Genomic DNA, 64,365 nt, shown 5'->3' on the forward strand with positions numbered 1-64,365 from the left:
AAGAGTTTGTCTGAAAGACTGGGAATAGTTACATGTTTTTTTCTTGGTGGTTTTATCAACAATAGTGATCAATTAATGAGAAATATACAGTTTAGATTTTCTCCACTGGGACCTAACTGTATTCTTTCTTTTAGACCATTGCGTCATGCAGGTCTTAACCAAAAGTTGTATTTATTTTACTTTACACGCAAGTTAAATTTGGCATCTTTTTACTGAAAGATTATCCTCATATTTCTTATACCTAATACCTTAAAGTTTAGATCTTCCACCAAGTGAAACTTTTCATATTTTTAAATGTTTTCTATAATCCAGAAGCACTTTTGGAAAAACAAAACCCTTTTCAGTTTTCCAAAAGATTCAAAATGTATTCTGAATTTTATTCTTTTATATTTCCACTTTTAAACAGTAAAAAGAAGTGTATATCTATATCTAGAGAGATAGATATACGCACACACAGGTTTGTATGAAACACTTTCACAGTAATTGTATTTGAATAAAATATAATCTTAAATTTTCTGGAGAACACATTTATGACATAGAGCTATTAGTCCAGTATGTTGCTCTAGAACTAAAATGTCACCAAAACAAGAAAAATTGAAAATAAAATTGCTATTTAATATTTTTAGAACTTACCTTCAAAAGCCTGTAAGAAGTGCCCTGTCGTTTCTGATTCACTTACAACTTTTCCTTTATATCGGATATCAGTCTCTTGATACAGAACATTTTTAATTAAAATTAAATCACTAGAAAAAGTAGGGAGATTCATTTCCATAGTGTTGAAAATGCAGCTGCCAGATGGAAAGTTTTAGTAGAAGAAATACTGTAGAGAGTAGTTTTTTCTGTTTGTCCTTTCTCAGTTCAAGGGCAAGACTTAAAACAGAGACAGTAAATTGGCTGTTGGCATTTGTTGCAGTTTTCAGACTTAACACATAGTGCAAGAAATTTCGTTGCAAGAGAAGTTTATAATTTATCAGGTCAAAAATGTGAGTTCCACCTCCAAACTGAAAGAGGAATTTATAAACAGTTTTAGGATGTTCCACAGTTCATTCCTTGAGATCTTTGGATTCAGCACGGTGCTTCTTCCTAGCCTGAAGAAAAGTAGCAGTCTTCCCCCTTCAGCAGCAGCACTGCTGTGGCTGGTATGATTCTGTAATCTGTACAGGAGAAGGAATCTGTGGCAACTGCATTAGTCTAGCATTCTGGACCAAGATAAGGGGAGAGCCTTGCTGTTGCCACATTCATAGGTTGAAAAGGTTAAAAAAACAACATGAAAACAGAGTGACTTAAGACTCCAAGGTTGACTTGGTTAGGTCTGATGTTTCAAAACCTGTTAGCACTCTCTATCACTAGGTTGCTACCTAGTATTCTAGTAGAACTTCCACAGGTACCTTTTTATTACCTTTGAGAGTCTATGAACATTTCAGAATTACCAAAGTGGATTGTTTTCATTATGTCTCACTCATTACTGGCTTCCTTCTCTAAGGTTCCCCGCCCCACCTAAATATTATCTGGTAAAAGCAGCTTTTAACTTCTGTGTGTGGTATCTTCATAATTGTAAAGATTTTAAAAGTTAACCATGTATCACCATTTCTCTCTTTATATAATGATTGTTTTATGACTCATAAAGGAAAGCAGTAATTACTTGAATTAGCAGAGGTGTGGTCATGTATGTGTATAGGTATTGCACCTTATGTTTGCACAGTGAAGTACATTGTGGAGATAAAAACTGAAACAGAGTAACCACTAGTCCAGACTTTGAATCCACTCTGGAATAGGCAGAATGAACTTCAATATTGAGTTGCTGAGATTTGGTACCTTGGAGGGTCAAAGCAAATCCAAGCTACAGAGTCACTGCTTCCAGGCATGATCAGCTTTTTCTTTTTATTTAAAGGAAGGAAGACATGTGATAAGCATTTGCTACCAAGATTTAAAAATTCAGATATTTTACACACACAGCCACATCTGGGTCGCTGCCATTTCTTGGTGTGACCAAATGCCATGTGTGGCCACACAGCACCTGCTTTCCCGCAAGTACGAGCAGTCAGAGTACTTGGTGGGCCGTGCCAGCACAGCCTCCCTGATCCTGCCACACCCGAGCTCTTCCACCCATGTAGAAATTTGCCTTCACTTACAGCTCATACTTAGGGGAAATGCTGCCTTATGGGGTGGCAGATACTGTGGGGGAATAGTGGCTATAAACCCTTACAGCAGAAGTTAAATCCTATGCGATTCACTGTTTTAGCTAATGTTGCCATCATTTAAGAAAATCCGTAGTGATATTCTTGGGTTTATTTTCTTCATCCCTAAAGAAGTTCAGTGCTTATTTCATGGGTCTGAATCCTACACGTGACCTTTTCTCTACCATGTTAGTATTCAGTGGTTTTTAGGATGTGTGTTCTTTAGACCAAAAAGGATCAACTGCTAAAGTAACTGAATTGCACTACCAGTCCATATGACTCATGCCATTTCCTCTCCTGCCTGTTTGCCACCTACCACAATCTCCTGTGACAATCCTGAATCAGTCAGTCCTTGGCTTCACACCCTTTCTCCCCCACTTCAGAGTCTTTCTCTTCTTTGCTCATTTCTAACCCTTGCTCTGATGTGGAGACACCAGGCTTATTCTTGTCTGAAAGAAGATGATCTGTCAGGGCCACAGTGTGTGCTTTTTTCTTGCCAGGGCAGGCTAATGTTTATGTAATCGGTTCCACTCTTATTTTATAATCAGAAGTGTCTTCCTTAAGTCTAGAATAGATGTTTTTGACTAAGTTCAACATTCAACTTTTCTTGTTTTTGTTTCCTAGTTTAGGAGCTCTTTGTGTCCTCTTTAGAAATTTTATGACTCTTAACACCATTGCCAAAAAGCTTTTGTCAAACCTTTCTTTGCTTGGCACCTTGCTGGGAAAAGCTCTAGCTTCCTCAGATTCTTTGAGAAAGTAGGTCAGATGTAAATACTAAATTAATAAAGATAACATATGCATGGAATGTGACTTTTTGTGACATTTAACAGGATCTTTGGAAGTCTTAAGCAATAATTCTACAGACTCCAAATTAATTCGAATTTTCTTGGTCTTGAGTGTACCCTCTACCATTCCAGAAGAGAGATAGTGAAGTATATCGTATAGGGAGAAGGAAAACTAAAATAATATTGTACTGTCAAATCCCAAAGTTCTCTGGGGTATTGTTAATAAGAAAAATTATTTCAGGATGTTTCAGCAAGTGAATTATTGGCAGGATGTGTTGGACCTTATTGTTACAGGAAGAATACTTAACTTTGGTTTGGAGAACAGGTCCTGCAAGGTTTTAACCGTCTAGTGAACTTTGTCTGTCTTTCTTCACCGGTGACAGTGACAGGCTCAGTGGCAGCTCCCTGGGTCTTCTTGCCAGTTGTATGCACTGAGCATTTGATATGTTGGCAGACAGACTGATTCTTGGATGCGTGTTTGAACTTCTACAGGTCTGCTTTTGGCAGAATCGAGTGTGACTCTTATCCTTTACCCATTAAGCTATCATTATGGCTTCCTTATCTTTATTTCTCCTGCAAACATGCCTGTGAAAGTGTTTGGCAGTTTACTTGATAATATACAGAGTGAAAGATATGTCTTATTTCTAAACTATAATGTATTCAAAGGATAGGGGGACTTAAGTGAAGATTTGTCATAAATTGACAGTTCTGGTAGACTTATTTTGATTATTAGTAGTGGATTATTTTCTATGAGTTCCCTGTTGGAAAAAAATTCTCAAATTCCTCTATTTTACCCAAATGTTGTATGTTTTCCTTATCTGTTGGAGGAGGCCTGTATCAAGAAAGGAAGTTGTGTGCAATTGCCATATATGGAGTTTTTATTTCTAAACCACAATCTGTGTTAGAGTAATCCTTAGTTGCTAAAAACATAATGAAGACCCTGCAGCAGATAACAATATTTCTTCTGTGACAAGATTGCTTCTATGCTCCTTTCAGTGGAATATCAAAGTTAACTTTAATCTGTTAGTTTACCTCATGTAAAATATTGCAGAATTATTTGCTATTCATTACACGTTGATTCTATTTAAACATCAGTACTGTTTTTGAAGTTTTGTGAAGAGAACAGAAGAGGGGCTATGAATGTGGGTTCTATACATGAATGGGAAGCTTCACAGCAGATTGAAGAAAAGCTTGCCTCATAGCAGTATCTGCAGTGACCTGGAGGACACATGACCAGACATGGGTGTGATCATTTAGGTCAGTTTTAATGCAGTTGGAAAATTTCCCTGCCAGCGATATCCACTATCAAACATAATAGGAAAAAATTGCTATTAATGATCTTCATCAAAATGAAACCATTCAACACTCTGTGTATCAATAATGATTTAAATCACTTTATAAAATGATGTAGAAAAATCAATTAAACTTATTTCTATTGAAAAGGGAAAGCTATGATTAACCATAATCTTTTGTAAATTATGTTGGTTCTAGTTAAACACAAAATTGAGCATTAAAATCGTTTTCATTAATAGTGGCTTTCTAAATTAATGTATGTATACAGTTCAAGTAATCATCACAAGAAAGGGATTCTTACCCTTGGATTCTGAGTGCAGAACTGAGGTTATGGTAAGGACTCAGGGAGTGGGAATGTGGAGGCAAAGAAGTGAGCAGGTCTAGTGGACTGTGATAGAAGATTTTTAGTCTAATTTTTTATTCACTCAGCTATTTCATGTGTTGCTTTAATCTTCGAGTGTAACTGAAGCTCATTAGCTTTTTGTTTCTATAAGAAATGTTAAAATGTTATTGTAACTAATCAGGTAGTAGGTATATAGTGACAAAGACAGCTGGCCTGAGAATGAGAAGGCTGAGATATAGTTGTGGTTCTGAGACTGTTTTCTCTGATTTATTACTAAATCATTTATTCTTCACATGTGCCTCAGTTTTCCAAGCTGGAAAGTATATGATGAGGTTTCTGCTCCAAACAAAATGGCATAGACTTGTAACTCCTTGCCAATAGAGATGTCAGCTCTGCTCAAATTGATCTGTATACTTAGAGCACTTTCTGTCAAAATCCCAGCAAGGTTTTTTCTAGGTATAAATTAACATATTCCAAAATGTATGCAGAAAGACACAGACCCTGGAAGCTTAAACAACTTTGAAAATGAAGCATAAAGTAGAAACAATTATTCTATCTTCTGTTAAAGACTAATAGATAGCTGTAGTAATTAAGGCAGTGTGACATTGGTGAAGGGATAAACACATAAGTAAGCGAGACAAAATAAAAAAATCCAGGTCTAGACCTACACAGATACATACAACTGAAAGTTGACAAAGGTACAAAGGTTTATTCAATAAAGAGGAAAGCATTTTCAACAAATAATGTGGGAACAGTTGGGCCAATAAGATTAACCTAAACCTTTTATACAAAAATAAATTCATGGGCCACTAACATAAATGTAAAATTATAAACCTTATAGGGAAAAATTTTCAGAATAGCAATTTGCAAGCAGTTCTTAGATGTGATGGACAGAGCGGGATCCATGAAAATATTTTCAGACCACGTATTCAACAAGCATTAGTTTTGAATATATGAAGAACACTCAACCATCAGTTTAAAAAAAAAAAAAAGGCGTGTCCTCCTTGGTGGCGCAGCGGGTTAAAGCACAGCACTAAGAAGCTAAAGCCACTTCAGCATAAATTGGATCCCCACCCAGGAGGTGACCCACATGGCGCAGCAGACCTCTCCCAACCCACCCGCTGCTCCCTTCAGTAGTGTACTTTGTCAGTCTACCTGTTCTGCTCACCACTCTGTCTCTGGTGAATCCTCTCACTGCCCCTGCACCTCTGGCCTGTTACCCCAGTTCTGTGTGCATAAATAAATCTTAAAAAAAAAAAAATTCAGTTAGAGGGAACAAAGAACCTGAAAGAAAGCACTTGAAAAGATGTCAGGTATCATTAGCTACTGGGGAAATGTAAATTAAAACCAATAATGAGATACCACTATACACCGATCAGATGGATATGGGCAGAAATGGATATGGGCAATAGGGTACAGAGAGACTAGTTTTTTCATACATTGCTTGACTGGAATATAAAATGGCACTCAGAAAACAATTTGACAGTTTCTTTTTAAACTAAACGCGCAACTAATATAACTCAGTAACTGATTTTGGATGTTTAATCCAGAGAAATGAAAACATTCATTCAAAACCTGTAAATAAACATTTCTAGCAGCTTTATTCACTCTGTATGTCCTTCAGTGGACGAATGGCTGAACAAACTAGTACATGAAGTACTTACTACTCAGCAAAAATACAGATATTTAGACAGATAAAGCAACTTGGATGAATATCCAGAGAGAAATGTCAGCTCAAAGAGTTGTGTTATAAGATTCCATTTGTATAACATTGTTGAAATGGCAACACAGAGAGATGGAGAGCAGATTAGTGTGTTTGCCAGGTATTAGAAACAGGAGGGGGGTTAAGCAGGGTAGGTATTCTAATATTAAAGGGTGATGAAAGGGAAGAGGATCCTTGTTGCCTTGGAAAAGTTCTTGACTATATCTGTCATAGTAGCATGGTTGTGATATTATACTATGGTTTTACAAAATGTAACCATTGGAGAAAACAAAGAGCTTGCTGGATCTGTGTTTTTATAACTCCAGTCATTTCAAAATTAAAAATTTAACTTAATGGGGAAAAAATGTGCAAAATGATGTAAAAATAAACTTTTGTAATCATTAAAAAAGTAAAAAATAATAAAAAAAATTTTTAAAAAATTTAACTTAAAAAGAGCCGTAGTAATGCTTGCCTATTTCACGGCGAGTGTGCTAAGTGTGGAGGAGTACAGCTTAGTGTGCTGGCACATGTAGCCCTGGGCCGTGGCCCTCCATGTATTTCTTCTGTCTTATTTATTCAATGTTTCTAGAAAATGTTGTAAGTTAGGTGTTGTTTATTTATCCAGTAAATATTTTCTAGGGCTTCCTTACTGCTGATCACCATACCAGGAATTTAAAAAATGGCAGAGGGGAGAGATATGATAGACTCAGTCCCATCGCTTCCTTTTCACTTGTGAACAGCTGTGACCATAGAGCAGTTCTGGGGCTGGTGTTTATTTTAAAGCTTTTTTTTTTTTTTTTTTTTTCTATTTTTCTCTCCGGTATTTTAGGTTTCAAAAGACTTAAAGGTTCTGGTGTTTTGTTAGCTGATACAATTGGTTTTTATTAATTGAGACACCTTTCATATATCTTAATATCAATTTGGAATACATCTTGCAGTCAATATTGATATTAACATTTCTTTCTTGGTAATACATAAAATACATTAAGTTCCTTTTATACTTAATGATATCTTATTTGGTGAGATCTGGTAATATGTCTTAAAACCAACTATTTTTGCAATTTTCATTGCATATTAAACCTGTCCTAATTTTATGAATTTTTATATTAATCAGTTTTGGTGGGAACTTTTATTTTCTTCACAGGAATCATTAATAATTTGAGGACCTGATGTTAAATTATGTGACATGTTGTTAATATATTACTTGCAAATAAACAAATACTAAAATCTCTTCATTTTTTTTCTCCTTTTGTTTTTCAAGTGTCAATATACAGTATCTGGTTTTATGATAAGAATGACTGCCACCGCATAGCCAAACTCATGGCCAAGTAAGTACATTACTTCATAAATTTAATTAATGATATATAAGAGATGAAAAAAAATATTTTCCCCTTTATCATTGTTACTAATGTCTATTAACTCATGTATTATTTCCTGATTTCCTATTTATTGTCAAATATTTGGAAAAGACAGAAAGCTTAAAAGAAACTTAAAAATGCCTCCCAGTATTAGCATTTTAGTTTTGTTCTTTCCAATCTTTTCATTAGGTTAATTTGTTTCATTTGATTCTTACAAAATGTTTCTTGCAAAAAATATGATCAAACTATAACTCCAGCTTTTCATGTCAGTAGTATTTGGGGGCATTGAACTGTTCTTTGTAGTATTTATGATGACTGTCCAATCCTACTGATTGATGATAATTTAACCAGAACCTTACTAGTATTTCTCTGCTTGGCTCATTCGTTTCACTTTAGAGTCACATTTTTCCTCTCCCATATGTGCCAGTGTGCCATTCTCCCTCCGCCAAATCACCTGTGCCACTACTCCCTCTGCCTCCCTTCCCACCCCTACCCGCTCCTGTCCTGTTGCCCCCAGTAGCCATTAAATTTTTTCACTGAGTTCAGGATTCATTCCTGCTGTACTTTGCCTCTGTGCAGTCAAACTGTCCAGCTCCAGATACCATCTTATCCAGTTCCCAGCCTAACCACTATACAGGGAATCTGTGTTAGCTTCTACCCAGATTTCCCCTGTAACAAGTGGCACTGTGTTCAATAACTATGTGATAGAGAACTCACATATATCTATGATTAATTCCTCTAAACTAATTAATTTGTAACACAGATTCTAGATTTAGTAGGCCCCAGTTCACTAATAGGCTGTGTTCCAGGAGATTTCTTATACATAAGAATCTTGGAATTTGAAAAGAAATTTTCATTGAATTACTAATTCCAAAGATGACTCATCTCTTTTTCAAGCTAGCCCACAGCAGCCACCCCCGATCTGGCTGTATCTCTATTGCTGGTACTGCTAACCTGGATTTTGGGAGCCCAGGACACCCGCAGCAATAGAAAGGCCCAAGGAGCTACATAGCTCTGAGCAAAATTCTACAGTGGAGTGTGTTCTGGTACACTTGGTTTCCTTTTCAGTTTTTGCTCTAATCACTTCAGAAATTTGAGACACGTTTTTCCCTCTGTCAAATCAAAATTTCCATTGCTGTCCTGAAATATTTTTATCTGCATGTTTGTAAGAAAAATAGTCTTGACTTTAATTTTAAACTTTGTTATAATTAAATAACCCAATTCCTGGGGGGTTTTTGTTTTTTGGGTTTGTTGTTGTTTTGGTTGTTGTATATTCATTTGCATTTAAAAAGAAGCACATATGACAATTGGCCAACTTTTGATCCAGGACTGCTAAACATAGCCTGATAGGATATTTATCAACATCTTGTTTTTTTGCTGTGGCTGTGATCTTGTGGGACAGACTTTAATGGTTAATGGGTGTGTCCCTGAAGACATTGTTTCATATGAGCTTGTGTAATTCATATTTCAAACTGTGTTGACTGTCTAGAACCTCACTTTTTTGCCAAATACCTTTTCTCCAAACAAAAAAATAAGGCTTCTTTTTAGCAAAGCCACTTATTTGCTGTTTTTTTATAGTTTTGAAAGTGACAGCAAAAGACAACTTTTGGTTACGTAGAAGATGCAGATTTTTCAATTCTTGATTACCCTGAAATCCAGAATAGTTTCCATAAATATCTAAGCTTTGAAATATATGAATATACAGACACAATTTCTCCTGCAAGTTGAGATACAAGAAATACAATTCAGCCCTGAGTGTCTTTTTGTAGAGGCTTTTTTTAGTTTAAGCTTTTTCTTTTTCTTTTTTGCTATCAAGGCAATAGTAACACTGGTATAAGACGTCAAATGGTAAATGAAGTGACAGATTAAAGGCCTAATCTGAATGTTGTACTGAACCCAAAAATAGGATGAAGAAGGAGAAGCAGAGAGAGAAAAGAAAAGCATTCAAGCTTATTTTACTAGCAGCAGGGGAGGTATTGGGAGCAATTAGGAATGTCCTCATGCAACTATTGATAGTGTGTTTTCAAGTGCCTGGCCTATTTATGGCTGATGAGAATACCTTATATCTTAACATTAACTGTGATAACGGTGCTCTAGTCACCACAAATTAAAAAAGGCTCTGTATATAGCCTCTGTTTGCTACATATTTCAGAATATTGCTTCAACTAACCAAAAATTCAGGTAAAAAAAAATTGCTTTTACATAGTACACATCTAAATAAATGTGCCTGTAGTACTTATTCTGTTAAATTTTATTCTTATCACTTTTTAACAGCTATAATATAAAAAAATTCTCCAAGTAAAAAGTTTATTCATTCTAAAAGATATTTTTATAAAAACTGAGAAGCTATGTAAAATGAGTGAGCACATTTCTGAACCTGTACTCTATCTAAATTTTTAAAACATCTTTGGTTGGTGGCAAAGTTGTAAAAATTCACTGATGTGGGAAATGTTGACTTTCTTAAAAAGAGGAAACTTATCTGCCAGAATGTTTTTTTGACAATAAAAATTTGTTTGACTATTTGCTTATATTAGCTATAACATCTAGAGAACTTGTGAAGGAGGCTTCACTCCTGATCTTACTTACTGATAGTCGAGGCATATTTGGGGATTTAAGAAGTGAGAGAGGTAATGATACTATTAAGAATTTGAATTGGAAGAAGCCTCAGAATCCAAGTCTCAATCATGTGAGGGTCCCTTCCATGCCACCTGGACAGCTTCTGCTGTCAACAGTGGTGAGCTTTTGTAAGGTGGCCTGGCCTGAATCTGAATCCCATCCAAATTATAGGATAGGTGAAGACCAACATGAACAGGCCAGGTTGTATGGCAGGAGGGAAGTAGAAATAGGCTGCATAACAGGAATCCTTGATTCAGATAGATTCAGACTGAAGATGCCTGTAATAATGTTAACTAGTGAGCTATTTTAAACAGTGCTCTTTTCTGATTATTGAGGGAACCCTTACCAATTATGAAAAAACAAAAAATTGCAATAAAGTAAAATTGTTTGTCATTTACCACTGCCAGATCCAAAGTTAAACTGCTTTGAAAACAAGTGAATCAACTCTATTAAAAATTATATTTGTATATCAATCCTGGAGAAATATCATAAGAATAATAAAATATCCTTATGCTTCACCACCATCTTTTATTCCTAACTTTTTGCTATGATTTCTTCCAGCCTTTGTATGCAGGAAGGGAGGTTTTAAGATTTGATTTTGTTTATGCATACAAGAACTGGGGGGTAGGTCAAAGGTTCGTAGGGAAAAGGGATTCACCAGAGACAGAGTGGGGGAGCAAAACAGGTGGATTGACTGAAATACACTGCTGAGGGGAGCAGCGGGCAAGACAGGAGAGGTCTACTGCACCATGTAGGTCACTCCCTCGCCAGGGATCGAACCTGTTTTGCAGTGCCTGCAATAGCTTCATAATGCTGAGCTTTACCTTGTGCCACCAGGGAAGATGGTTTTAAGAAATGAAACCTCACTGGTAGATTTGAAGACCCCAAACCTTATCAGTAGCGTTCTTAACCCAAAGTTCTCTTGAAGCAGCACCAGTCAAAATAAAGAACATGTAGGGCCTCCCTGGGTGGCACAAGGGGTTTAGGCTCAGGACTATCAAGCTATTTCCTGACTGATTTTTGAGGTACTTAAAAAATGAGAGAGAACTTAATAGAGTTTTCAGTATACCTACCTTTACCACCTCTAGAAAGGAGTCTGAGTTACTTGTCTAACAGTGGAAGATAGTAGTTAACACCATTGTGAATGAGATAGTGAAATGGTTTAGTCATATTTTCCTGTAATGAAATAACCAAAACTGTTTGTATTTTAAGAACATTATTATCATGAGATATTCTTCCTGTATCCTTGACAGATGGCACAATAGTTCTTGGGTCAGGTTGTATTTCTTTCTAAACCTGGTTCTCTTCCTCTAGTGTGGTAGAAGAGGAGACACGGCGGTCTCAGCTAGCTGCTCGGGATAAGCAGAGTCCTAGTCAGGCCAATGGCTGCAGCGACCACAGGCCTATTGACATCCTGGAGATGCTAAGCAGAGCCAAGGATGAGTATGAGAGGGTAAGAATCTGTGGTAACCAGGAAGCACCAAAAGAAAAGATCTGCCAGGGGTATTTGTGAACTGGGAACGTTACCTCAATGGCCAGCAGAAATAATTAGTTCAAAAGAAAACATGTCTTAAAAGTTTTATGGCCAATAAATAAAGAAATTGTTTAAATTAGGATCCAAAGCAAACTTCAGGAGGGGAAGGGATTTTGTTGCTTTGTTTTATGTGTTTTTGTTTATTTGTTTAGTATCTGTTTTCTGGTTTTTGTTTTTTTGTGTGTAGAACTGGGGTATAGGCCAGCATCATGGGGCGGAGGTGAGAGATTCACCAGAGACAGAGTAGAGAGCAGAACAGGTTTTATTGAAACGCACTGCTAAGGGGAGCAGCAGACAAGATAGGAGGGATGTGCTGAGACTTAGTGGTTAGGCCACCAGGGAGGTCCCCCTTTTGTTTGTTTGTTTTTTATAAGTACATTTTTTACATTATTCTTCATTTTGAACATTTTTTCATCTCAGTTGTAATCCCTGTGTACTTCCCACCACCACGTAACCCATGTGCCATCACTGTAGTCCCATGTGCTCTTCCTATCCCAGTTTTGACATCGATCCTCTCTCCTCTCCAGTAGAATGTGTCTGGTTTATATTTGTTGGTCGCTGTTCTCTTTTATTTTATCACTATATTAATCATAGATTATGCTATGAATGAAACCGTTAGCATTTTCCTTTTTCTTTTTCTTTCTGGCTTATTTCACTAAGCATGACCTTTTCCAGTTCCATCCATGTTGCTACAAATGGTATGAATTTGTTTTTTGTTTGTTGAGTAATGTTCCATTGTATATGTATACCACATCTTCTTGATCCAGTCATCTGTTTTTAGGCATTTGAGTTGATGCCATATTTTCCCTACTGTAAATAGGGCAGCAATAAACATAGGGGTGTAAGTGTCCTTTTGAATTACTGTTTTTGGTTTCCTTTGGGTAGATACTTAGGAGTGGAATTGCTGGATCATATGGAAGCTCCATGTTTAGTAGTTTGAGAAACTTCCATACAGTTTTCCAGTGGTTGCACCAGTTTACATTCCCACCAGCAGTGTAGGAGAGTTCTTTTTCTCCACATCTTCACCAACATTTATTGTTGCTTGTTTTTTAATATGTGCCATTCTCACTGGGGTGAGGTAGAATCTTACTGTGGTTTTGATTTGCATTTCCCTTATTATAAGTGATGCTGAACATTTATTCATATGCCTGTTGGCCATCTGCATTTCATCTTTGGAGAAGTGTCTTTGTAGCTCTTTTGCACATTTTTTGATGGGGTTGTTCACTTCGTATTTGTTGAGCTTTGTCAGCTCTTTGTATCATTTGTATTATGTGTGAAAATTTTCTCCCAATCAGTGGGGTATCTGTTTATGTAGTGTCTCTTTTGCTGTATAGAAGCTCTTCAATTTGATATAATCCCAGCTGTTTATCCTTTCTTTCACTATCCTTGCTTTAGATGATGTCTCTTTAAAGATGATACTGAGTTGTATGTCGTGTAGTGTTTCACCAATATTCTGATATATATATATATGGTGGTTTCAGGTCTTATGTTTAGGTCTTAGTCCATTTTGAGTTGGTTTTGTGTATTAGTGCAAGGTACTAATCTAGCTTCATTTTTTCCCACATAACAGCCCAGCTTTTCCAGCACTATTTGTTGATCAAACTTTGTTCCATTACATATTCTTTGTTCCTTTATCAAAGATTAGCTGTCCATAAAGCTGTGACTTTATGTCTGGGTTTTCTATTTGCTTTTTTAAAACAGCATTTCTTTACATCCTGAATACTGTTTTGTGATCCAAATAGTGGCAAATTTTTCACATAATACACTTTTCCTTTTAAGAATCAGATGGGTGATTCAAACATTTCCAGCCCTGGGTTGCAGCCAAGTACTCAACTCTCCAATCTGGGAAGCACTGAGACTCTAGAAGAGACACTGGCTGGGTCGCAGGATAAGGTATGTACAGCTACCACGTGATTGACTAAAATGAACATAAATCCATAATCAGCCCCTAGGCACAGATACTACATTTATTTAATAACACTGCCACCTACTGTTGAGGAACAAATAATGTTGTCAGGTATTAATAGTATTGAATTGCATCTCAGTATCATAATTCACTTACTAAAATTCTCATGGGATTATTTTTCAAGTTTGTTTGTTGTTTTTTGTTTGTTTTTTGTTTTTTTGTTTTGATTCATACCTTCTAGTGTGTGCCTGATGCACTGACCAGGTGGAAAATCTTGACATGGGCATGCTAGATCCTGACAATAATAAGGGATTCTTTAAATAGGATCTGTGGGATGAGGAAAGAACAATATAAAAATCTCATACGGTGTACTAGAATTTTAGTGTCTACATGCATGAATTCCATTCCCAAGGGGTATTATCAGACTACACGTGATCTAAGTGAGGTATTAACAAAATTCAGAACTCAGTCTTTAAGCTTAACCTATAAGAATAAAATTTCACCTTTTTTATAGCTGATAGAGAATGACTCCATGAAGAAATAAGTTCAAATACTAGGAAACTATACCCAATTTTTCTTGTTACATACAGGAAAGTCTAACATGCAGACTGTAGAGTTTTTGGGAGCTTGTGTGGAGAGAAGTAAGCCTCATTCATTTAGCATCTTGCAACTAATTCAGCTAGTTATGTATTTCCTAAAGTTGGTACATTTGGACCTGTAGTCAGTCCTTAGTGGCTCCCTGTTTTCCAGGGGTCACCATCATACCCAGTAGATAGGTAACCTATAATCTGCTTGATTGGCATTTAATGCATATATATTTTATGGTATTCAGAAATTGGGGGCAGGTCATCATCTCCATAGATATTTATGGTGCCACAGCCCCACGAGTGAGTCGGTGTTCAAGGTGGGAAGTGGACGCTTTGCACTCTGTGACCATTGTGTTGCCTGGCAGGGAAGGAAACTTGTGTGTCCCAAGTGAGAATTCAGTGTCTGTTGGGATGAATTACATTTTTAAGGGGTGGCTATGTCTTTAATGACTCCTTAAATCAGGGCAGGACAGGATGCTTTATGCTGTGATATTCCATCAGGTGATTTTGTTTTATTTTTTGTGTTACATTTGTGGGATATGATATTCCAGAAAGATTTGATGAAATTATAATAGCCCAACATATTATTTGATGTTCCTTAAACATATCTGAACATAAACTTAATTATAATTTCTATTCAGAAAGCGCTCTATGTCTCTATCTTTTCTTAAATGATGATATCAGCCAGCTTCCATTTATTGAATAGTTAATGGGCACCAAACATTGTATTAAATTGAATTTCCACAGCAGTTCTATAAGATTATTATCGCAATTGTCCCCATTTTACATATGAGGAAACTAACTAGAAAGATTATATAATTTTCCCAGCTAATACCTGGGAATTGTACCTGGATAGTTTTGCTTTTCAAACTCTAAGATCTACAGTATTTTTTAGAAGTAAAAATGTGAGGAAATAAGACCGTATAAAATCACTAGCATACACAGCATATAATTAGATGTTAGTACTGCTTTATATTCTAGGTGAGATTCTGAATCTGGATTATGCCTCAAAGTGCTACTAGATAGTGTTGTGACAAGGTAGTCTTACAGCCTGACTACAGCATAGGTAGTAGGGGTCCTGCATTTGCCCCTTGAGAATCCCTTCACTAAACAAAACCCTCTTGTCACATTAACTTGCTAGTATATATTTTACTAGCTTTTTAATATTAATAGGATTTTCTTTATTGAATATTTTTTTCTTCCACAAATTATTTCCACCTGCTTACATTCTCCTCAGACCTGCTCCACCACCTCTCCCCGTCCCCTTCAGCTCCTGGTCAGGCCGCCTTTCCCTGGTGTCCCTCCTCAACAAGGGGTTCCCATTAACTACCACCCAACCCTCCAGGGGCCCACTGACTGTAGTTTCTCCTCAAGCTAAAAACCTCTTCTTTTCCTTATTCCTGCCCATCACAGCACCCTTGCCAGTGGTAAACTCAGACAAATGAGTACAACAAAGATTTGCCTTGGAAAAACTGAGCTTTCTTCTAGAAATGTGATCGTTATAGTGCTGTCATATTTCAGAGACAGTATACTTAAGGACCTTTATAGCCTTCTTGAGGATCTGAAAGTCATGTGTGTTGGTGTTTACATGTGAACATATCTAAAGAACCAATTACGCCACATACTTAAGGAATAAAACCATAAGTTGAGGCTGCTTGTATTATCAGAGTACTTAGATTCATCTACCATTAAAGTATAAGTTCTCTCAGGATAGAATTTTTAGGTTACTCTGTGGGACCCAAGTCATAGCAGGAAACCAACACCTTGTTGGTAATAAGTTAATATAGGTAAAATGAATACACCCATAATGCACAGGAGTATGGGAAAACTCACAAGTGGGAAACATAGATGTTTTCTCCTTTAAATCATTAGAGTGGTATCAGTAAGCCAGCTCAGTTAAAATATGTATCAATTTAACTGTTTCAGACTTAAGTACTTTGCTTTAAAAAAAATCCATAATGTGTTTATTGGGCTGGCTTCCCATTCATCTTGATTCAGGGTGTTCTTGTTGCTGCTTCTGTTTTAAGGAGCATCCTTCATTAGCCTTGCTCTTCTTCCCATATGCTGGCAGAGGACAGTGGAGTAACCACAGGAAACTACCTTTGTGCGTGGCAAGATAGTGGTGATTTTATAGCATCCGGGCATTTCACGTCTGTGAAGTAGGAACTGGGGCTCTGCACCAGCCATTTATTTTTGTTTCCGCTTCTCCTTTTTTGGAGAGGAGCGAATGAGGGAGATCCTGTGTGAGAGGCAGGTTCTCATGTAGAGGAAGTCATCACCCCTGGAAAGCACTTTGCTTTCCCTTAAGGACTCTGTGATTTAGGTGTAGGGAGGAGGAATAGCTTGCTATAAATGTCTGCTGTTTGCAGGCTGGTGCCTAGATTTCTGTCAAGAACAGTGAAAGTAAAGGTAGAATTACTTGATGAGCATTTCACCCTTCTGTTCTCTTGTGTGTCACTTCCTTGCATTTGTTACTGACATGGAGCGGTGAGGCCCAGTTGACTTTGTAATAAGCTAATTGTCCCACTATCTTATATCCATGTGCCCCAAAAGGGTGAATTCTAATGTCACCTGAAATTCCTAAAAGTTGAATTCTGTTACTAATGCTGAGTCTCTCACTAAGGGAAACTAGATGCAACTTCACCTCAACTCCTCTAATGTATCTCTGGTTTGTTCCATTTCCTTATTTTCTGACTCCCTCCATCCTTGCTATTTTGGTTGAAAAAGAAGTGTGGTTTATCTGACTTGTAAGAGCTCTCTTTCATTAAATGATTTGATTTGTTTCTCAGTCTGCTCCATCTGGACACAAACATCTGACAGTGGAAGAATTATTTGGAACCTCTTTGCCAAAGGAACAGCCAGCAGTTGTGGGTATGGATTCAGAAGAAGTGGAGAGACTGCCAGGAGACGCCTCACAGAAAGAGCCCGGCTCATTCCTGTCATTTTCCCTTGAGCAGTCAGGAGGGGCTGCTCCGTCGGAAAACCTGAGTGTCCATCCTGCTGCCCACCACTCACTGCAACCTGAAGTCACGACCCCGGTGCTAATCACTCCTGCCTCGATCACACAATCCAATGAAAAGCAGGCCCCCAGCTATGCGATCCCTCTACGCCCTGTCCTCAGTCCCACTCTGCCAACAGAAGCTCCTGCTGCCCAGGTTCCCCGCACCACCGTGATGCAGGCAGTGAAGACTACACCCAGACAGAGGTCTCCACTGCTGTGTCAGCCAGTCTCTGAGCTGACTCACACCAGTCTGACTGCCAACCAGAGTCCCTTCAGGGCCCCACTGAGCATGACAAACACAGCTGGTACATCCCTCCCAAGCGTTGATCTTCTCCAGAAACTCAGGTTGACCCCACAGCATGACCAAATACAGACACAGTCACTTGGGAAAGGTGCAGTGGCACCCAGCTTTTCTCCAGCAGCTGGCCAGCTGGCTACACCTGAGAGCTTCATAGAGCCTTCCCCTAAGACGGCAGCAGCAAGAGCCGTAGCTTCAGCCTCCCTGAGCAACATGGTGCTTGCTCCCCTTCAGGTACTAAAAGTAAGGCGTGGGCTCCAACTAGGTGGGATGAAGTGGCAGACACCTTGGTTTTGACCGATCCGAAACAATGGTCTCAAAGACAATCATTGCATACATGAAAGGCTAGAGGAAAGGTGTGGGGGGAATACCCAATGGTTAACCACCAGATTATCGGTAAACCATGCAGAAGCATAATTCCCCAAAATTGTTTCGACTAAGTAAAATAAGGAAACTGTATTCCATATTTTCTTATCAGGGTATGCATGTTAGAGTTTTTATGTTTCTCTCTGACATTTTCAGGAGTCATTGGACTTAGCATGGTACATCCAAATTATCCCACCTCCCTCAGTACCTCATTGAATGCCAGGTACGCTAGAGGTGCTGTTGAGACCATCCATATTGGGAGAAATGAATCAAATAAAACTTCTAGATGTTCAGCTGAGACCTTAGTACTCAAAACCTTTTCATAGAAGTAGGAATAGCATGTGCAGTACCCTGGAGATGAGGCAGTATTTGCTGAGCCTTAAGAACTATAGCATGACTAGATCAGCCATGGAGAAGTAGTGACTGATGAGCAAGACTTTGCAAATCGTATTAAGGAATTAAAAGTTTGTTCTCAGATTCCTAGAACATCTTTCAAAGGCTTTGTGCAAAGCATGGCATATTGGGAAAGGAGAATATTTGACAGCCGTTCAGGAAGAAGACTGATAGTGACATAGGCTTGAGCTGGCTTGGGTCTGAATTGGAGAATGTGGACGAGTAGGTTTGTTAAGATGTCTGGTCAGAAGGACCCAATGATAGGGTATGCGGGGGTGAATAAGAGCCTTATCTCTCAATAATTTATAAGGTTGGTGATGAGACGAGAAAATCAATCAGAGTTGAAGTAACTTGTTCAAGGTCTAGAACTAATAGAGAATAGGGCCTTCTGCTTTAAATCGGTATTGGCTGCCCATCAGGATTTTAGGCTCATATCCTTTTAATAGTAGTAAACCCCAGTCTTGACATTTTACATATTGTATAGAGTTCATATCATAAATATATAATTTTTAGTCAATAGGGTATTTTTTCCCACTCCCTTGAAATCTTGTGCAGAAAAAGAAGCCACTCTGTCTAGGTTACATCATTATATTGTCATTTTTGGCCATTTCTGTTGAGGTTCTCTGCAGTAAGAGAGTAAGTTTTGTTTAACAGGTGGTAACATGCTTCTGGATAGTACCTGTAGCCACTGCTTCTGTTGCTCTGAAAATACACCCAGTAATCTTGAGCGCTGCCCCCTCGGGTTCTCACCTGTGCGATAGCACCCTGCGACTTCATTGAGTTGTAACATATTTGCTCTGCAATAAGGCATTATTTGTTTCCTAGTGAGTGGGGACAAAAATTAGCATGTGTTACCTATTAAATTGTCTTAGGAGGTGTCATACTACCAGGGTCTTGCATCTTTACAGACTCAATAGCAAAAGTATTCTTGGACTTCATAGATACAGGATTCACCTTTTGCATAGGGATACCTTTAAGACTTCACCCCTAGCCCTTTCTCACGGGAGCTGAAGTGGACACTGTCTCAAAGCGCTCATCCTGCTGTTGGTTACTGGTTGCATTATAACAAGTTCTTGTCAGTCTGTCCCTTTACGAATCTAGAAACCAGTTAATGTCTGTACTGCTCCTTATTACTAATCTAGACTTTTCCCCACTGCCTAGGAACATGCCTTTAAAACTCTTGGTTTTGTTTGCATTGCAGTCTATGCAGCAAAATCAGGATCCTGAAATCTTTGCCCAACCTAAGGTGTTGTCCAGTGCCATCCCGGTAAGGATTTATTTTGCTGAACAACATATCGTGTGTTTCATTTGGTATGAATGGAAAGTGTCACTTTATGAAAAGTGTAACTTTGAAGACTAGACACATCTTAGATGCCATCTCCTCACCCGGGTCCCCCCATGCTGTCCCAGACAGAGTTCAGTGCTGTAGCCTCTTAGGCCTTGCTTCAATCTCTCTGTGTAGGTGTCTTTCCTGACTGTGTGAGTGTAGAGTAGGCCATGGGATGGGCATTCATCCAGTGTTTGAATGGGCAGCTGCTGGCCTCTAGCCTAAAAGAGCTGTTATGTCCCAGTTAACAGTCACTCTCATGCTTCAGGACTTGCTCTGGCTTCCATTGCTGTATGTACAGACTCCCAGTCTGCTTGTTCTTTTTTGCTAGTGCTTCCCTGCCTCATTTTTATAAAGTTGTCCCCACCATTCATGATCTATAGCCATGAAGTGTACACTATATTTATTGATAACTACAGTTTTAACACTTCTGCTTGCCTGTGATCCTTTAATCCTCTCCTGAAATCTCAAAACTTAAACTGAAGCCAACTTCTGACTGGTCTTTGTAACCAGTCTTCTCTACACACAGTCCTGCAGCTTATGACCAGCAGGTGCTCTCAGCCTGGTGCTGCTAAACAGCTCAGACAATAGAAACCACATTCTTAAGCCTGTGCAAGCTCTTTTTTATATACAAATGAGGAGGGTGACAGAGAGAAACATGGTTTTCTTGACTGTATCAAATGTGAGAATCGCTAAAAGTACTGATTATTACTGATTCAGTGTATTCTAATGGAGAGCCACTGTTAGTCTAAAAGCATATCTAAACTGTGGTTAGTTTTTTAGAAATTTTATCATATCTTTCATACCTATAATTTTAAAAATATGTTAAAAACTACAAAAGAAACTAATGTTTCATGCCTAACTGGGTTTTCTTTATCCACTTTTTATTGAATTTTTATTGAAATTTACATAAAATACAGATTTTTTTTTCGTGAATTTTTTTTTTTTTTTTAAAGATTTATTTATTTGTACATACAGAACTGGGGTACAGGTCAGAGGCTCAGGGGCGGTGAGAGGCTTCACCAGAGACAGAGTGGGGAGCAGAACAGGCAGATCGAGGAAGCACACTGCTGAGGGGAGCAGCGGGCGGGTCAGGAGAGGTCTGCCACGCCATTTGGTCACCTCCGGGGCAGGCGGGAATTGAACTCATGCGGAAATGGCTTTAGCTTCTCAGTGCAGTGCTTTAACCCGCTGCGCCACCAGGGAGGGCCCTTTTTCGTGAATTTTGACATGCATACAATTCAAGAATAACAACACCACCAAGACATTTCACATTTCCAACACTTCGGAAAATTCACTCCTACCCTTTTCCAATCATTTCCTTGCCCCTCCCCTCCATATAAAAGCTTCACATTTATCATGGGTTGTTCTTACTGTGCTTGTCATACTACATCATATTCTCTTGTGATGATTGGACTTGATTCCCACTACTCCTAGGGGGTTTTTATACTATAAATGGTTTCTTTATCCTTAGTTAGCAAACTTCATAACCAGATGTAAAATGCTCGAGTGTGTCTACTGAATGTTTGCCTGAACCCCAAATAGTCAGTGTTAGACTCGATACTTCATTCTCCTGCTACTAGTGCCAGTTACCCAACGTCCCCTGCTCTGGGCCTGGCTGCCAGCTTTTGCACTTTGGTGCAAGTGACCATTGTTGCCTTGCAGGTTGCAGGCCCCCCACTTGCTACTGGAACGACCACAGCAGTGTCTTCAGTCCTGCTGTCCCCCAGTGTTTTCCAGCAGACCGTTACAAGGTCCACAGACCTTGAGAGGAAAGCAAGCTCCCCTTCTCCTCTAACTGTTGGGACATCAGAAAATCAAAGAAAGCCTTCCATCATTCTCAGCAAGTCTCAGCTCCAGGATACATTAATACATCTAATAAAGGTATGTGGATATCACTTTAGTGTTTAGTTTTCATTCTATAATTTAAGAAAAAAATTTTAAGTTCTTAAAAAAATTGGTTCATAGAGTAAATTCAAAACTAGCTGGGTATGTTTCTCTCTTCATAAGCATGCACTCCTGGTATAGAAATATCCCAATGAATTCCAAAATACTAGTCATGGTTGTCTCTGGGCCTTGGTATTCTTTAGGTCCTTAGTTATATAAGTCATTTGTATACCTTCTTCCCTAAGTTTTTATCAAGGAAATAAGTTCCAGTAAGGAAAATATAACAAATATTACCATCTCTTGCAGAATGATTCCAGCTTCCTCAGTACACTTCACGAAGTCTACTTGCAGGTTCTGACCAAGAACAAAGATAAAACCCTCAACCTATGACTGGAGGAGAATGAATTTGAAGGCAGAATGTCGACCTCAGAAACAAATAGGCCTCATCATGGGAACTTCTAAACAGAACACTGAGTTTTAAGAATCCTGAAATTGAGCCTATGAGAAAGAAACTCATTACTCAAGAATGTTTTCCAAGTGACGTTCTCAGTGATAATGGAGGTTTCACTGTGAAGCATCACCAGCAGACCTTTGTTTTGACAAAACAAACAAAAAAAAAACCTATTGTGTTAATTTGTGTGGGTGTTTTATCAACTGTAAGCAAGTATGTGAAATAAGGAGTCTGATATTCAGCTTGCTTTCACTTTCAAGGTCTTAGGGAGGAGTCACCAGCCTCACAGCAGAATTCAGCCCCTTCCCAACCCCTTCTCCCTAGAAACTTGAACATTAGAATGATAGTCCAGTTCTAAACAAAGCAGAAGTCAGCTCTGTACAAAGGAGCTTTGAGTTTTAAGGATTAGAATTTGAGTTCGCTAATTAGGTCTGATTGGTTTAAGTAAAGTGTGTTTTCTATGAATGCCCCACTTGGGCCTTAGAAGTTCTGAAATTTCTTCTTGTGTTTTGTTTTTAAGTGTCCCCTTGAGGTGCTGCCATGCAGCAGGCTCCCAGTGTCGTGACACTGTTTGAGTTGGGCTGGTCAGGCCTGTGCTAGTGTGGGAGCAAGCATGTCAAGCCTTTGAGGCAAAGGCTGGGGCTGGTAAATCTCCACTGAAGTTAAATTCTCCAGTAGTTTTGAAAATGTTAAGATTGTGTGATAAAGCATAGCCTTATTTTCTTTTTCTGTCTAAACACAGAAGTCATTGTTGATTGTTTTCCTTAACACTTTGACAAAAGAACCAGTGGACCAATCTGACAAAGCCATTCTGGTTCCATTCCTTGAGTCTACTGAGGATAGTTTCAAAGCTATGCAGAAAAGGGAGCTGTATTCACACTGCCCTTACTTTATTGTAGAATATTGAGTTAAGAACAGTGTGTGAAATTCAGAACTTTACCAATGTTTTCTAGGCTGTGAGTACTTTCCCAGCCCAAAGTGTGAAAATATGTAAAGATGCTTTGTTATGCTGCTATTGATCTGCCATGATTTATATTTATTCTTTTATGGCATGTAATGGTGATCAGTAATATTTTAATGTAGATTTTGATTTATTTCAGCAATAGTAATTTTAAGATATTCTTTGAATGAAAGTGTCTTCATTTCTATGATACAGGTCATTTTGTAGTATTTAACCAATTAAGATGCACTGCTTACTTCTCTGAGCACTATTTAATGATGGGGTAAAAACCCAATTGGCTCAACCAGCTAGCATAAGGATTAGCTGTGAATAATGCTGACAGATGTGATGGTTCCTTGGGAACAATCATTTAAGCTTTAATGGTAACTCAATCATAAGTCTAGATTTTTTTTTTTTTCCCCTAGCTGGAATTTTAGAAAATACTTGTGAATTTCATACTTGTTTTAGTTTGGTCTTAGTTTTTTAGCATAAAGAATACTTTGATTAGCTTTTCTTACTCTGAACATGCTTCCTGGACAATTTTTCTGCTTCTTGATATAATGTCTTCTGTTGTCCACCTTGTTCTGTGTAACTTATGCAGAAGTCAGGGAAGCTTACAAGTTCTCATACTGGATTAGGGATAGTTTGTTTTCAAAGATAGTGTGTAAATTCAGCAACCAAAAATGAATTGCTCATGCATCACCCAAGAAGGAGAAAGCAATGGTAAGATCAAGAGCGTTGCTGACACCAGGAGAGGGTGCCCAAGGAGCCACTCAGTTGATTGCAGAAAGCGGGTGCACTGGTTGGTTTGATCACACCCCAACTGTTGTCTCAGTGGGCTCTGGTAAATGGAGGAATCCAAGGATTCTTGCTATAATAGACATTTGAATTGAAATGATGCTTTTGAGTATGTATAATATTATGAAAGTTAAGGGAGAATATCCTATAAAGGGTTTGTAATCAAATCTGTTCTTTTTCACCCTTTAACCCAAGGAATGAGTGATAGTTGGTAAAGAGAATCTATGCTAGGTTTCTTTAGTATGAAAATAAACTTTTTTTAAGTGCCCAAGTCATGGAGACTGGAAGAGGATAAATAACCCTGTCTCAATGCCCGAATTTATATATTCAAAGCATTTACTTAAAATTCAGAAGCCAGAAGGTCACAGTCATTAGTGCCAAGAAGTTCAGGCCAGAGTGGACCCCAAGAGCAGTCAGACCAAGCCTGATCGTTGCCGTTAGATAACCCTGACCCGAAAGTCACAGTTCAGTTGCCTTATTTCTAGTTCAGGCTTCTACCCAGAACCTCATGCTAGCTTAGGTTGCATGTTTACATTGCTGCACTGTCTTTGCTGGAACCTTAGTCTAAAATCTTTAGCTGAATCAGAATAGATATCAAAATAGAGATGCTTTGCTGGGTTTTGCGGAACTCCAGGAGACCTGCATTTAGACCACTGTGTGCCCACCTTACCCTGAGCGGGTGGCACTGCTCTTTTGTTGTAATTAATGTAATGTCTTTGAATGGATTCCAGCACCTCCCAGACAGCCTGTTCCTTTAAGGCAGAGGCGCCTCCTCGTTGTGCATCTCCTGAGATAATGTAAGTTGTGACTTTGAATCTTAACTTTTCAAGTGACTGTCAGTGTCAGGAGAAGCATTTCTTGGTGTCTGCATGTGACTGCCCACAGCTTACATTCAAAGACTTTTGGGTAGCCATCACAGAGTGCAGTGTTTAATTATGACGCCATCTTGACCTGGGTCCTTCTCTGCTGGAAGACTCACAGGCTTAGTTTAGATATGACCAGATTTTGCATGTCAAGCTTTTGTTCTTTTCTGCCTATGTTCCTCTATAAAATTTATAAACACCATCAAATCCTCTACTAGGTAAATATTTTTAAACCATGCAGCTTTATTACTCTCCTCCCCAAAGAATGTAGTTTGAAGTTTTCTCATTTTGGTAGTAGAGGCGGTAACTGCCATTGTATTACTAATAATGCAACATGAAATTGAAGGTGCCTAACTGCTTAAAAAACTAAATCAGCCATCATATTGTAACTCTGGACAAAACGTAGAAACACAGAGGAATGAGAGGTGGCACAGGCACAGTGGGCTCAGTCCGTGTGAGTAATACAAGGAATCACAGGGACGTGGGTCCTGCATTCTTGCTGCACATTTGCTGCTGAGCACGTTTCTTTCTTACCTATCATTGGTTTTCTTCTGTTGTGTTCAGAGTACCTTCTGGAACCAGTAGTGCCCTGTGTTTTCAGGTGTCTAAAATTTTAAGATCTGAACCAAGTAAAGGAACTTATTCTGGGAAGGCTTTTGAAAAGCTGTGCTTGAGAACATTTCCCTGAGTGTGCCAGGGCCTCAAGGAGTCTGTTTGTCAGCAAATTCAGCAGGAGAGATGTGTGCAATGTTTCACTTGGTTTTGTATTTAACATCTTCATTTGAAATGCTAAGATGCAATATCGTTCACTTTGAATGGGAAAATGCAAAATTGTGTTTCCCTTTTATCTGTGTGATTCCTTAAGAAATGTGTTTTTAAAATATGTGTTCTAAATGGTTTTATTCTGTATTACTGCTTTAGCCATGTGGCTCTCATGACTTTCAGTGTACTGGGCTCTCAACTCCCAGACAGATGTGGGAATGAGAAGTCCTAGAATACAGCAAAATTTTTGTTCCATGAGCGCAATACTGCATCATTAACATTTTTAATGGTATGAATTTTATACCATCTGTGTATGTTTGCAAATATTAAGTTATTACATGTTTTCAAATGAGCATTTTTCATCCTAAATTTTATATGTTTGCAAATATATTTTTTTAATAAAAGCTCAAAACCAACTTTTAGCACCTACAAATTTTTAGTAGTTTTTATTTATAGGAATGGGAACTTTTGAATACGTTAATATGGTGTGCCACAGCCTCATACTATAAGGTGATTGGGAGGGAGGGAAAAAGAAGCTGGGGCCAGCAGCTAAGAAAATAAAGCCAAAATACTCCTTGTCAGTGTTTCCAAACTGTTCCTGACCGGCAGGACAACTGACCACACAAACAGCTAAAGAATTGCACTCACTCCTGAGAATTTTCCCCTGATAGAGAGTACAGTTCTAATCAGTCAAAAACACTTGTATAGAGGTTTCTGCAGTCCACATCATTTCCCATATTCACCCAAGTCACTTGTCAGTATGTGACAAGTATGTGGGATGACAGGAAAGAAAGTAAAATAAGATCACTGGAAAACAGGAAAGCTTAAAGAAAAAAATGGGTCTCAGTCACTAATAGTTTCCATTTTAGTATATCTCCAAATGAGATTTCCCTTAAACTGTTTGCTACACCTGCCTGCTTTCTCAGAGCAGACTCTACGCTAACTCTTGCCATAGGACTTTTTACACACACACAGCCATCATTAACGCTGAGCTTGTTTAACACTTAGGATTTTAAGATCTGCTGTCTTGTTATTTTCTTGATCTCAGTAACTTCTCAAGGAGTTAAAGCTAAGAGTGAGTGAGAATGTATGCCAAAGGCTGCTTCATAAGCTGATAGTGTATCAAGGACCTGAAACCAAGTAGACCTGAGAGCTGGTCCAGAATTCCTCTCTTGACTATTACATCCATGATAAACTACATTGCTTTTCATGGCTGCTTAGATTACCAGTAAGACTGCTGCTTTTCATCTCTTCTGGCCTAAGCAACCAAGTAACTAGGTTCACTGGAATTTTGTGAAAAACTAAGTTTAGGGTGTCCTGCATATATGAGAGTTGTAAGAGCTGTGGTAAGTTGGATTTTAGTCTTATTGGTTATTTGTAATAACATTGTCACTCACTGTTTATGGATCGTGGTTCATAGATTAGATGTTGTTAAAAACCTGATCTTGGAGTCAGGAGTGTGTGTGATTGTTGAGGCCGCTAAGAAACAGTTGGTCTAAGAGAGTAGCCCATCTCTCCTACTGGAGGAAAAGTTAGAAATCGGGCAGCCCCATCACTTGAGGAAAGCCCATCTTTAGGTGAAGACTGGTCCTTGGAAGGGAGCAGGGGAGAGTGGCAAGAAAGTCACCAAATCAAACCCTGAAATTCATTCAACGGTGTCTTCTTTCAGACAGTTTATGGGGGTTATCTACCACACATAACACGAAGAGGCTGAATATTTCTAAAAGACATAGATTAAGATTCTAAGCTTCATAGTGTTTGCTAAATGAAGTTAGGGTGAGAAGAAGACTGCCGCCTGGCTCACACGGACCACAGTGAAACTGCCGTCCCCACACACAGGAGCATGAGGCGCCCAGCCCCATGTGAGCTGACCCATGTTTCATCAGGTCCACCAGGCCAAATCAGCTACAAGTAGAGATTACTAGTAAGAGTATCAACAAGGTAGAATGACTTCAAAGGAGGTAGTACAAATTCAAGCTGCAGTCACATGTTCAACAAACATTTCAGATGAGGTAAATAAATGTTAAGTGTAATCCCACAAGTAACCATAAGGGACACTTGTGTGCTGTGTATGAGCTTCCTGTGAGTTGTCCTCTCCCCACATCCCTGAGAGCTGGAGGCTCAGCACTGCCTCAAGAAAGGGTCACAGTCCCCTGCACATAGTGTGTCCCTTGTCATAGAGGGCTAGAGGCACTGATTGTGGTTGGCCTAAGTCAATCCATCAGTTGGAAAAGAGCCCCAGAAAGTGGAGTCCGAAGGTGGTCACAATCCGCAGGAGCTGCTATTTCATACCATGTCCCTGTCACTTGAGAAAGAAGGCTCCTCTTGAGCTCTGGAGAGCTCTAGAAGGCAACTTCATCAAGCCCTCCTCTGCCACCCTACAATTCTGCTCCCTTGTGGTGGTTCTGCTCCCTTGTGGTGGTTCTCTGTGCTGCAGTGGTACCCTAGTTTCTAAAGCAAGGGAAACCTGTTTCCCCTGAGATTGCCCCTCCTAGGTAAGCTATTTATAGAGCTATTAACACCCCCTCCCCATTCTGCTGGCCTAAGGGTCACTCACTTGTATGTGACCAGCAGCCCTCAGCTGGGGGCCCTGTGTGTTAGAAGGGAAACTTAGCAGAGGTTTGCAGGAAACAGCCTCCACTTAAAGTGAAGAGGCCCCCATCTGCACCCTGCCCCCTTTTAAGCAAATATCTTGTAATTTCCCACTTACTAACTAGATTAGAATATGTAAAGAATGTAACATATCTACACACACAATTTTAAAATAATCCCCTAATTGTGATATAAAGGAGGCTTTTAAACATAACTTATGAAATATTTCGTCATAAAAATGCAAATGCTAAAGAAAAATTCAAATACTTGGGAAGACTACTCAAATTCCCAAAATGCCTCCATAAAAAATATCCCTGGTCTCAGGGAGAAAATAATAATAATGTACAACTATGTACCAGAGACATTTTACAGGGGTAGAGGAAGAATGGGATCAAAAATGGGGGTGGGGGCGGGGTAAGTACACTGGACTATGGTGATGGCACACGGGTGATTTGGTGACGGGAAGCCCATGGGGATTACAACTGAGATGGAAAAAGGCACAAAGTGACGTAAATATAAACTATTATATTAAAAAAAAATACCTGGTCTCCCTGTGAAACCTTTCCCCATCCCACCCAAAAGACTAGTGCCCACCCACAAAGGGACCTGTGCCACGAGCCAGCCCGTACCCTGCCCCCACTCCCCACTTATCCCTCCCACACACACCTTGGCACTCCTCGCCCTGACTCACCTGGGCTCCAGCCCAAAAAGACTGAAGAGCTGTTTGCACTCCAGCCCAAGACGTTGAGGTTACTAATTAATTAGTACTCCCAAAGAACTTTAGAGTCCCTAAAAGATGGGCTGTTGCTGTGGCTAGAGGCTGGGCCCTTTTCATCCCCTAGGCTGTATCTCGGAGAAGGCAGGGAAGTGGGAAGAGACACACAAAGCTATTTGTTAGACCTGACCCAGCCCTTGGGGCTGGGGGCATCAGTCATTCTGTCCCAGACACCATGTTTGACACATCAAGTGTACACGTGCACACACGCACACAAACACACACACACATGCTGCTCCCTGTCAGCCTGTGGCTCTTGGGAGGCTATGATTGCTTGGTCTTGGGCCCCTTTGTACATAGTAGAGGAACATGTCGCTATTTGTTGAACAGAGTTAATTTCACCCTCACAACCACCTATTATTGTTTCCTCCTTTTTTAATGAAAGGACTGAGATTGAGTAATTTGCCTAAGGCAATCAGTTCACGTTTAACCAGCTAGAGAGCAGCAGAGATGAGAGCTGAACTGCCCATGTTCTTGCCACCCAGCTCTGGGTTTGGGGAAAGTGGAGAAAGCCTCCAGGTGCCTGAAGAATTTTGAAGAGCATCTTACATGGTAGGGCATTGCTCCCCTGACAGATCACAGGCGATTCAGGGGCTGCCTGGGGGTGTGATTATTCCCCACTACCCACAGATGTGGCTCTCAGGGCGTTCACAGCCCTAGGCCAGAGCAGCCAAGGTTGGTTCAGGAGCATCCTACCAGGACTCTGACTGAGGAGGGAAACCAAGGCCTGGGGCGACAGACAGGTCTAGTCCCAACTCACATTCCCTTTCATGGCCGGTGCTGAATCCCAGTTCCATGTTTTTAAATTTGCAATGGGTTATGACTTCAACCCTGCCATCAATGCCAGCTTGACCCAGGTTCAATTTTGTGGTTGGGAACACTTTCATTTCAAAGCTTGCTGCTCGTGGTCACTGCTTCCTTGGAACCTTCCCTGCTCTGCAGCCATGGCAGGAAATTCTTTATACAAGACAGTGCAAGGTGTACACACAGTCCCTCTCATCTGGACTTCCCTGGAGCCAAAAACAGAAGTGAGGTCCTCTTTCTTCCTGGAGTACCCAGCACAGAGATCTTTGAATGAGCTGACGATGACCCACTGTCCTAACCAGGTGACCACCAGAGTCAGTATTTTCCTGTTTTCCACAGTAGCACAAAGAAAATATCTCTCGAGATTTTCTGGATTCTTCTGCCAATTCTGAGGGGAGGGAAGGGAGGGGGGGCTCGGGAAGAGATGTAAAAAGTCATCATGTTTGCAGGGCAACTAACCTGGGCTGAGGACTCCAATATCTCCCCACTGATTTTCCCAACAACTCAGTCACCTGAAGGAGGCACCATTAATGGCTTCCTTTTTCCCAGGAGGGGCCATGGCTCAGAACAGTGAAACAACCTGCTGCAGGACTTTCTATAGAGTAATGTAGTCCTACCCTAAGTGTTCACTTCAGCTATTCAAACACCACCCAAGAGAAAATCAACTTAACTTCCCTACAAAAACTTATACCTCTAATATCCACAGGAACAAAATAGCCATCTCTACTTTCCCTGCTTGCTGACCGAAACCCAGTAGCTACCAGAAAAGGGGACCAGAGGATAGGTATCTCTCCCACTCAGTCCTGCAGACTGCGGGGCAGTCACACCTGCCCCAAAAGTGCCTGGCTGTCAAACAGCACTGTGGCAGCCTAGCCAGGCCCAGAGCCCTGAGAAGGGGCTGATGGGGCTGTTGAGGCGGCTCCCTGCTCCCCGCCCAGGGAGGAGCCCTGGCTCCAATACTCAACTTGCAAGATGCAATGACTAGGCACCTTTATGCACAACGAAAAGTTGGCCTGGCTGGCGGCTTGGCTGGACTCCAACCGCTTGCTCACCTTTCAGATCGCCAAGTCTCTCCATTTCCAGGCTTCCTTCCGGGGCGACTCAGTTGGGTGCTGGGACTGACCAAGAATTTGTAGGGTCCTGTTGGCCAAAGCAACCAGAAAACAGCCCACAGGCAAGGCAGCACAGTGCCGACTGGAGTGAAAGCCCAAGTATTGCTTGTTAAACACAGAAGAGATGCAAACAGGCGTAGTGTTTGAACTTCCTCTGCACCAGACATAATCCTAAAATAGGAACTGCACTCAAATCCGTGGGGAAAGGTTTAAGATGCACCAAAGATGTAAAAGAAAGGCATGCAGAGAGTTCACCAGTTCATTTTAAATTTGTATATTCATTGATAGGGGCTGGGGGAGTCTGGAAGGAATAACCAGAATGTTCACGGTGATCTCTGAATGGTGGGATTGTAGGGGTGTAAATCCCACCAAAGAAGCAGAACTCTAAGAGATCTTCCTTTATTTTTGGGAGATATCTTTTAATTACTTTTTTTTTAAAAGATTTATTTATTTGTTAGTGCAGAACTGGGGTACAGGTCAGAGATGCGGCGGGTGAGAGGATTCACCAGAGACAGAGCCGGGAGCAGAACAGGCAGATCCAAGAAGTACACTGCTGAGGGGAGCAGCAGTATACTCCTGAGGGGGTCAGGAGAGGTCTGCCACGCCACGTGGTCACCTCCGGGGCAGGCGGGGATCGAATTCATGCGGAAGTGGCTTTAGATTCTCAGTGCTGTGCTTTAACCCGCTACACCACCAGGGAGGGCCCTAATTACTTTTATTTATTTTCTTACATCGTTGCTCATTGGGGTCAGTATTTGTTTTGTCTGTCAGGTGTACTCCTGTGGGCTTCCCATTACCACAGCACCTGTGATCCATCACCCTAAGTCCCTGTGCTCTCTCCTCCTCCTCTCCCCCAACTCTGCTAGTGTATGCCCCGGATTTGTGGTCAGCTTGCAAGCTCTGTCTTTTTCTTGACGTTTTAGAAACCTAGGAGATCTTTATGGAGTGATAACAAGGAATTGACTTGCATCTTTGTGGGAGATGACTTGGCAAGTTGGAAAACTGCAGGGCCAGCTGAACTCTGTACGGGCAGGGCTGCTGCCACCAGGCGGACCCTTTTTTCTTTAGCCTTTCAACCAATTGTATCAGGTCCACCCAGGGCACTTAAAATCAACGGATTACAGACTTTGATCACATCTGCAAGATACCTTCACAACAACTTAAAATTTTATAAACTCTACAATGTTTACTGCATCATGACTTACAACAGCACATGGAAATAATCCAAGTGCCCACCATTAGAGGACTGAATGAAGATGTGAAACAGCCACACGGTGGAAAAAATGAAATCTTGCCATTTACAGCAAAACAAAAGGACTTCAAGTGAATTCCATGTAGTAAAGCAAGTCCCAATGACAAGGGACACATATTGGATGTTCACATTGCAGAAAATTCCCCAGAGCAAAATACTTATAAAAACTAGCAGCCATTAATAAACAGTGAAATTCCTGTGGTTTAGAGAAAAGCCGTGAAAGAAAGGCTATATTAAAGGGTAGTGAGGGAGAAGAAACTAGGAAAATGTGAATGTGAAAAAAAAAAAAAAGGAAGGTCATTTTTTTTTTTTTTTTTAAAGATTTATTTATTTATTCATACAGAACTGGGGTACAGGCCAGAGGCTCAGGGGCGGTGAGAGGCTTCACCAGAGACAGAGTGGGGAGCAGAACAGGCAGATTGACGAAGTACACTGCTGAGGGGAGCAGCGGGCGGGTCAGGAGAGGTCTGGCTCGCCATGTGGTCTCCTCCGGGGCAGGCGGCAGGCGGGAATCGAACTCATACGGAAGTGGCTTCAGATTCTCAGTGCTGTGCTTTAACCCGCTGCGCCACCAGGGAGGGCCAGGAAGGTCATTTTTTTTAAGACTTAGTTTTATGCATACAAGACCTAGGGCATAGGCCAGAGGTGTAGTGGGTGAGAGGCGTCACTAGAGACAGAATGGGGAGCAGAACAGGCAGATCCACGAAGTACACTGCTGAGGGGAGCAGCGGGCAGGTCAGGAGAGGTCTGCCACGCCATGTGGTCACCTCCAGGGCAGGCGGTAATCCAACTCATGTGGAAGTGGCTTTGGCTCTCAGTGTTGTGCTTTAACATGCTGCACCACCAGGGAGGGCTGAGTCAGACACCTTTAAACTCATCTCAGAATTTTCCCATTGGTCTTCCCCTGCTTTCTGGCTTCTAGGGCTTACAAACTAGGCTATGAAAGTAACAGCAGCCTTGCAGTTCTGCTAAACCCAGTTAGCTGTCTGCAAGACAGAGTGCCCCTACAGAACAAGCACACAGGGCCTGGCTCATAGGAGGAATTCAGGTTTCTGTGTATGTCATGACAGCCCATTTTCCAGATTGAGGGGACCAAGCTCCAGAGAAAGGCAGGAGCCCATCAAAGCACACACTGGTCTTAGTTTCCCTCCCCCCACTTCCCTCTGAGCACATGCTCGGACCACTCCAGCCAGAGGTAAAAGCAATTCACAGAACCAGACTTTCTGGAGAGCTGTTTGCCAAATATGTATCAAGAGTTTCAGAAGGATTGCCACCCTATGACCCAGTAGTTTCCCATCTGAAACTCAGGTTTCAGATCTAATCTGCCAAGAGGACAAGCATTTAGATACCAATGTTCACTGCAGGGTAATATATAAGGATGAAAAACAGGGAAGAGCTCAGTACCCATCATCAGGGGTTGGTTAACAAATGGTGGTGACATAGCTCTATACCTCCACAACACATTACTAGCAAAAATAGTGTTTTTGAAGAATTTTGGAACACTAATGGTAAAACACAGAAGAAGAAAAATGGCAAACTTTATGTGATCCTGACCATATGTTAAAAAAGAAAAAGAAAAGAAAAAAACCTAAAAGCAAACAATTGAGCAATAGTGCAATACTCTATCTGTTTTCAATGCTACCTGACAACCTGCGGTTGTCAGGTACCCCCAGAGCCATTCTTCACCCCCTCCCTTTACCCTATTGTCTTCATAACAATTACAATTTGTCAAACAAGCAAATTACTTTCTTTTTTCAAGGAAGAAGAGCCAAATATTCTATTTGTCCACCTCCTACATTGGAAATATTCCTGGATAATAACCGTGGCCTAAGAGTTTTTGCCATAGTCCTTAACTACCCCACTGTTATGGCAGGATTCTGTCAGGAAACCAGGTAGCACTCAGAGAGGAGGAGAGCAGCTCTTTATTTACACTGGTTGGCCCAGAGGGATCTTTTCCAATGTCTGAACTCAGAGCAATTAGGTAACAGAGTATTTATTGCCTAAAGTAAGGGGTACAGTCATCTGGGATGCATGAATCAGGAGTGTGGCCTTGAAAGTGTTGTTTCCTGAAACTTTCAGTCTACAGGCTATGTCCCAATTTCACCTAACCAACAGGTCAGCCAGACATTTGCCACTTCACCACAACTGCCAACGAGCATTTACAGGGTTGCCCCTCTATCCATTTTAGAGAGTTTCCCTGAGTGTCTTGTCCACTGGTTCCATTTGGTGTTCATCACAAAGGGTCTCCACCAACCTCACACATAAAGGCTCATCACTGTAGGATGCAAGCACCAAAGATAGGCATGGCATGTGCCTAAGGCTTTGTGGTTTCAGGAATTCTATGGGCTTGGGCCTCATGGACAATGGCGGTCTTCAGCACCTGTTGTAGAGCACTATAATGTCATTATACTTCTAGCAGCCATATCTTGCTCAGCCATGGTGGAGGGAGTTTGGGTGGAGCTAAATCACTCAGAGTTTCTGGGTGAGCTCTTGGTGGCAGGGAGAGTCAAATGAATTTTAACAGTGGTCCTTCTATGATGGGATTATGCATGCTTTGTTTGCTTTTAAATTTTCTGTACATTCCAGGTTTTTTTTTTAAAGACTTTTTATTTATTTTTGCATAGAAGAACTGGGGTATAGACTAGAAGTGCAGGGGGTGAGAAAATCATCAGAGAGTGGGAGCAGAGCAGGTGGATTCACTGAAATCCACTCCTGAGAGGAGCAGTGGGGAGACAGGAGAGGTCTGCTGTACCATGTGGGTCACTCCCTGGCTGGGGATTGAACTTAGGCCATGGAGGTGATAGGGCTGAGACTTAACCCCCTAGGCCACCAGGGAGGACCCCATCCCAGGTTTTTTTTTTTTTTTAAAGATTTATTTATTTGTGCATACAGAACTGGGATACAGGCCAGAGGCTCAGGGGCGGCGACAGGCTTCACCAGAGACAGAGTGGGGAGCAGAACAGGCAGATCGACGAAGTAAACTGCTGAGGGCAGCAGCGGGCGGGTCAGGAGAGGTCTGCCACGCCATGTGGTCACCTCCGGGGCAGGCGGGAATCGAACTCATGCGGAAGCGGCTTTTTAGATTCTCAGTGCTGGGCTTTAACCCGCTGCGCCACCAGGGAGGGCCATCCCAGGTTTTTTTAATGAATGTTTTACTTTTTATAATTAGTGGGGTGAGGTGTCCTTTAATGACACAAACTAAAGCCAACTCAAGAAAAATCAAAGTTTCCATGAGTGACTTGAATCATTTGTGACCTCGCCTTCCCTACAATATTATCACACAGACCTTCAAAAGGAACTGTGGGTCACTGAGAGGAGTGGTGACTTATTAATTAATTAACCTATATGCCTGTATCCAGTGCCCCTGAGGGGGCCAGGCACTAGGCACTAGAGAAGACAAGGCTGGATGTGCACAGGCACAACCCAGGCCCTGTCGTCAGGAACTCTGGATACAAGTCCAGGAAAGTGACCAGAGGACCCAGGGGTGCTGGCTCCCCTGCAGGCACAGTGCTGGCTTGGAGGCCCCAGCACCCAGCCCAGGCACACCCCAAGAGGGCCGGCGCTGTCACTCAGGAAGGCGGCTCTCAAGGAACCTTCATGCCCCCTCACTGCCTGCTCAGGGGATGTGCAGGAGTGTATCAGGAGAACTCTGCCCTGCGACACATGCTGATAGCAAAGCCAGGGCAGGAAGGGCCACACTGTGAGCACCCACTGCGGGAAAGGGGGACAGGGTTTCCTCCCAATCTGCGAAATGTACAGAGCAGCAGCCTGTCTTGTGAAACACAAAGGCAGATTTACATAACCATAGGGAAGCTAGAGAAACAGCATTCATAAAAGTCTGCCTCTCCCCCAACCAAACCAGTAATTTTTTTCAAGATGGAATTTTGTTTTGCTTTTTTTTCTCATTGTGAAAGTCAACCAACCGTGTTCCTGGGCACTAAATTCCAACAAAAATGAAAGGCCTAAAGAAGAAACTGAAAGCGCCCTCAGTGGCACCTGCCAAAGTCTCCCACGGCTGGGTGCCCGTCCTAGGGCCTCTGCATTGCCGGTGCAAACATCTGAACACGGGCACGTACCTGCTTGCATGCAGACCTGTGCTTGCATTTATTTCATTTATTTATGCACTGATTTACTTTTTTTTTTTTTTTTACAGATATAGGGCCACACCCTACCTGCTATTCTATATCTTGCTTTTCATTCCAGTAACAATGGTGACAAACATCTCCCTGCCCCTGTCAGATTTCAGTGCTCACACTCAGCCTTAGGAAGCACCCAGGGCATTAAAGCCAGGTCTGTCCTGCTCCAGAACCCAGGTGTCTCCTGTGGAGAGTTCTCAGAACCCAAAAACAGAATTTCCTAAAGGACTTTCTGGAAATGCTGACTCCTGACCCCAGAGATTCTGACTCAGACGGTTGGAGGTGGCACTGGGGTCTGCCAGTTGGATCTGCTTCAGGCAGTTCTTACAACCTCAACAGCTAGGGGTTGTAACATTGGCTGCTGGGCCCAGTAAGGTGCTACATGTACTCCACAAGCCCTTCTGATTTCTGGGCTCAGGTCAACAAACTTGAGAGTAAACCCATTTCTCAGGAGGTTCAGTCTTCACACAGATTAAGTGAAACGGCAGCTTGAACCTCTCTGACCCGGCCCTCTGTTTGCAGGTGGCATTCCTTCCTCCATAATCTCCGAGGCAGCGTTTCCAATGAAAAGGCACAAGCATTGTGGGGTTCCTGAGGGGTATAGGGGACAGTGAGGGACTGTGTGAATGTGTGTGAGAGACAGTGAAGGATTCTAGATGGCCAAAGCCCACAGTAGAGCCCACCCCAAAAGCAGGGTGTTGGCTCAGTGTGGTATGGCCCGAAGCCGCCACAGTAGAGGTGGGAAAAGCATGGCCCCACATAGCCTGTCCAGCTTGGCTAATTGGTCCTGGCATTTCCTTCTAAACACAACTCAGAATTCTGCTGTTCCACATTGTGCTCAAGGCAGCTGATTATAATCCATCAGCACTGTCATGGTGATACAAGCTACTCCCCAATAAGCATCCAGTAACAGTATAGCTAGCTGTGTCTTGGTATCTATCCATGGGGGAATTGGTTCCAGAACCAATACCAAACTTCATGGATGCTCATGTCCCTTGTATAAAATGGCATAGCATTTGCATATAAGCCTCTGTTTATTTTAATCCTCTCAGGCCTACCCAGGCTTCTGGTTCTGACACTGAGTCTGTAAAAGTTCAAGAGTTCAAGAGCGCCCTAAATATGGCTGAAGCCCAGGATGACTTGGGCCTTATTTGCCTGGAACCCTGGGTTGAGAAACGGCTGTGGGACCCCAGAGTTACATGGTGTGGTGGGGGTTTGGGGGTTGGGCTCAAAAGTGTGTGCTTTCTTACCAGACTGTGAGGATCTACATGAAGGTTTCTGACAGTAGCATACCCTGGAACTGCTCTGCTCTGTCCCCACTCTGCAGCCCCTGCAGCTCTGGGGTCAACTTCAGGTAGGCAGACCTTTTTGGGCCAGTGTGGGGAGCTAAGAGCTAAGGTCTGACAGGGCATCTGAGACCCCAGCTGGCAGAGAAGCACCTGGCAGTAGTGTGAGAGACTCATGCTCACTGGTTACCCTGTGATCCAGTGTGGGTTATGCAAACGGTACAGAAGGACACCAGCAGGCTGGTCCCTGGTGCCTGCCTCCATCTCAGGGTCTCAGTGAAGTGGAAAATGTCAGGCTGACTTGTTGATTAGCTCGAGTTGGGACATAACTTGTAGGCCGAAAGTTTTAGGGAACAACTAATAAGTGCCCTCAAGGCCACATGCACCCTGATTCATACATTTCCAGATGTTTGAACCCCTTGCTTTAGTCAATAAATATTCTGTAACCTAGTTGCTAGGGACTCAGGCTTGGGAGAGAGATCTTCTCTGGGTCTGCCGGTGCAAAGCCCACCTCTGAGTGCTGCCTGAGCTTACCTGGCAGTATCCGCAGTAACATCAGCATCAGACACTTCTGGTGCAGGCACCTATTCAGTCACCCATTTGGGGGTCCCTTTGTCTCTCTTCTGTAAAAGGGAGCTCCCATTGAGTCCCTCCCTGCCCACCCCTTCTGGGGAATTTCATCTCCCCAGGGACCTGCTAGCAGAGATGGGCACTCCTGTTCCTACAGACCTGGAACCAGTGAGTTTGGCTAGTCACGTTTCTAGGCCCCAATAGCTTACGAAGGGGCTTCCTCTAGTGATGTCATAGCTGACATGTGGTATTAGCAGCGCTTCTCTCACTCTCATATCCCCATTATCAGGCCACTAAATGCCTGGGCTCTCCCTCAGGCACTCTCTTTGGTGCCTGATGGGCTTTGGGAATGAAGCTGGTCTGTTGGGGCGGAGCTCCAAACTCATCAGACTCCGGTGATCTTGATTAACCCTGTCAGGAACAATTTGCTCATCGGTAAAATGGGATTACCAATCCCTTCTCAATGACCCAGCACTGTGTGGAGAAAGGACAGAGCTGTCTGCTGTGGAAACAGACTGTGTAGGCAAACGGAGCCAAGCCTCGAAGCTGGAACTCTGGTCTTTATTATTATTACCAGTATTAGTGTGTGTGGTTAATACTGGCGGGCAGTGCCTCTAGCCACAAGCGAGCCTGGCAGCCTGCAATTGCCCACTAACTGTTAGGGGGGACGGGGTCTAGGTGGATGGGCGCGTAGGGCTGCGTACCCACGGGTGCGGAATCTGAGGCAGCCTCAGTTTCCCCGTCTGCGCTGGAGGGCGCGGAGAGGGCAGGGGCGGGGCCGGAGAGCTTAGCGGCTGGGGTGATGCCGGCGCCCCGCCCCGCCCCGCCCCCACGGGCGGGTCCCGGGAGTCTTAACGCGCCCCCGCGCGGTGCCTGGCCTCGGCCGCCGCCTGTCGCTGTCGGAGCCGCCGCCGCTCCCCTGCGTCTCTGCACCCTCGGTGTTCTCCGCGTCCTCCTGCTCGCCCGGCCGCGTCATGGAGGGCTACCACAAACCTGACCAGCAGAAGCTGCAGGCCCTGAAGGACACCGCCAACCGCCTGCGCATCAGCTCCATCCAGGCCACCACGGCGGCCGGCTCGGGGTGAGTGCGGAGAACTGGGCGCGAGGCCGGGAAGGGCGCACAGTTTCCGGCCTGCTCGGTGCGGGCTCCCAAAAGCGGGGTGCCGGCTCCGTGTGGCGCGGCACGGAGCCGCCACAAGGGAGGCGGCCGGGGGCGCGGTCCGATGGCGGAGGCGCACGCCTCGCCGGGCCCGAGCGGGAGGCGCCTTCCGCCGCGCCGCGCGCTCTTGGCCCGGCTTCCGCTCCTTGGGCCGCGGCTTCTAGGGCGGCCCAGGACCGGCTGTGGCCCTCGCCTGGCTCCCGCTCTCCGGCTGCACTATGGCGCCGGGGATCGGACTGGTAGATCGTAGAGTCGCCTCTCGGGCCATGCGGGGAAGGTCGCCACCATTGTCGCGCGCTCTCTTGCAGAGAGCCAGGCCCTGGGTCGTGTGCCCTACACTCTGGGCCCTCTTAACCCGTTCCACGACCCAGTGTGGGCACCACTAGTAACATTCCACCTTGCGGAGGGGAGTGCGAGGCGGTTTAAGTCAGTTGCCCTAGATCACTTACAGCTGAGCTGGAATTTGACCCCAATCTATCCAACTGGAGAGCGCCGGGTTTGAGCTTCTCGTCTTGCAAGGGAGACAGGGGCTCGGCCTTCTCCCCACCTCCAGCTACCTATGTCCTCTGCAGCTGCACGTTTCGGCCACCCTGAGTGGGGCCCGCCTTTGGAGCTAGGCGAGTGCAGGGAGTGGGGAGGACCGTGACCACGTGGATGCTGAATTCTGGCTTCGGGTGTGAATGGGAGGTCTGAGATCTGAGCTGGGACGGGAGGCCCGTGGGGGTAGGGCAGTTAACGAGTTCCCGGGCCCCAGCAGCAGCGGGAATAGAGTCCTACTGAAAGGGCCAGCCGCCAAGGTGCACTTTCCTCAAGGCAGGGGCGGGGCCATCCCAACCCCCAAAATCCTTTCCCTGCCAGCCCCTTTGGCTCAGGAGGTGGGTAAGGCGGTTGCTAATCCCAAGGAGCCTCCTCTTAAGGTGTCCAATGGTAGGGACAGTGGTAAATAATAACCACCTTCCCTTGGAGGTGTCCAATAGGGTGGGTAGTTGTGTGGGCAGCCATTGGGTTACTTGAACCTCTTTGCCTCTATAAAACGGGAATCTTGAGCCCTCCCTGCTGGTGCAGCAGGTTGGAGCTCTGCACTGGGAAGCTAAGCCAAGCTGTGGCTCCTTCAGTGCAAGTTAGGTCCTAGCCCTGGAGGTGAATCCACATGGCGCAACACATCTCGCCCTGCTGCTCCCCTCAGCAGCACACTTTGTCGATCTGCCTGCTCTGTGCCCTCTCTGTTTCTGGTGAATCCGCTCACACCCCTGCACCTCTGGCCTGTACCCCATTTATGTATGCATATATAAAATCTTAAAAAAAAAAACAAAAAAACAAAATCTTAATAGTAACCATGTACTGGGGGAGGTTTCAAGGATTCCAGTCCCTCCCAGGGAACTGGCATTAGGCTAATGAACTGTAATTATTTCAGAAATCTTTATGAAATAATTTTGGGAGCTGGGTGGGGAATGTGGTTTACAGGAACCTTCTCAGTCTTTGTGCTTAAGAACAAAGACAGGAGTCTAGCTTCTGGCCAATTTCACACAATATATAATTAATAAGTAAGTTTTTTTTTAACCTTCACAGTGGAAACATGCTCATCTTTTGTGCCTTGAAGACATCCAGTTCTCAGAAGGGATTAGACCTCACCTGGCAGGCCATTCTACACCACCCTCACGTACACTTTGAACCATCATCTCTTGGGTCTGGGGCCTGCTTACTCTTGGTACCTCCTCTCCTAGTCCAGCACCCACTAGGTCTGCACATCCTATATAGCTGCTCAGATACTACTTTGTCCATTTTCCTTTACCACATGGGCTCTGTTCACCCCCTATAATGTGCTAGAAGGTAACTGGAGGGACAGTAGTTACCCAACTAAGTAGTTTTACACATCTGAGCATTTCATGTTGACCTGCAGACAACTGAGAGTCACTGAGCGCCAAACAGGTATACCTGGTATGACACAGGGCTCCCTTCATTGTTAATATTATCTTACACATTCTAAGAATAGCTTGTGAGACATATGGTCTTATATTCACATTTTTTCCACAAGGAAACTGAAGCACAAACCCTGGAGGGCTCTACAATAGGGAAGACTTCTCCCGCGGCCAGTACCAGGCCAGAAAATGGAGAAAACTTGGAAGGAGGAAGGTCAAGCTATGATGGGTGTCAGTCAGTTCAAGAGGCTGATTTTCAGAGCAGTGAGATAGTACTGACAACTCTGGGAGAGTGTCCAAAGGGAGGCATTTTCCTCCGTGGGCTGGGACTTGGTTAGGTAGATGGCAACTGATGGCAACATGTTTACATTGTGATGCTTTAGGGAGGTACTCACCAAATTCAAAGTATCCATTTGTGAAAAGGAAAAGGAAAGTAAGATAGTGATTCCCATGGTCGTGTATGTAATAGAAGCAGGAAATAAATACTTGGAAAACTTATTTTTCAGATAGAAATAACATTGCAGGGCAACCCCTGTCACCAGGGAGGTTTTGAAAGGTATGTGCCAGGAGGTGTGTGTGTGTGCGTGAGAACTCGTAAAATGTGGTCTCCACATTTTGAAGCTCACTATTCCGTCAGCAAACCGACAGAGGCCATCACCAGGAGGCTCAGTCCTGACACCCCGCCCAATCCAGCCACAGCTGAGTGGCCATGAGATCTCCTTTTTAGAGCTTACAACCCTGGTAGTGAAACCGCACCTCGGTGAGGCCTTTTCCTGGTAACCCACAGGGGCTGTGTTCACCATTCCGTTGGTGAGGAGCCAGGCTGTCAGCTCAGGACTCGGTGAAGTCCTGATTTCTCAGTAGCTTTCCCATCCCGATGTCATCACGGCCCTGTGCTGGTGGGCCTCACCAGTGAGGACACTGGCCTCTGTGTCAGGGGAGCTGGCCTGGAGTGGAAGGACAGTCCTCACAGAAGGCTCTTTGTTAAGGCAGCACCCACAGTGGCCAGAACTGCTTGGGGGTCATCTCCCTCCATGACCGAGTCCCTCCCTCCCTCTCTCCCTCCCTCACCGAGTCCTGAGCTGACAGCCTGGCTCCTCACCAACGGAATGGTGAACACAGCCCCTGTGGGTTACCAGGAAAAGGCCTCACCGAGGTGCGGTTTCACTACCAGGGTTGCAAGCTCTAAAAAGGAGATCTCGTGGCCACTCAGCTGAGAGAATTGGGGCAAAGGCCCAGCTCACCAGGCCTTTAAAAAATGAAACTGCGGTGGCCTTGTGAGAAGTAGCCTGGCTTCTGAGGCTGGTGGTAAAGATTTCCTAGTTCTCACTGACCAGGGCTAGAAATGGTGCTGTGTCATCTGAGGACACCATCAGGGTCAGGCCTGATTCAGGAGCAGAGCACACTGTGCTTTTAACAGGCCCCCAGGGCCTTGACCCACAGCCCTGGGTGGGCACACGAGACAGAAACCTAGCCCTGCATGTTCTGAGGAGCTGTGCCCTTCCCAGAAAGCCCTTCCCATCCCAGGGCACGTTGTTCCATCTTGAAAGTTGATAGATAGGTGGTTTTCAAACTGGGTCCCTCTGGAGTGGGGGAATGGTGGGGTCCTGCCCTCTGTGGTTGTGGGTTTCACCTCCTTGTGGCCCATGTGACTTTGAAGTGACTGGAAGTGACTACCTACCCAGTATTGGCATTTGGGAGTGCTTGGGCTGAGGACTCAGAGGCCCTTCCCCACACAGGCCCCTTTGGGTTTCTGGCCTCATGTGGGGCTGGGCCCTGCTTCTCCTTCTGGGCGGCCTTCTACCCCTGCCCGCCCTGACTGTCGCAAGAGCAGACCGTTGCGATTGCCCCAGCAGCCGCATTTCCCAACTCTGAAGACAACTGCCTCTCCTGGAGTGATAGCCCGAGCACCCTCCAACTCAGCTGGGCCGATGGTCAGTGTTTCCTGAACCTGGGTTCCTTGGTGAAGGTCTGGCTGAGCCATTTGTGCACCTTCCCATGAGTTCTGGCCACACACAGGCCCCTGTCACACCGTGACCCCTGGACTTTGTAGGCTAACTTCTCGTCACTGGAGCCTCCTGCACCAAAATCAGGAACTTCCTTATTGCCGTAGGCTGTAGCTATTGGCCTTGTGACTGGAGCACCCTCTGAGGGCCAGTTCCTGCCCAGACCAGGTGCTCAGTGGACTCTCCTCTTGGCCTGAATGCTGAGATACATCACTCAGAGTGCGTGGGCTAAAGGGAGCTGGAAGGGTCTTCAGCCAACCCCGTGAGTCTGGCTAGAGGAGGCCGGCGTGGCTGGGGCTTCTGGCTCGGCGCTGTCCGAGGGCTGCACAACATGGCAGAGGAGTGTGGACACTCAGAGCTTCCTCTTCTGGATTCGCCACACCTCCCCTTTCAAAACAATAGTTTAAACAACTCTGTTGGTATAATTTGCATTTCATAGCATTAAGTGTACAGTTCAGTAACTTAATAAATTGAGTGGTTTCAAATAAGTTTTTGTGAATTTAGCACATTTAATTTTAGGACATTCCATTGCTCCTAAAAGACTCCTTGACTCATTTGCAGTCGCCTCATTCCCCACCTCCATGGCAACCACCAGTCTTCTTTCTGTTTCCATTCATTTAACTCTTACGGACATTTCCTATAAACGGAACCCTATGGAATGAGGCTCCTTTCACTTAGCATAGTGTCTGGAAGGCCATCCATATTGTAGCATGAATTTGGGATTCATTTTTTTTCTCTTGTTGAATAGTGCATTGTATGGTTGTACCACAGTCTGTTTATCCATTCACCAGTTTTTCTTAACATTTTGCTTTTGTCGGGCTTCCCTGGTGGTGCAGGGGGTTAAATCTCAGCACTATGAAGCTATCTGCAGCATGAGTTCAATCCCCAACCAGAGAGCTGACCCAGATGGCGCAGCAGACCTCTCCCGTCTCACCTGCTGCTCCCCTCAGAGTGTATTTCAGTCAATTGTCTGTTCTGTTCCCCACTCTGTCTCTGGTGAATCCTCACCCCCCACATCTCTGGCCTGTACCCCAGTTCTTATATGCATCAAGAACTTTAAGATCCTTAAAAAAATTTTTTTTCTTGGCCCTCCTGATGGTGGGCTGTGTGAACTATGACATTTCCAGGGTGGAATCATGTATTCCCCTGTGCACTCAGTTTATGCTAGATGCTCTTAAGGGCCGAGGGTGCAACAGTGAGAAGATTGCAAGGCCCTTCCCTCTTGCTCTACGGCAGTAGGAGAGATGGGCAGTACATAGTTAACATGTCAAGTGGTTGCAAGAGTGAGGGGAAGAAGAGTTACTTGAGATAGTGTGCCCAGGGAGGGCTTCGTGGAGGAGATGACATGCAGAACTCTGAAGAAACCAGCTGAGATGGAGAGTTGGTCTTTTCCAGGCAGAAGCCAGCTAGGGCGGTTCAGGGAACAGGAAGGACAAGGGCTACTTCTGAGGTTCACCTAGGTCCTAACAGTATGGAGTCTCACCTGATTGTTTAAAAGTAAGTAGGTGTGTAATAGAACATAACACGTATGTTGTAAATAATGAACCTGTATGTCCCCATCACCATGCTTGACATAGGATGTTACAGTACTTTATTACTCCTGGGTTTCCCTCTGCTTCCCGACTCCCCCCAGATTCCCCCAGAGAGAATTACATTTTGAGTTGGATTATTGTTCCATTATCCTACAGTTTTATAACATGGGTGTATGGTCCTGCTGCACAGACACAGTGTGCTTTGTTCACATGTATTCAACCTCACTGCAGCCTGGTCTTCCACTCTAAGATGATGTTGTGACTGATCCAGTCTCTGTGTGCTCTGGACTTTTCCAGTCCAGCTGTTGCAGACAACTCCAGGCCAGTCCCATGTGTGCCTCCTACTGTGTGAGGTGTGTGTGTGAGGTTCCCTGGGGCCTGGGGCCAGTTCCTGTGTGTGGAGTTGCTGATCTTTGGGAATATATATCTTCAGCCACTCATTTGGTCTCTTCTTAACAAAAGATTAAACAAGTTTTCTATTTCTTGGGTTGGTTTTGGTGAGTCATTCTTTCCCAAACATTTTCCTGTTTTCAAACATTTACCATAAGGCCACCCAGAATTCTTTATGGTCCTACTTCCGTTTCTAACATTGGCCTCTCCTTTTGTCCTCTCCTGCCTTACTGAAGTTTGTCTTTTCTTTTTTAAAGATTTATTTATTTATGCATATAGAACTGGGGTACAGGTCAGAGGTGCAGGGGCCGTGAGAGGATTCACCAGAGACAGAGTGGGCAGATCCAGGAAGTATGCTGCTGAGGGGAGCAGCGGGTGGGTCAGGAGAGGTCTGCTGGGCCATGTGGTCACCTCTGGGGCAGGCGGGGATCGAACTCACGCAGAAGTGGCTTTAGCTTCTTAATGCTGCGTGTACCCACTGTGCCACCAGGGAGGGCCCTGAAGTTTGTCTTTTCTTAAAGAACACTTTGATTTTTTGATAATTATATATTTGCTTCCAGTCTAATTTCTGTCCTTTATCTTCCTACGTTTTTTTTTAGCTCACTCCATTTTCTTCTCCTTTGTGCTATTCAGCATTGAGGGTTGTCTCAGTGAGGCTCTTCCCAGTGCATGGCCTCCTTGACCTTCACCCCCACTACCCCCCAAGCCCCCAGTTTTTACCTTTAAGAAGGCACCCCTGAAACCTGCAGGCTTGCCTGTGAGCCTAATGAGGAAGGGATAAACCAACCACTTCTGCTATTTTTCAGCTTCTGTATCTTTAGGTGATCTTCCCCACTGACCATGTCTGCTCAGGCCTGAGTGCGCTTCTGCTATGTGCAGCCACGGCCTACCACCACATTTATTCCGGTGACCAAGCCAGGATGTCACCGATCACCAGGCAGACAGGAGGAGGCACTGCACCTGCTGTCTTTCCCCTTGGGAGCAATTCAGCCCCTCTTTGCCTTGTCATGGGTCGTGACCTTTGGAACAGAGTTCCGTAGGGACCCGGCTACCCTTGGAGGCAGGAAGGGCAGGAGATCAGGCTGACGGGCATTGATTGGGATGTCCTCTAGCTGAAGTTTGGCACGAGGGGCAAGGGACTTGGAATCCTGCCAGGCAGAAAAAGTTTTCTCGTTTATATTTCCTCGCCTCCCTCTTTCAGGTCTAGTGTCTTTCCCTATGACCGGGAGTTCATAGAAATGGTTAAGTACAAGGTGATTGCGTGCTGGGAGTGTGTGTACTAAACCAGCATGGACAGTTCTGGGTTTCTCTACTAATGTGGCTGTGCTGGGAGTGGCTCATCCTTAACTTGGTGGGGTGCTGACTGGTGGGGGCGGAGGGAGCCTCTGGTATAATTCTGGGGTGAATTCTACCCCAGGTGCTGCATGTACCCTTGGGGTTGACATTGCTGAGGGAGCCCCCAGCAGCCTTAGGGCTGCCCGTAGGCCACATTGAGTGGAAGTGGGGAGCACAGGCCCACCTGAGGCTGCCATCTTAAAACAGCAGACCAGAAGGCTTTAGGGTTAGCCAGGAATTACAGCATGTCCCACCAGGAACCTTTCCACTCCTAGAGGGGCAGGGCTGGTTAATCAGGTGAATCCCAAGAGTCCTGAACCTGAACAAGCCTCATCTCTAATATGTAAGCCTTGCACTTTCTACTGTTAGCTCCTTTGCCCAGTAGCAATTATTTGAACAAGAGGCTAAAAATGGAGCCCTTGACCAGCCCCACAGCAGCCCTTGTCCACATGCAAAAGGAATGTTTGTCTTTGCATTGACTGTAGCCTCTGTAGAAGATGACATGTGTTTGCTTCTTTGATTCTGCACAAAAGCATGGCTCCAAGTGGCTATACCAGCTCTGGAAAGACACATTTAAAAAGCTACTGAGTGGCCCAGTGATGCTGGTGGAGAGACTGAAGCCCCCTTGTGTTGGGCTGCCGGGGGCCAAGGGGTCGGGTGAACTCTACCAGCCCCAGTCCCTTACCCTCTGCCCCTGGTAACAGGGGACCAGAATCCCCAGGAAGGCAGGGTAGCCCTCAAGTGGGCAGGTGCTGGGCAACCCCAGCAGGATGTAGCTCGCTGGTGAGTCCTCTGACTCGTACCAGGAGCCAGGAAGGAAGGCGGATCTGGGCCTTGCCCTTTCAGGCCAGTGATGAACCCTGGGCTGTTCTGCATCATGAGAGGTCCCTTGGCTCCTCTCCTTGCTTACTCTAGCCCAATCCCAGGTGCTGTGAATCTGAGGGTCTAAACTGTATGCTCCTGGGAATATGTGACAGTCCCTGGCACCCACTGGCTAGCTCAAGCTGCCAGCAGTGGCCCCTTTGAGACCCAGGGCAACCCTCCCAGGAGGTGAGAGCACAGGACTTGCAGAGAAGCCAGGCCTGTCAGTCTCCTTAGGATGTGCATGTGGACCTGGGCTGAGCCCTGCCCACCAGGGCCCAGGGTTATGATGCACGTGTTCATCTTTCTCCCGGACCACAGCCACCCCACGTCATGCTGCAGTGCTGCAGAGATCATGGCTGTCCTCTTCTTCCACACCATGCGCTACAAGGCCCAGGACCCACGGAACCCTCACAATGACCGCTTCGTGCTCTCTAAGGTAGGAACTGAGCATGCCTCCCACCAGCCACCCGTCAGCTGGGGCCAGGTGTAGTGGACCCTGGAGCAGTGAGAAGGTGCTGAACATGAGTGACCTTTCTGTCCCCAGTAAGCCCGGCTGCCTCTCTCATGTTGCTCGTCCACATGCCCATAGTCTCGCTCTGTGCTGGCCCAGCAGGTAAAACTTAACCTGGGTTGAGGACAGTTCCACCCATTTTGGGTGTTAACAGGCAGACTAGAGAATAGCTTTGTGGCTTTCTGCATGTGCCAGCACTCCCGGAGCCACAACTTGCCTCACACACTACAGCACTATAACAGGGTTTGGATGGGCACCCTGTTCACCCCTCCTGCACGAGCATCACAGCCACACACCATGCCACACGCCCCTGAAGTCCACCTGTACCCAGGCCTGGCTCCTGGCCGCTGGTCCCTTGGGACAGGCATGAGAGCTCAGAAGTCTGTCCAAGTCCACTCCCTCGCCAGAATCCAGGGATTAGGGTGGCCAGCCGCCTGCTGGGGTTTTGGCTGTCTGGCCTCACAGCTGTGTTCCCCTGCACCTGTCTTGGTGCCTGCTGCCCTTGGCTGCAGGAACACCAGTCTGGAGCGGAATGAACAGAAGGGAGTGGCCTTCACATGCTTTTTGCCCTGAAAGGGATCTTCTGGCCAACAGGCTCCTGAGGGCACTGTGTTGAGCCTCACGCCCTGTCACCACCCTGTCCCCTGACAGGGCCATGCAGCTCCTATCCTGTATGCTGTCTGGGCTGAAGCTGGCTTCCTGCCTGAGGCAGAGCTGCTGAACCTGAGGAAGATCAGCTCCGACTTGGACGGGCACCCTGTTCCAGTAAGTGTACCCCACTAGGAGCCAAATAGGCCTGTGTCTCCACTTTCCCAAGGCATGTGGGAAGGGGGCCCACTAAGCACCCAAAGGTGTTGAAGGTGGGAGAGTATGTGGGGGAAGGAAGGAAGGAGGAGGTTTTCAGGGTATGTTGTATTCACATCAAACTGGTGCTTAAGGGCAAGAGCACCAGCTGAGGGTGATCTGGGGGGTCTGCAGGAGGACTTCCCTGCAAGCACCAAACACCCATCTTCCCTTCTGTGCCCACCCTGGCCAGATAGCTGCAGCTGAAGAGAAGAGGTTCACTGGGAAATACATAATGGGATTGTAACAGGTGTGACCCCCCCCGACGCCCCCCCCCCCCCCCCCCCCCCCCCCCCGCCATTAAAGAGGATTTGATTCTGCTAATCCCTGTAGATGTTTAGCATTCACGAATCATTATACAAACTGTCACCTCCCAGCCTGGACACTCACAGAGTCAAATGTTCTCAACTATGTCACAAATTCTCCCAGCCACTGTGTTGAAGTGGCTGTGTTGAAGTACACCAAGTGGCTTAGATTTACAGATGAAGGGATGAAACCCAAAGAGGTCCCTGTCAGCCAGAGGACTCACTGCCCGTGGTGAGGAGCCAGGATTGGGACCACACCCACAGTTGCTGGCTAAAGGAGAGTTAAGACATCGTACCCTGGCACCCAGCCTCCACTGACTCTGCCTGTGCTGCTGGGCCTGGGGAGCTCCCATGGCTGGGTACCCTGGGGTGCTGGGAGGCCACTTTAGGGAGCATTGTTTCCTCCCCTTCCCTGTGAGTAACTGTAGCCTTCTGTCCCATAGAAACAAGCTTTCACCGACGTGGCCACTGGCTCCCTGGGCCAGGGCCTTGGGGCTGCTTGCGGAATGGCCTACACAGGCAAATACTTTGACAAAGCCAGGTAATAATCCCATTCCCTACCCCCACCCTCAGTGGCCTGTGAGGGGAGGGGTCCTCTGGCCCAGCCTTCATCACTAGCCCCAGACCCCTCCTGCCTGACCCAGGCTCCATAACATGCATAGTGACCTGTCTTGTCCTCACTGAGACTGGTATCATATGTCCCCCTTTTAGATGCAGAAATGGGCTCAGAGGAGTGACAGGACCTGCCCGTAGTACCTTGATGGTGACTGGCAGGACCAGGTTTGCACCTGGAGCCCATGTCTTATCCACATGCCTTTGGCTGACCAATTCCTATGTTATTCTAAGCCTGGTGCCTGGACCCCAGAAGTGGTGTCTTGGGAGTGCTCACCCAGGCTCAGACCCAAGTCACTTAATCTCGGGAAAGGAGAATCATATGTTCTGGGTATCCTGACCTTCCTCCTGTTAACCAGGAAGAAAGAAACACTACAGCTGCCACAGGAGGGTGAGCAACCTGACTAGAACTCTGCTCCCCACCCTCGTGGGTCTGGGTGAGAGCCCCCCTCCCCTCGGGAAGACTTCAGTCACGGGCTATTTACTGGGGTGCTGTTTGGCCTGTAGACAGGTCTCTTTGTAGGATAGGGGTGGGAGGTGGCTGCAGGGTGCTAGGAAAGGACTTGTCAGTGGTCCCTTCTTTCCTTTGCCATGTGAGGGCCTGCCTGCATGGTGCTCCGGGCTCTATCAGTTTCACCTTGATAAGCCCCCATGTGGGCTGGGTGGTGGCATTGGTAGGTTTGCCCCTCTCACAGATGAGGTAACTGAGGCACGATGCTTGCCTGGGTCATCCAGTTAGTGTGGGAGGCAGGATTTGAATTCAAGGGGTGAATCCACAGGCCATACTCATAGTCCCCAGGCTGCTGTGAGGGGCCTGAGGGAGGAAGAGGATGATGGGGGAGCCCTGCTCCTTGGTGAGGAGGAGGGGGCTTCTAGAGCTTGACCTGCAGGTGGCAGGAAGGCCCTGCTCTGCAGCTGCTGGCTTCCCCATTGCCCTACAGTCCACCCCAGTGGCAGGAGAAGGGCCACAGCCAGGGCAGTCATGGGCGTGTGGTGGTGACTCGGGGCCCACTGAGGACGGCCTGACTGGATGCTACACCGCAGTGAGTGCCTACTGTGTGCAAACTGATCCCCAGGGGCAGGGGCCTGAGACCGCGCTCCAGGTGGGCTGGGGCCGGGAGCCTCGCAGACCTTCTAGCCAGCGTCCTCCAGCTGCGCAGGGCTTGCTTGCCTTCAGTCTTGCTGAGTCGCGGGGCCCAACTCAGCTGTGCCAGGAACGCCCGACCCTGGCGTGAAGCAAATCACAAAGAATGGGGTGTATGTTTAAGAGTTGTATTTGGCACAAACCCAGAGGTGTGAGTTAATTATTCCCTACAGTTGCTTGAAGTAATTCCTGTGAAAGGTCATTCCCTGACCCTAATGTAATAGTGTAAGTCAGTGTGGAGAGCTGGGCTCCAGCACCCAGGGCAGGCCCAGGCCCAGGCCCTCTGCACATTGGGGTGGTGGGGAGGGTGAGAAGGGAATAACTTATCAGGCTGTGCCATGCTCCCCAAGGTAGCATCCTGATAGAGCAGGCAAACCCAGTGACTGTCTCTCCAGCCATTAGCCAGGGAGCAAACATCACATTGGCTCTTGCATTTCTCTTTTAAATATCTTTATTATAAAACAGCTGCTCTTTTTGAAAAATACAGAAAAGTATTCAAAAGACATGGGTATTTTCCTTATTCTTAACCACATCTCCTTTTTAAATTTAAGTAACAGTGTGCTTAGATATTTGGTCACACTGTTATTTCCTCCATGTTTAGAGAAAAGAACTGACAAGTTTATCACCCCAACTGTACAATTTTACATGTTTTTACGAAAATTCTAAACACTGGACATCTTCTCATGACTTTGTCAAGAGTTGGCTTTAATGGTGGCCTAGTGTTTTATCTCTGACTGCTGTGACCCATTTAGGGTAACCCTGTTTTGGGACATTTGAAATGGTTCACTAACACCTCTGCAATGAACCAGATTTAGGGTCTCATCTCTCCTCGGTAGTTAATAACTGGTCATTTACAGTCCCGACCCTAGATCTAAAAACTTCAGGCAACACAGAGCCCACAGGTTTACATCCCAGTTTCTGGGGAGTTGGGGGAGTCCTTGTTCTAATCTCCCCAGGACCCCTGAAAAGCCCTATGGGCCAGAGCCAATGCTGACTCCACTCTTACCATAGTCTGACTTCTTTGGAAATGGGGTGGGGCTGGGAAGGCAGCTAGTCTGCTTCCTTGGAATCCCTTTCTGGTGAGCTCCATTTGTTCCCGGCAAGCCCCAGGCTCAGCCCTGTCAGATAGGTCATTTTGGGAGCTACTGTGCCAGACCAGATCCCTTGCAACCTACGGGACCCAGTTTAAATTAAGCTGTAAAAATACAGGTCCCAAGATCATCTGTTCCTGATTAGGGAACCAGGGACCTGATGTAGCTGAGGCCACAGAAGGGAAGACACTGGGCATCTGGCAAGAGGAGGACAGAACCCGCCCTGACCGGCGGAGGTGCTGAGTCATGCTGACTGTACCGCAGCTGTCCTGCCTGCTCTCACTTCCCCAACCTCGGCCCTGCAACAGGAAGGCCTGAAAGCCCCGTGCACCTGGTGGCAGCCAGCTTGAAAGCTTTGTCCTGCAGAAGGGCACCTGTGCCCCTGGGGAAAGGGGGTCCTCCAAGTCCTGCCTGTGGGTTGGGCAGTCAGACCTGTATTTGAATCCCTACTCAGAAGAGATTATTTTCAGATAATTCCCTTGATCTTTGAGCCTGTTTCCTTGTCTGTGTTTTGGGAATAACAGCTTACGTGGAGGAGGGGATACTCAGCACAGGGCCTGGCATTAATCCTGCTGGATCCCCTAGGTCCCACATACCAGCTTTGAATGGGGTTACAGTTTATGCCTGCTGTCTTTCAGCCACCCCCTTTCCTCACTTCCAGGGGTGGGATTGTCAGATCCCTGAATGGGTCTCTTTGACTCCGCCTTCCTCTAGAGCCAAGGAAGGTTCTGGTCAATGGGTAGTTTATCCTGAGTTCTGTACCTTTTACTGTGCCATACCATCTGGCCAATAGTCACTGTCGCATGGGGGATCACCTATATTAGGGGCCTGACGAGGCCCCTGGGGTAGGAAAGGACTGGCCTGGCTCCAGTTTCAGGAAAAAGAACCAATCTCTGAGCCTTGGGCATGCCCATCCTAGGAGCCTGTCCCCAATTCTGGACCTTAAGTCCTCTCTATAATGCTCATTCTTGCACCCGAGGCATCCTAGCCCTGGGGTGCTTATTTTCCTCCTGCACTGATAGCCCCCAGTTTTCTAAGTCTTAATGACCTGGCATCTTGGAGCTCCATTTCTTGGTAGTCAGTACCTCTTTCTGGAGCTCCTGATAGCTTCCTTCTCAGCCACTTCCTCACAGGGAGCTGATACTACTGTTGCATGTCTGTTGCCCAATGTGTGTGGCTGGCCCTTTACCCACAGGGCAGCTTCCCTGAGGGGGGTGGGCTGGGGGCATGATGGGCCCAGGTGGCAGTGGCCAGCCTCCAACCAGCACCCCCCATCCACAGCTACCGCGTCTATTGCATGCTGGGTGACGGGGAGTTGTCAGAAGGCTCCGTGTGGGAGGCCATGGCCTTTGCAGGCATCTACAAGCTGGACAACCTCGTCGCTATTCTTGACATCAACCGCCTGGGCCAGAGTGACCCCGCCCCGCTGCAGCACCAGGTAGACGTGTACCAGAAGCGCTGCGAGGCCTTTGGGTATGTACGAAGCTGAGGCCTGGGCACCCCCTTCAGCACCCGGCAGCTGCCTGTGTTAGTCCTGTGGGCACTGGAGGGTAGACCCATCTCAGGAAGGGCTGCCTTCTTCAGTGTTTGACTCACAACTTCAAATTTGGGCACTTGGACTTGCTGTGGCAGCCTGGGCTCCGCTGTGGAGCTGTGCACTGTGGGCTGTTTACTGCGGTGAGGGTGTGTCTTAATTCTCAGAGCACACACAACATTCGCTCACATGTCCGCACTTTGTTCTAGGATGAAGGGAAAGAAAATACATGGGGTGAGCCAGCCTCACTCTGAAGTTTTAGGGGTTTGAGCATCAGTCTCATGGCCACCTCTTGGCCTCACCCCACCCAAGCCCAGGGAGGAAAAGGCTCCGGCCTAGTGAGATAGAATATAGGGTTTTCCGACGTCCCCTCCCCTGTTCCCAGAGGGGCCCTTACCTCAGCACCCTCCACCCCAGATACAAGCAGCTCTGCAGGTAGGAAGCAAGGCTCCCAGGCGCTGACCTGGCTGGCAAGACGGACAACTCTGGGAAGGGGCTCTGCAGGGTTTGTGGGCCCAAGGGGAGGAGCCTGACCTAGGAAGGTCGAGGGTGAGCTGCAGTACTGATTTCACAGCAGACAGAGGTTATCGCTGAGTGACCTTAGGAAGACTGTGAGGAGGAGATACTCTCGGTTGAACAGGGAGGCGCACAGCCCTCAAGGACCTCCTAAAGGCCATGTGGTGCTGTGGACTTGGGCTGTAGCCTGTGTCCCTGAGGGCTTTGTCTGCAGCTGTGTGTCTCTGAAGCCAGACTCCTATGTCCCAGCCCCATCGTTGACTTGCTCTGTTGAGTTTGGGCAAGCTGCTCCCCCTTTTAGTGTCCTGATTTTCCTGTGAAAGTGGTGCAATAGCACCCACCTGTGGGGTTGTGCCGAGGCGAAAATGGGCTAATATGTAAGTGCCCGGTGCACCCTTGTTACGTGTGAGCTGTTATTTTTAGTACTGCTAATATGCCGCAGAGCATCCGCAAAAGAATTGCTTGAACGAGGAGGCTGCTCTCTCCCAGCCGCTTCCCTCCACGCCTGACAACGTGGCTCGTTTTACGACCACATGCACCACCTTCACTGTGGGGAGAGCAGATGTGCTTCTGGAGTAACAGCCTGGCCAAAAATGTGTCAGTCATCTAAGAGCAGACATTCCAGGCCCAGTGATTGTCTCCATAGCTTTCAGTAGGAAATTAATAGATCGGGGTGAAAGAGGCAACATGTGAACTAAGCTTTGAATTCCTGAGGAATGAGCTGGGAAATGTGTTGAAAGGCAAGAAGAGGCAGTAAAATAATGTGAAAAGAGAAAATAAAACCCAAAGTAAAAGAGGGAACATTTTTGCTTTCTGGCTCCTCCACCTTATCCAGATGGCAGCTGGGGTGCAGACAGAGCAGCCTTCCCTTCTCCCTGACCTCCCCTCCACACCCCAACCCTCCTTGAGGCCCTCAGGCCTGGCCCTTGACCCTCACATGCCCTCTCCACCTGCAGCTGGCATGCCATCATCGTGGACGGACACAGTGTGGAGGAACTGTGCAAGGCCTTTGGCCAAGCCAAGCACCAGCCAACAGCCATCATTGCCAAGACCTTCAAGGGCCGAGGGATCACAGGTCTGTGCTCTTAGCCCTGCCCCCACCCCTGGACTGGGCCCTGTGGTGGTGGCATAGGGCTTGGTGGGGAGTGGGGCGCCTCTGAGGGCCTTGCCTGGGTGGTACAGCCCTGGGCTGCCTTCCTGAGCAGGAGAGGCTGCTCCCTGAGGAGAGCTGGGAGTGGCCTCAGGAGGTACCAGGGAAACGGAGGGGTGGCCTGCCACTCTCCCCATGGTGAGATCCCGGGGACTCTACACTAGGCATCCAGCATGTAGACTCCTGGTCACTATGATCCTCCTCCCAACTTTCCCTACCCCACTGCCAGAGCAGAGCTCTGCTTGCCTGTAACAACATGGCTCCCATCTTCCTTCCCCTCCCCAGAGGCCTGCCTTTCACAGTGAAGGCCCAGGACCCCGGAGTAGCTTCCTAGGATCTTCCTTCTCACTTGGCCTTCTGCCTTCTTCCTCTGATAGGGATAGAAGATAAGGAGTCCTGGCATGGGAAGCCCCTTCCCAAAAACATGGCAGATCAGATCATCCAGGAAATCTTCAGTCAGATCCAAAGCAAAAAGAAGATCCTGGCGACTCCCCCGCAGGAGGACGCCCCCTCAGTGGACATTGCCAACATCCGCATGGCCACCCCGCCCAGCTACAAAGTTGGAGACAAGGTACACACTTGGGGCCTCATGTCTCTGAACTGACTAGCATAGGATCACCTTGGTTCTCTGGCTCCCCAAGCCGGGGGCAAGATGTACCTCCAGATGGGGCAGAGCAGAGGGGGATTACCTCAGGATAAGGAAGAACCCTAAGCTCTTTCTCCTGCCAGTTCCTCCATGGGGACACCCAGCTTGGAATTACCCACAGAAGCTCAGAAAGGGCATGCACACAGCCAGGGGGTGCTGCATCCTACCCAGTCCCTGGTCCATCAGGGCCTTGGCTGGAACTAAGGGCTTCCAGGCCTGGCTAAAGCTAGGCAGGCCTGGCATGAGCCCATGATTCAGCCTTCATCAGGCTGACTTCCAGGCATCAATGATGTATTCTATGCAAAGTGGGGTGATCTCACAGACCTGTTATAGGGGTGGGGAAATTGTGATATTAATTGGGACATCTTTGCAGGTGAAACATCTCCCAGTGGGCTGGGAGCAGGGGGCTGCAGGGACTCCGGACAGTCATTGTGCACGTTCCCCTTGGCAGCCTTACAAACTGTTGGTTATTGGGCTTTCTCTTCCTGCTTGGTCTCCTTTTCCTCTATTAAGGCTGTGGCTCCCCCTAGAGGCCACGCAGGGCCCAGCACAATGTGCAGCCTTCCCACTTTACTCCCTGCAGATAGCCACCCGCAAGGCCTATGGACAGGCACTGGCCAAGCTGGGCCACAGCAGTGACCGTGTCATTGCCCTGGATGGAGACACCAAGAACTCCACCTTCTCAGATCTCTTCAAAAAGGAGCACCCAGACCGCTTCATTGAGTGCTACATTGCTGAGCAGAACATGGTGGGTGCCGTCTACAGCCTTAGGCAGGGCAGAGGTCTGAGGGGTGCAGGGGAAGGACTGAAATCCTCTTCCTTTGGGTAGCCAGTGCTCAGTATGTGTCAGTCTAGGGAGACCACAGGAATAGTTAGGACCCAGCACTGGCCCTGTAAGGATGGGGGGTCATGCCCAGGTGTGGATGAACAGGCTGGCAGTGCAAGGGTGGGCACAGTGAGGAGGATGGAATGCAGCCAAGGTCTCCTGAGCACCTTCTGTGCACAAGGCTCTGACCTCACCATCCTGGGGGTACAAAGATGAGGAGCCCTGTGCCCCCAACATGCAGAAAGTCAGGTGAGCAGCTTCTTGTCAGGAACTGAGGCTGTGTAAAGAACAATTTATAGTCCTGATTTTCAAGACATCTGTACCCCTTAACTGAGGAGCCCAACACGGCTCATGGTCCTTGGGGGCAGAGCTGCCCCTTTTCCACGTCTGACTGAACCTGACATTGTCTGTGAGGTTTGTAGCCTTGACAGCTGCAGGGTCCAGACTAAACTAGCAGGATATGGGGGCTGGGGTGTGGGGGCTCATGTCAGCCAGTAGGGAACCATTGTTGCAATCAGAGCTGAGAAGGATGGACAGTCTACGCCTGTGCTAACCAGTCCTCTCGGACAGCTTTGCTTGTTGCTAGGAGAAATGTTCCCCAGGAAAGTCACACTAGAAGAGCTTTCCGATGATTTTTTCAATTCCCAAAGGAGTTGGTTTTTGGACGTGGGCTGCAGCATCCATGGGGGCCCAGGAACCAGTAGGGAGAAGGGCAATCAGTGGTTGACAGGATGGCGGAGCCCCCACCAGCCTCCGGGCTGACCCTGCCTCCTCTGTGCCCAGGTGAGCATCGCCGTGGGCTGTGCCACACGCAACAGGACGGTCCCCTTCTGCAGTACGTTTGCAGCATTCTTCACGAGGGCCTTCGACCAGATTCGCATGGCAGCCATCTCCGAGAGCAACATCAACCTCTGCGGCTCCCACTGTGGTGTTTCCATCGGTGTGTTTTACCTGGGGTCAAGGCACTTTCACCTATAATATCTTGGGGCTTCTGAACCAGGAGAGGAGGCGGGGGTGGGACCGGGTCCATTCCCTGGATGTCTTACTTCAATAAATCACTTCCCACACTCAGGGGAAGATGGGCCTTCCCAGATGGCCCTGGAGGATCTGGCCATGTTTCGCTCCATCCCCATGTCAACTGTCTTTTACCCGAGTGATGGGGTTTCTACGGAGAAGGCAGTGGAGTTGGCAGCCAATACAAAGGTCAGTCCCATGGCTGTTCATTCTTGGGGAGCCTGCTAGCTCTTCTACAGGTACAGGAAGGGGTTGCCAGCTGTAGGACCACCTAGCGATCCCAGAGCAGTGCTTGCTTTCCCCTTGAGTTTGTAGCTAGTTAAACCAGTCTAACAAGGCTGAACCGCCAGGAAAGGCATCACCCTTCCTGCTGCAGGGCAGACCTGTCTAGCTGCACTCTTTCACCACTGAGAACCCAGCATTGAAGCTGCCCTGAACCTACCCTCCCTGCGCTGGGTTCTCTAAGACAATGTGCTGAGCCACCTGCCTGCCATAGCCTCGGCCTGGACAGGTGTGCACTGATGCACTCTGTGGGGGGACCCATTTGGAGGCAAGTCTGCCTGGTAGTAAGAAAGTCCTTCTGTCTGGGGCTTGAGGCCGGCTGCCATCAGCCCACTCTAAAGGAATGCTTTTCCTGAAGCAGCCAGAATGGGTGACTGGAGGCACCACCATGGGGGAGACGGTGCAGGAGGTTTGCAGTGGGAAGTGAGGGCCTTTTTAGAAGAACTTTGGCCGTGCTACATCCTGTAATCCTCAGTTACTGTTTCATCCCATCCCAGGGCATCTGCTTCATTCGGACCAGCCGCCCAGAAAACAGCATTATCTATAACAACAACGAGGACTTCCAGATTGGACAAGCCAAGGTCAGTGTACCTCATGCCGCAGTGAAACCACCCCGTGGAGAGGCCTGAAGTTGGGGCCCACTCGAAGCCACCAGTCCTTGAGCCTTACTGTCCCCCTCCTGTCACCCTAGGTGGTCCTGAAGAGCAAGGATGACCAGGTGACTGTGATCGGGGCTGGGGTGACACTGCACGAGGCCCTGGCTGCCGCTGACATCCTGAAGAAAGGTGAGGAGTCCTGGGACTACCGAGGCCATAGTCCCTGCCCTGACTCCTAGCACTGTGGGGCCTCAACCTGCTGAATTGCAAAGCAGAGTCCCCAGAGCCAGCCAGTGGGGCTTGAGTCACCACTCAGCTGGGCACTGCTTAGTAAGTCATAGATAAACCATGCCTCAGTTTCCCCACTGGTCAAAGGGGAGATACTGTCATCTTCTCCATGGGGCTGTCCTGAGGCTTAAATAAATGTGACCTGGCATCACTGTTTGTTAGCTGCTCAGGTATTAGCAGCCCCCTATAATAGAGTCACTAACAATACCACATTTCAGTGAGAACAAAGGAGAGGGGGTCCTTTGGAAACTGGCCTCAGTGAGTAGGAAACTGAGAAACAAAGAGAAGCTTGGCATGTCCAGAACTCTGAGGAGCCAGAAGGGGCTGGAGAGCCAGGTGGAAGTCTTTACACAGTCTGGCTTGTGCATCTGAAATTACCTGCTGCACACCCTCATGCTTGCAGTCTCATAAGCCCTTCCTTATCTAAGATCACACACTTGAAACCATCCTGGGAGGATGGAGGAGAACTGCCCAGGCCACAGATGCTCTTATTCAGGCCAGGGAGGCTCCCAGGAAATGTGTTGGACAAAGCCAGAGGACAGAGAAGCAGAGGAAGGGCACAGGTCACTCGGATTGCAAACATGAGCTCCACGATGGGGCCCCAGGACAGGATGGACTTGAGCTGTGTGCCAGCTCTCAGGACAACCCATGGCCCCCCACCAGGAGCCCACCAAAGGGCCACAGCCCAGCCTCTTTCCCTGAGCAGAACCCCTGTTTTTCCCTCTTTACAGAAAAGATCAACATCCGTGTGTTGGACCCCTTCACCATCAAGCCCCTGGATAGGAAACTCATTCTCGACAGTGCCCGTGCTACCAAGGGCAGGATCCTCACAGTGGAGGATCACTACTACGAAGGTAATGGGCCTGGGGCACAACCAGGGGTAGGGCCAGGAGGGGCCACCGCTGGACTGGCTCTGTGGAGGGAGCCCTCGCCACCCGGGAAGCCAGGGAGTCCACATTGCTGTTCAGAGTGGAAAAGCCTGCTGTTTATGGTTAAACTGTTGTGCGGGAGCAAACTGGGAAACAACGCAGAAGTTGCCTTTCTCAGGTCCTTCAGAAAGTAGCCCCTGAAGGCACAGGCCACATTTAGGTTTGGGGGAAAGTGCCATGGTGACATGTGACGTCTGCTATGGGGATGGGGGCACACGGGCACTTTGCCTTCCATGGGTAAGGGGGTACACACCGACGGGCAAAAGGCCAAGGTCCAGCAGGAACTCTGGGGCCCATTCTGCCCTCTCTGAGCCACATCCCTAATTCACCTTCTTTCCTTCACCCAGGTGGCATAGGGGAGGCAGTTTCCTCTGCAGTGGTGGGTGAGCCTGGCATCACCGTCACCCGCCTGGCTGTCAGCCAGGTACCAAGAAGTGGGAAGCCAGCTGAGCTGCTGAAGATGTTTGGCATTGACAAGGACGCCATTGCACAAGCTGTGAAGGGCCTTGTCACCAAGGCCTAGGAGGGTGTGGGGTGAGGGTGCTGCACATTCCTGAGCTTCCAGCAAAGGTGCTCTGAGGTGCACTGAGGAGTGGTAAATATATGTTTTGAGAAGAATGAATTGGCCCCTGAAATAAATGTTTTCTTGTCTGATGTGGTCACTGCCCCTCCTGGTTCTAGGGAGGGCGAGTGGAGGGAGGTGTAAGGAAGTGGACACACTTGGCCCTGGTGTCCCAAGGCCTTTGCTGTCACCACCGCTGCTGCCACCACCAGGTGGCATTAGACAGCGGCTTGCCTTCCACTCAAGAGGCTGGTCCCAGCCCTCTTTCTTTATCCTCGATGTCCCAGCCCAGGGCCCCTTAGGACTGCTTCACCTTCTAGAGGCCCCACAGCCCTGAATGCAGAGGTCTTCTGGTTTGGGAGGTTTGATTGCTCATCATCCCCTCCTCTCATGTCTTAGCCAGTAATTCAGAGGAGTAGAGGGAAGGAAGGAGATCTTCAGATTGGCATCAGCTGCAGGGTGTCAGAAACAGGTCCAGCTCCTACCCAGCACCGAGGAGCAGAAATCCTCCATAGCCATGTGCACAGCCACGTCCCCTGGCTTGTTAAAATGCAGGTGGCCAGGGCCTGGGTTCTGCATTGGACAGCTGGCCAGGAGTTCTGCCATCATGGAAGAGCTTGTGGGCCCTTGGGCCCAGCTCCAGCACCTGTCCTCAGCTGCTCTCCCAGGCTTCCACATGCTGGTGCTGCCACCCTAGCACCACCAGGTGGCATAGGACAGCATAGGTGTACTGGCCTAGGATAAGTTAGTGCCTGGAAAGAGTTGAACACTCCTGGGCACTCTGGGGGCCCAGCAAAACCTCAGAGCCTTTGGGGAGGATGAGATTTAATTTATAGGCATCACCACTTGTCCAGCTGGCAATCTAGAGAATGTGAATCACAGTTCACAAACAGGTACCCAGCCAGGTTTGGCTGTACCAGCAGCCTTGTGCCTGTATGACAAAACGATTCCGATGGGGCCCTGAAAAGCAGGCTGGCTTGAGCTGGAGGTCACTGGAGGCACCAGTATTGCAGGAAGCCCAAGTGCAGGGGGAAGGCTCCTGTCTGGGACAAATGAGTGGAGGATAGGATACTTCTCAACCAGGAACTCTGTTCTGACAGTTAAGATGTCCTTTCTTAGGTAATCCAAAACAAAGACAACGGTAAGCCTCAAAGGTCGGTAGGTGGCAGACCTGGGAAGAGGAGCTGGGGTTAGCACCACCTAGTGGTCATTCCTGGTACTGTGATTCCTGGAACACAGGTTGGGTGTAGGCGACGGGGCTGTTGGCTAAGGACTGCAGCAGCCAGCCTGGAACGGAAGAGTAGGAGTTGGAGATGAAGGTGACTTACAGAACATGTAGGCCAATGCCTTTGGTATACACATCTCATTTTGTCCTTGCAACATGATTATCCCCACTTTACAGGTGAGATAGAATCAGAGGAGCTTCAGCACAGTTAAGGGGCAGAAGGTAGGATTAGAATCTTCCAGAGATCCAAGCCTCAGAGATCCCCTGAAGAAGGGCTTTGGGTCCTGTGGGAGGAGTGTGGCAGGACCAGCCCAGCACTCAGGTCCTGGCTATCAATCAGCAACATTGCTGTTGTTTCCTGGAGCCTACAGGCCTATGTAGGTAAATTTCTAGAAGCAATGGTGGTGAAAGGGCCCCTGAACTGTGGGCACTGTCCCAGACCTTCAAGGACTGGGATGGACCTGCCAGACCTGTCTACACTGGGTAACCATGGCCCCAGGTTCTTGGCAGCCTGGTCTGACAGGAAGCAGAGGTAGCTCCTGCCTCCCAGCCTACCCACAGGCCCCCAAAGCTTGTGAAGAAAGCAAAGATTAGACAGGGAGGTGCTTGGGAGTAAATCAGGATTTGGAAGTAGGGTGTTGTGATAATATTCCCTGATCCAGCCAGGATACAGAAAACAGACATTTAGAGACCCTGGGACTGCAGTGAGTTCCTGAAATTGCATTTTTTGCTGAGAAGACTGCAAAATGTCATGGTGCAGAGCATGATGGAAGGCCTCTTAGCTATGCCCTCATGGGATCCCAAAGAGACTCACTTCTCCCTCATCCAGTCAGGGAGGATGAGACACCAGGACAGATGCCCTGAGACTTTCCTTGGCCTCACCCCCCAGCCAGAAAGGCCTGGCTGGGTCTGGGGCATTAGGCAGCTTAGTGGGTGTTGATCCCAGGAGAGTCATGGCAGCAGGTCAGTTGGCCCCCACAACAATCTGAGGACAAACTTTTAGGGCCAGTGCGAGGCCCTCCTAGTGCAATTGGTGGAGGCCAAAGATCACTTTTCTTCGTGCGGCCACACAGCCACTAGTGTAATTTGGTGACCAGAGGGAGGGACTTTTCTCTCAGTCCCCAGGTAGCTCCGGTGAGGCCGCATCCAGGTGAGCCCCAGCAGGCAGGGCTGGAGGTGCCTCACAAAGCTCTGCAGACCAGAGCACTAACAGGTCTGAATTCCGATCCCATCTGTCATTGGGCGTGTCACCTCCACAAGCCTCGGTTTTTCCATCTGTTAAATGGGAAGGATGCCGGCACCTTCAAAGAGGCTGGTGAGTGCAAACCAGGGATGTATTCATACCGAAATACCATGCCAAGCAGATGGGAAAAATCAGGTGAGAGGGCCACAAGATCCTTTTATATGTTATACGGCTTTTTTGTGAGTGTACAATTATGTTTTTTTTTATTAAAAAGTTTATTCAATTATGTTTTAAAGAAGACAGATCCATAGAGTGGGAAAAAAATATTTGTCCATTGTAAATCTAGTAAGAAATTGTTATCTAGCATATATAAAGAACTCTTACAATTTGACTTGGTTTGGGCTACTGTACACACTACCTTGAGCTTAAGTGGTTTAAACAATAGTTATTTCTTATAGTTCTGGGAAATCCAAACTCAAAGTTTTGGACAGAATCAGTAACTGGTGAGAGTTCTCTTCCTAGTTCTGTCCTCACATGGCCTCGCCCTGATATGTATGCCAGAGAGCGCTCTCTGTCTCTTCTCTTTTAAATGGGCCTATCCTGTCACAGCAGCCCCACGCTCAGGATCTTATCTAACCCTAATCACCTCCTGAAGACCTCACCTCCAAATACTATCACACCAGGGATTAGAATAAAAAATATAATCCAATTTAAAAATAGGGAAAGGGTATGAAATGTCCCCAAAGATGTATAAATGGCCAAAAAGCCTATGAAACGACATTCAGCATCATCTGTAGTTTCAGAAACATTAACCTAAACTACAATGAGAGGTAGATGTCACCCTCATCAGGATGACTCTAAAAAGATGAAGGCATCTCCGGCCCACCTGTGACTATGCTCCCATTTGAGAAGTGGGATGGACAATACTGGGGACAAGTCTGAGCCCCAGAGCTGCTGAAGGCCTTGTCTTATCAGCTAGGGATCCCATAACAAAGTACCAGGTTGGGCGGCTCAAAAGGCAGATGTTAATTTCTCCCGGTCCTGGAGGCTACTAAGTTCAGTAACAGGGTGGTCCCTAGGAAAAGGGCAAGTTCCAGATTCCCTGCCCCACCCAGGAGGGTGGAGCTGAGCAGAGAAAGAGAAGGAAGGAAGGAAGCTGGATGGAAAACAAGAAGGAGACCTGAGGAAGCCACATGGAGCAGCAAGCAAGTGATGAAGAAACCGGGCTTATTTCCTGACCCTGGACTGGTTAAGGCATATATGGGTGAGATACCTGTAGGGAGGTGACTATGGCAGTGTTTATATTGATTTTGATTTTGCTCTTTTCCTCCCAGATTTATCTGGCCATTTCTGACCCTTTGCCATGGGTCCCGGCCAGAAGGTGCTTTAATCTTGTGGCGGGCTTTCAGGCCTTGCTTTGGGCCAATCCCAATCCCTTTTGGGTTGACTTTTGCCCATGAGGGGATGGGTAACTTCAGGTGTTTGATTTAGAAGTTATATTCTTTGTGTTCCGTATTGTATATTTACTGTATTAAAGTCCCTAAAGTTATATATGTTTTGTCTTGTTGCGGCGGATGGCAGAACCCACTTAGAGCAGGCAGGTTTTTTGGGCTTCAGGGGTGTCCCTCTCTACCTGTCATATAAGATTTTGTCCTGTAACAGAAGTGCTGGCTGACTGACTTCCTGGTGAGGACCTGCTTTCTGACTTGTACATGCTGTCTTTTCTGTCCCCTTAGCTGGTCCTCCACGAGGCATGAAAAATAGCTCTCTGTCTCTTCTATTAAGGAGTTCAGCAGGTGGGATCAGGGACCCACCCTCACAATGTTCTTTAACACTATCTCCTCTCCTTTGTGGCTTTGTCTCCCAGTGGATAATAGCCCCAAATCTACCAAGTTCATGATGCACCCATCCTCTCCCAGGGGACACCTATCTGATTATCAGACCTGGAAATTTAAGAGAAAAAGGAAAATAGCTGAGATTTAAGGTGAA

The 64,365-nt window shown here is 46.2% G+C and overlaps 2 protein-coding genes across 2 annotated transcripts in view; both read left to right on the forward strand.

Annotated features, from left to right (window-relative positions):
* The window catches only part of DCP1A (decapping mRNA 1A), a 32,843-nt gene extending 10,665 nt beyond the window's left edge, over positions 1-22,178 (forward strand). Inside the window, exons 4-10 of the mRNA XM_004676060.1 lie at positions 7,562-7,628; positions 11,589-11,727; positions 13,588-13,701; positions 17,091-17,834; positions 19,561-19,626; positions 21,352-21,570; positions 21,880-22,178. Coding sequence (XP_004676117.1) covers positions 7,562-7,628; positions 11,589-11,727; positions 13,588-13,701; positions 17,091-17,834; positions 19,561-19,626; positions 21,352-21,570; positions 21,880-21,963 — 1,433 coding nt within the window. The 3' untranslated portion in view covers positions 21,964-22,178. The remainder of the gene's footprint in view (positions 1-7,561; positions 7,629-11,588; positions 11,728-13,587; positions 13,702-17,090; positions 17,835-19,560; positions 19,627-21,351; positions 21,571-21,879) is intronic.
* A 16,603-nt stretch (positions 22,179-38,781) lies between these two features.
* On the forward strand, positions 38,782-60,060 carry TKT (transketolase). The gene is made up of 14 exons (XM_004676063.2): positions 38,782-38,995; positions 47,438-47,555; positions 48,282-48,395; positions 49,222-49,319; positions 52,907-53,098; positions 54,632-54,750; positions 55,203-55,396; positions 56,055-56,219; positions 57,081-57,237; positions 57,370-57,500; positions 58,091-58,174; positions 58,285-58,378; positions 59,209-59,331; positions 59,754-60,060. The coding sequence occupies exons 1-14, from the start codon at positions 38,889-38,891 to the stop codon at positions 59,927-59,929; spliced, it is 1,872 nt and encodes a 623-aa protein (XP_004676120.1). The 5' UTR covers positions 38,782-38,888; the 3' UTR covers positions 59,930-60,060.
* Positions 60,061-64,365: the final 4,305 nt, after the last annotated feature.

This window comes from Condylura cristata, unplaced genomic scaffold (genome assembly GCF_000260355.1).
Source record: "Condylura cristata isolate star-nosed mole 26May11 unplaced genomic scaffold, ConCri1.0 scaffold00004, whole genome shotgun sequence".
Classification (NCBI taxonomy): Eukaryota; Metazoa; Chordata; class Mammalia; order Eulipotyphla; family Talpidae; genus Condylura; species Condylura cristata.

Coding starts and splice junctions, on each gene's coding strand:
- TKT (XM_004676063.2), top strand. CDS start 38,889: ATGGAGGGCTACCACAAACCTGACCAGCAGAAGCTGCAGGCCCTGAAG. Junction 38,996..47,437: donor ACCACGGCGGCCGGCTCGGG/GTGAGTGCGGAG, acceptor CCCGGACCACAG/CCACCCCACGTCATGCTGCA. Junction 58,175..58,284: donor TCCAGATTGGACAAGCCAAG/GTCAGTGTACCT, acceptor CTGTCACCCTAG/GTGGTCCTGAAGAGCAAGGA.